This window comes from Triticum aestivum, chromosome 5B (assembly GCF_018294505.1).
Source record: "Triticum aestivum cultivar Chinese Spring chromosome 5B, IWGSC CS RefSeq v2.1, whole genome shotgun sequence".
Taxonomy (NCBI): domain Eukaryota; kingdom Viridiplantae; phylum Streptophyta; class Magnoliopsida; order Poales; family Poaceae; genus Triticum; species Triticum aestivum.
In genome coordinates this window covers 236,163,363-236,235,451 of record NC_057807.1, presented here as the reverse complement: position 1 = coordinate 236,235,451, position 72,089 = coordinate 236,163,363, and the positions used below count along the sequence as shown (strand labels likewise).

Here is a 72,089-nt window from a genome sequence, read left to right as displayed (position 1 = left end):
TATCTGTTGATCAACGAGCTAGTCAACTAGAGGCTCACTAGGGACATATTGTGGTCTATGTATTCACACGTGTATTATGATTTCCAGATAATACAATTATAGCATGAATAAAAGACAATTATCATGAACAAGGAAATATAATAATAATCCTTTTATTATTGCCTCTAGGGCATATTTCTCATATAACCATTGACCATCGGGGCATGACCATAAAACATATCTCTCATATAAATAGAACAACCATTATTCTTGGATTTAAATGAGTAGCCATCTCGTATTAAACGAGATCCAAATACAATGTTCATCCTCAAACTTGGCACTAAATAACAATTATTGAGGTTTAACTAATCCCGTGGGTAAATGTAGAGGCAGCGTGCCGACGGCGATCACATCGACCTGGGAACCATTCCGACGCGCATCGTCACCTTGTCCTTCGCTAGTCTCCGCTTATTCCGCAGCTCCTGCTGTGAGTTACAAATATGAGCAACGGCACCGGTATCAAATACCCAGGAGTTACTACGAGTACTAGTAAGGTACACATCAATTACATGTATATCACATATACCTTTAGTGTTGCCGGCCTTCTTGTCCGCTAAGTATTTGGGGCAGTTCCGCTTCCAGTGACCCTTCCCTTTGCAATAAAAGCACTCAGACTCAGGTTTGGGTCCATTCTTTGACTTCTTCCCGGCAACTGGCTTACCGGGTGCGGCAACATCCTTTCCGTCCTTCTTGAAGTTCTTCTTACCCTTGCCCTTCTTGAACTTGGTGGTTTTATTGACCATCAACACTTGATGTTCTTTCTTGATTTCTACCTCTGCCGACTTCAGCATTGAAAATACTTCAGGAATAGTTTTCACCATCCCCTGCATATTGTAGTTCATCACAAAGCTCTTGTAGCTCAGTGGGAGCGACTGAAGGATTCTGTCAATGACCGCCTCGTCCGGGAGGTTAATGTCCAGCTGGGACAGGCGGTTGTGCAACCCAGACATTTTGAGTATGTGCTCACTGACAGAACTATTTTCCTCCATCTTAAAACTATAGAACTTGTCGGAGACTTCATGTCTCTCGACCCGGGCGTGAGCTTGGAAAACCATTTTCAGCTCCTCGAACATCTCATATGCTCCATGTTGCTCAAAACGCTTTTGGAGCCCCGGTTCTAAGCTGTAAAGCATGCCGCACTGAACGAGGGAGTAATCATCAGCACGTGACTCCCAAGTGTTCATAACGTCTTGGTTTTCTGGGATGGGTGCTTCACCTAGCGGTCCTTCTAGGACATATGCTTTCTTGGCAGCTATGAGGATGATCCTCAGGTTCCGGACCCAGTCCGTATAGTTGCTGCCATCATCTTTCAGCTTGGTTTTCTCTAGGAACGCGTTGAAGTTCATGTTGACATGAGCGTTGGCCATTTGATCTACAAGACATTTTTGCAAAGATTTTAGACTAAGTTCATGATAATTAAGTTCATCTAATCAAATTATTTAATGAACTCCCACTCAGATTTGACATCCCTCTAGTCATCTAAGTGTTACATGATCCGAGTCGACTAGGCCGTGTCCGATCATCACGTGAGACGGACTAGTCATCATCGGTGAACATCTCCATGTTGATCGTATCTACCATACGACTCATGTTCGACCTTTCGGTCTCTGTGTTCCGAGGCCATGTCTGTACATGCTAGGCTCGTCAAGTTAACCTAAGTGTTTTTGCATGTGTAAAACTTTCTTACACCCGTTGTATGTGAACGTAGGAATCTAGCACACCCGATCATCACGTGGTGCTTCGAAACGACGAACTTTAGCAACGGCGCACAGTTAGGGGGGACACTTTCTTGAAATTATTATGAGGGATCATCTTATTTACTACCGTCATTCTAAGTAAACAAGATGCATAAACATAATAAACATCACATGCAATTAAATAGTAGTAACATGATATGGCCAATATCATATAGCTCCTTTGATCTCCATCTTCGGGGCTCCATGATCATCTTCGTCACCGAAATGACACCATGATCTCCATCATCATGATCTCCATCATCGTGTCTCCATGAAGTTTCTCGCCAACTATTACTTCTAATACTATGGCTAACGGTTTAGCAATAAAGTAAAGTAATTACATGGCGTTAAATCATTGACACGCAGGTCATACAAAAATTAAGACAACTCCTATGGCTCCTGCCGGTTGTCATACTCATCGACATGCAAGTCGTGATTCCTATTACAAGAACATTATCTTATACATCACAATATATCATTCATCATTCATCACAACTTTTGGCCATATCACATCACAAAGCAATTGCTGCAAAAACAAGTTAGACGTCCTCCAATTGTTGTTGCATCTTTTACGTGGCTGCAATAGGGTTCTAGCAAGAATGTTTTCTTACCTACGAATAACCACAACGTGATTTGTCAACTTCTATTTACCCTTCATAAGGACCCTTTTCATCGAATCCGCTCCAACTAAAGTGGGAGAGACAGACACCCGCTAGCCACCTTATGCAACTAGTGCATGTCAGTCGGTGGAACCTGTCTCACGTAAGCGTACGTGTAAGGTCGGTCCGGGCTGCTTCATCCCACAATACCGCTGAAGCAAAATAAGACTAGTAGTGGCAAGAAAGTTGACAACATGTACACCCACAACAGATTTGTGTTCTACTCGTGCAATAGAGAACTACGCATAGACATAGCTCATGATGCCACTGTTGGGGAACGTTGCATAAAATAAAAAAATTCCTACGTTCACCAAGATCAATCTATGAGTTCATCTAGCAACGAGAGAGAGGAGTGCATCTACATACCCTTGTAGATCGCGAGCGGAAGCGTTCAAGAGAACGGGGTTGAGGGAGTCGTACTCATCGTGATCCAAATCACCAGAAATCCTAGCGCCGAACGGACGGCACCTCCGCATTCAACACACGTACGGTTAGCGTGACGTCTCCTCCTTCTTGATCCAGCAAGGGGGGAGGAGAGGTTGATGAATATCCAGCAGCACGACGGCGTGGTGGTGGATGCAGCAGGATTTCGGCAGGGCTTCGCCAAGTGCTTGCGGGAGGGAGAGGTGTAGCAAGGGGGGAAGGGAGGCGCCAGGTGTCAGGGTGCGGCTGCCCTCCCACCCCCCCCCCCTCTTTATATAGGGACCCCAGGGGGGCGCCGGCCCTAGGAGATGGGATCACCTAGGGGGGGCGCCGGCCAAGGGGGGAAACTTGCCCACCAAGGCAAGTGGAGGTGCCCCCTCCCCTAGGGTTCCCAACCCTAGGCGCACCAGCCCACCAGGGGCTGGTTCCCCTCCCAATTCAGCCCATGGGGCCCTCCGGGATGGGTGGCCCCACCCGGTGGACCCCTGGGACCCTTCTGGTGGTCCCGGTACAATACCGGTGAACCCCGAAACTTTCCCGATGGCCGAAACTCGACTTCCCATATATAATTCTTTACCTCCGGAGCATTCCGGAACTCCTCGTGATGTCCGGGATCTCATCCAGGACTCCGAACGACTTTCGGTTTGCTGCATACTAATATCTTTACAACCCTAGCATCACCGAACCTTAAGTGTGTAGACCCTACGGGTTCGGGAGACAGGCAGACATGACCGAGACTGCTCTCCGATCAATAACCAACAGCGGGATCTGGATACCCATGTTGGCTCCCACATGCTCCTCGATGATCTCATCAGATGAACCACGATGTCGAGGATTCAAGCAACCCCGTATACAATTCCCTTCGTCAATCGATACGTTACTTGCCCGAGATTCGATCGTCGGTATCCCAATACCTCGTTCAATCTCATTACCGGCAAGTCACTTTACTCGTACTGTAATGCATGATCCCGTGACCAGACACTTGGTTACTTTGAGCTCATTATGATGATGCATTACCGAGTGGGCCCAGAGATACCTCTCCGTCATACGGAGTGACAAATCCCAGTCTCGATCCGTGTCAACCCAACAGACACTTTCGGAGATACCTGTAGTGCACCTTTATAGTCACCCAGTTACGTTGTGATGTTTGGTACACCCAAAGCACTCCTATGGTATCCGGGAGTTCCACGATCTCATGGTCTAAGGAAAGGATACTTGACATTGGAAAAGCTCTAGCAAAACGAACTACACGATCTTGTGCTATGCTTAGGATTGGGTCTTGTCCATCACATCATTCTCCTAATGATGTGATCCCGTTATCAATGACATCAAATGTCCATAGTCAGGAAACCATGACTATCTGTTGATCAACGAGCTAGTCAACTAGAGGCTCACTAGGGACATATTGTGGTCTATGTATTCACACGTGTATTACAATTTCCGGATAATAAAATTATAGCATGAATAAAGTACAATTATCATGAACAAGGAAATATAATAATAATCCTTTTATTATTGCCTCTAGGGCATATTTCCAACACCAACACCTCTTATCTATCACAAAACCTCCAGAACAGAACAAAGATTGGGAGTTCCGCCACCGCAAGCCTCTGTAGCCACAAAGAACCAATCGAGGCCCTGTTTTGGCACCCTGTCAGAGGGGGAAATCATCACCCGTGGCCATCTTCATCATCCTGGTGCTCTCCATGACGAGGAGGGAGTAGTTCACCCTCGGGGCTGAGGGTTCGTAACAGTAGCTATGTGTTTGATCTCTCTCTCTCTCTAGTGTTGTTGATTCGGCACGATCTTGATGTACCGCGAGCTTTGCAATTATAGTTGGATATTATGATATTTCTCCCCCTCCACCTTCTTGTAATGGATTGAGTTTTCCCTTTGAAGTTAACTTATCAGCTTAAGTCTTTAAGGATTTGAGAACACTTGATGTATGTCTTGCATGTGCTTATTAGTGGTGACAATGGGATATTCATGTGATCTACTTGATGTATGTTTTGGTTATCAACTTGCGGGTTCTGTGACCTTGCGAACTTATGCATAGGGGTTGGCACATTTTTTCGTCTTGACTCTCCGATAGAAACTTTGGGCACTCTTTGAAGTTCTTTGTGTTGGTTTGAATAGATGAATCTGAGATTGTGTGATGCATATCGTATAATCAAACCCGCGGATACTTGTGGTGACACTGGAGTATCTAGGTGACAATAGGGTTTCTGTTGATGTGTGTATTAAGGTGTTATTTTAGTACGAACTCTAGGGCTGTTTGTGACACTTATAGGAATAGCCCAATAGATCGATGAGAAAGAATAACTTTGAGGTGGTTGCATACCCTACAATAATCTCTTCATTTGTTCTCCGCTATTAGTAACTTTGGAGTGACTCTTTGCTGCACATTGAGGGATTGTTATATGATCTAATTATGTTATGATTGTTGAGACAACTTGCACTAGTGAAAGTATGAGCCCTAGGCCTTGTTTCGAAAAATTGCAATACCCTTTTTGCTTGTTTTTGTTACTAGTTACCTTGCTGTTTTTATATTTCAGATTACAAAACCTATATCTACTATCCATATTGCACTTGTATCACCATCTCGTCGCCGAACTAGTGCACCTATATAGTTTACCCTTGTATTTGGTGTGTCGGGGACACATGAGACTCTTTGTTATTTGGTTACAGGGTTGTTTGAGAGAGACCATCTTCATCCTACGCCTCCCACGGATTGATAAACCTTAGGTCATACACTTAAGGGAAATTTTCTACTGTCCTACAAAACTCTGCGCTTGGAGGCCCAACACGAGTCTACAAGAAGAAGGTTGCATAGTAGACATCAGTGTGCATCCAACTTGCTTGCTCATGAAGACCTAGGGCAATTTGAGGAAGCCCGTCATTGGAATATACAAGCCAAGTTCGATAATGAATAATTCCCACTAGTATATGAAAGCGACAACATAGGAGACTCTGTATCATGAAGATCATGGCGCTACTTTGAAGCACATGTGTGGAAAAAGGATAGTAACATTGCCCCTTCTCTCTTTTCTCTAATTTTTTGTTTGGCTTATTTGCCATGTTTTTTTGTTGGCTTCTTTGGCCTCTTTTATTGTTTTTCTCACATGGGACAATGCTCTAATAATGATGATCATCACACTTTTATTTACTTACAACTCAAGAATTACAACTCGATACTTAGAACAAAATATGACTCTATATGAATGCCTCCGGCGGTGTACCGGGATGTGCAACGACTCAAGAGTGGCATGTATAAAAAATTATGAATGGTGGATTCGCCAGAAATACTATGTCAATTACATGATCATGCAAAGCAATATGACAATGACGAATTGTCATAATAATGGAACGGTGGAAAGTTGCATGGTAATATATCTCGGAATGGCTATGGAAATGCCATAATAGTTAGGTATGGTGGCTGTTTTGAGGAAGGTATAAGGTGGGTGTATGGTACCGGTGAAAGTTGTGTGGCCCAAGAAAGGCTAGCAACGGTGGAAGGGTGAGAGTGTGTGTAATCCATGGACTCAAGATTAGTCATAAAGAACTCACATACTTATTGCAAAAATCTATTAGTCATCAAAACAAAGTACTACGCACATGCTCCTAGGGGGATAGATTGGTAGGAAAATACCATCGCTCATCCCCGGCCGCCACTCATAAGGAAGACAATTAATAAATAAATCATGCTCCAACTTCGTTACATAATAGTTCACCATACATGCATGCTACGGGAATCACAAACTTCAACACAAGTATTTCTACAATCCACAATAACTCACCAGCATGACTCTAATATCACCATCCTCCTATCTCAAAACAATCATAAGGAATCAAACATCTCATAGTATTCAATGCCTTTATATGGAAGTTTTTATTATATCCCTCTTGGATGTCTATCATATTAGGACTAAGTTCATAACCAAAGCAAATTACCATGCTGTTTAGAGACTCTCAAATAATATAAGTGAAGCATAAGAGTTCAACAATTTCTATAAAATAAAACCATGCCGTGCTCTAAAAAGATACAAGTGAAGCACTAGAGCAAAATTGCCTAGCTCAAAAGATATAAGTGAAGCACATAGAGTATTCTAATAAATCATGATTCATGCGTGTCCCAATCAAAAGGTGTGTATAGCAAGGATGATTGTGGCAAACTAAAAAGTAAAGACTCATATCATACAAGACACTCCAAGCAAAACACATATCATGTGGTGAATAAAAATATAGCCTTAAGTAAAGTTACCGATAGACGAAGACAAAAGAGGGGATGCCTTCCAGGGCATCCCCAAGCTTAGGCTCTTGGTTGTCCTTGAATATTACCTTGGGGTGCCTTGGGCATCCCCAAGCTTAGGCTCTTGCCACTCCTTATTCCATAGTCCATCAAATCCTTACCCAAAACTTGAAAACTTCACAACACAAAACTCAACAGAAAATCTCATGAGATCCGTTAGTATAAGAAAATAAAATCACCACTTATAGTACTGTTGTGAACTCATTCTTTATTTATATTGGTGTAATATCTACTATATTCACTACAAAAAAAATACACTTCCATGATGATACGTGTTTGTCACAGTAGGTCACGTTTTTTGTCATGCATGTACATCCATGACAATTTTATGACAAAATCAAGATAGTCATACATGTGCTGTTGTAGAAGTGTTCCATGACATTACCAAAATTATCATCATGGAAGTGTCCACTTCCGTGACGATAAATTGCGTGTCATAGAAGTGCTTTCGTCAAGGGTGACCGACATGTGGCATCCACCGTAACGGGACACCGTTAAGCTATTGGGTTCCGGTTTGGATCCGATAACCCGCTAATAGCCCGGACCAATGAGGATTTTCCAATTGTAAAATTATCATTGGTTGGAGGAAACACGTGTTGGCTCACCGTTGGGACAAATGTCATCCACTCATTGGATAGAATGCACGAGTGATACATCGACACGTGGCACGGCCCAACAGAGGCCTATTCCTGTGAAAATGCCGGCCTATTTGACTTGGTCAAAAGATAGCGGGCCAGCCCACGGAAAGCCTGTTAACGACCTATTTGCACATAGCCCATTTACAACCCGCTAACCCAGGGCCCGTTACGGCCTATCCAAATTAGGCCCAGTAGCATCATATGGGCCATCCAATATGATTCCAGCCCGTTGTAACTTCCAGCCCATGTCTGGCCCATGATGTCTTTCGGCCCATATGAGGCACTTTGTAACTCTTGGCCCATTAATGGCCCGTGGTGAAACTAGCCCGTAATGAACAATATATCGCTTTATACCCTCTAACAGCCCATTATTCCATTGGGTCGTTTCAAGCCCATGTTATCTTTCATCCTTCTCAGGGCCCATTTATTCTTGGGCTCATTTCCAGCATCCGGTTACTTATGGCATGTTACTGGCCTTTTCTGATTGTGGGCCGAATTCAGCCCGTGGTTACAGTCGGCCCATTTGTGGCCCGTTAATCCATTGGGCCATTTTCATAGCATCATCAAATACGGCTGATTAACGATGGCCCGTTATGGTCGGCCCATGAATGGACGGTTCCAACTCTAGCCTGTTTAAGGCCCATAATGTGGTCTGTTATTGGCCCATGTTTGGCCAATCGATTATACGACCCATAGAAGGCCCATTGATGCTACTCCTCGTAGAAGGCCCATTGTTTCTATGGTCCGTAGGAGGCCCAGGGTCACTACAGTAAATATGTGGCCCATGGTTATTATGGCCTAGTTTTAAAAATAGGTTATTGCGGCCACTAGCAAACCGCAAAAAAAGAACAGCACTGACTACAAGCAAACAAATAAACAAGACAACAAGGAAATAAATAAGCAAGCAACTTACGCTAGGCTATCGCGACTATTACACATATTACATCCAATGGGCATCAAAGTTCGCCACCAGTGCAAATATAGGGAACAAAGCAGCATATCACATACACTGGTTGTCAAAGTTGGCGACCAGTGCAAATAAACATCGCAGCAAAACAAGTCCAGAACTAAAACCACTTTAGAAGAACTCAAGAAACAATATCCTGGGTACCCATAATGCTGGCAAGATGCTTAGCAAGCTTATTAACTTTCTCTAGTTTGGCAGTTAAATCCTCCAGCGCTTGTTGTTGCACAAGAAAGTATGCATCTGAATTCTACAGGGACTTCCTTAGTCCTTCGGCTTCTTGCTGTAGCACAGCTGACTGATGCCTTTCAGCTTGTAGCTGAGACTGAAGAAGCCGAAGTGATTCAGGCAGCGAGTTTGAAGAGCTTGTGCCAGCGGTACTGGCCAGTGACCCGAACACTACATCAACGCAGGACTATGGGCTTTTCTCACTATCTACAAGATTGTTTTTATCACCTTTCTTGGAGACCAACAGGGTTGTCTCACTATCTTGGACCTTATCTACATTACTTTCTCTACCATTGCATAGTGGGGTGCTCTTCTCCAATATTCTATTCGCATACTACAAGAGAAACAAGCAGACACACCACAGGTTTAGCATGTAGTATGTGGTCCAGTAGTAAGGTGGACAGGATAATAGCATCAAACAAACATATATCTATGTACTATGATCACTATATTGTCCATATCATTCTAGTTTATGTTGTCAAATCAAGATAGAGACACAGTTCAACTCATATATTTTTAAGACACATCAGCATAGATAGAATATAAGTGTGAGAAACTACAAAGCATTGGCAACACTTGTAATGTGCATCACATGAGAACATAACTGTTTATACAATTGAAACTAAAATCAACATAGAGCAAGAAGTTAGAACAACAATCCAGCTAAAGAAATAGGTTTAAAACATACTTGTTGCGCCATTGGAGTTTCAGTTGGATCCTTCAAATTCGAAAGTAGTTCGTATGAGTAAATACAGTAATGCAACAGCAATGGAGTATGGACCATAGCTACGGAATCTGACCTGAGAACAGTTGCTCTTCTGCTTTAAACATGGAGTTTGGATTCGCTGTGGTGGTCTTCGTGCTTTGGGCACTGCAGTTGCTTTACAAACTGCTCGTGTGGGGGTACTCTGTGGTGGACATGGTGCTTTGTCAACTAGAAGTGGGTTACTATCCGCTGGGGTTGGGGTTAGATGGGATATAGCTGGTTCTCTGCCCAATGGTGTAAGTGTGCAATCTGGAAGAGTCTCGATTATGTGTGGTGGGGCTAGTTTGTGGGCCAGTACAACCATGGTTCTATCTGCATCGACGGGTAGCACTGTCTTTTGTGAAGAACGGGTTTTTGCTCCCTTAGATACTACCATCACCCCCTCCAATTCAAATGGCTGATAAACAAGAAACGAAATTGAATGTACAGACATTGTATGATAGACACATGTGGTAATTCACATATATGTTGTCTAACCAAACAGGACATCATGACACAATTTCACATATATGATGCCTAACTAAACATGATAGCATGACACAGTTTCAGATATATGATGGATAACTTAACAGGATATAATGGAATAATTCAACATATGATGAGTATCTAAACAGGATGACATGACAAAACTATATGATGTCTTTCTAAAATAGGTTGGGATGAAATAATTCACATACATGTTGTCTAAGTATACAGGATGGCATGATATAATTGACATAATTGATTCATATACTAAGTAGCTGGCACTCGCACGTATGATCTCTAAACTAAGCAGATGGAATTCAAAATTGTGCATATGATGTCTAAACTAAGAAATGCAAGACACCATATGCATGATATGAGAAATATAAACATTGCAACTTAGAGCATACACCTCAGGTGGGATATAGGACTGGTCATCTGTGTCTGAATCCTCCTCTGAGGAGCTCCCTGTAACCATCGAGATATATGCTTCAACAGGTACCATTGCCTGCTCCGAAGACCTTGTTTTCACTCCTGATTTTTCCATAACCGGCTCAAATGGCTGATACACATGAAGAGTAGTTCAATATACATAGATTGTCGACAAATGGAATATGTAATGAAAAAAATATGGCATGAGATAATTCACATATATGATGCCTGGCTACACGGCAGTGCATAATTCACATATGTGATAACTAGCTGAAAAACATGGCATTGCATAATTCACATATCTGATATAGAAAGCAAATAGGAGGCATTCACACAAAGCATGTCTAATCTAAGCAGATGGCACGGCAATGCAAGGCACGATATGCATGATATGAGCAATATAACCCCGCCAAGTTAGAGCATGCACACAGGTGGGAGTATGATATAGAAACCAAACAGGTGGCATTCACACAAAGCAAATCTAAACTAAGCGACATATAAGATGTGCGCCATATGCATGATATGACCAACATCAGCATGCCAGGTTAGAGCAAACACCTCAGGTGGTAAATAGGAGTGCTTGGCTCCCTCTGAATCCCCATCTGAACAGTTATCTTCCTCTAGAAAACAATCTGGAATGGCGGGAGGGGGGGCACTTTGCCCACCATGGAGCGGCGTCTGCATGACATTATATTCCCACGCAACGGTCCTCACTTTTTCTCTACATGTTCAGTACGATTGTGTACAATAACTGACATGCATAATAAAAAAACTAGTTAGATTTTGTAAGGCCTAAGGGGTGCATGCAGAAATCAAGACTGATGGTAGAAAACGAGTGGATAGATCCAAAACTAGTGATAGAAGGTAGATTATAGCTTCAGTTTAAAAAGATAGACAATGGATCATCTACTGTTTGTTGCCCACCCAACATGAACCACATAGAAGACCCCAGATGAACCAGATAGTAGACAGATACCATTCGTTGTTGCCTCGATATGAGACCCACGGGCATTTTAAAACTCAAGTTTGAATGATAAAGTAGCAGGTAATAATAACCGATGTATAACATAAGCAAACACGAAAGACTGCGACCTCTGTTTTGGAACTATGTAGTCCTCAGGTTCGTCTGCTCAGTCGATGATGGTAATGCAGTTGGTGTGGCTGCCGGCCATGGGGAAGATGATCTGAGGCGGCGAAACAAAGTCCGTAGGGGAAATCTGTGTTGCAGTGAACGCTTCTGTCGATGGTGCACCTCAGGTGGGGTAGATGACGGCAGGGCAGGAGTTGAACATACCACACAGAGTTTTCTTCGACGCCTATCTGAAAATGAAGTAAATCTGTAAGGGCTCCTTAGAATTGGAGGATTCTATAAACGCAGGGACAGGAAAAACACAGGAATACGATAGGAATGCACATGCAAAACAGAGCATTTGGAAACATGGGATATCTGTCAACCTGGGTGTTTGGTTCACATGAATTGGAAGAACACAAGAATGGAGAAACATGGTCAAATTAAAGTCAAACCACGTGAAAATGAAAAAAAATAAGAATCTTATTATGTCAGTAATGCAATTAGTCATGTTCTTCATGCATATTAATTTGAAAAGGACGTCCAAGTGGATATTAAAATTCCTACGGTTTTTCTTTGAAAGAGACACCAAAGGAAAAAATCCTCCAGTTTTGCTTTGCTACACTCCTTCTACCCAAATGCACGAATAGTAGTGCCATAGCAGTTCCATAGAAAAGGATCCCTGAGGGATCAACGTGAATGCAGAGTAACAAAGTGATGCAACGAGTGTATAACCTCTTTGGCATAGCCTTGTCAACCTAAGTATCATTGGGTTGGACGTGGAGGATGGTGATGCTGGTGTGACTGTCAGAGGCGGGGAATAAGATCTAAGGCCTCTAGAAATGGCACCGAGGGTACTGCTGCGTTGTGATGGACGGTTCCGTCATTGGAGCAGCTCTAGTGAGGTGTACGGCGGTGAGGCTGAAGCAGGACAAGAGAGACAATGTTAATCTGAAGTGGGACTCTAATGTCCTCTCCAATAGATGATGTAAAATACATCACCAAAAAGTGCTAGATGTAAAACGCATTAGCCGCGCCACGGCCGCTTCGACAGATGCTGTAAATATTGTTCACTCTGAAGAAACTGAACTTTACAGTCGAAACTGAATTTTACTGTCGAAACTGATTGAACTAGTAGCAGAGCATTGCAATAGATGTTTAGGGCGTTCTAACACTAGTAGCAGAGAAGCAATGATCTAAATCAGCAGACGCTCGAGCAGGGAACACACTAGCAGAGAGCAAGTCTTGCAGCAGCACCGCGAAGGAGTGCTAAAGTAGCAACTCCTATAGCTGGCAGAGATCATGCAGCAGCCGCAGCAGCACGAACGAGAGCAAGAGCGGAGCAGCAGCGCGACCGATAGCAATAGCAGAGCAGAGCAGTAGCACGAACAAAAGCAAGAGCAGTGCAGCAGTGCGACCGACAGAGAGAACAGAGCCGCAGCGCGAGCAAGAGCCGAAGCAGCTGCAGCTAGTGCCAGTGTGGAAGTCACCACCGAGGAAGCAACGACATGGGCGAGAGACATCGTGGATGAAGTGGCCAGCGATGGCGCCATCGATGGAGACCCGCCATGGCTGCTCGGTATCGAGCATCGGCAGCCCTGTGAGATCGAATAAAAGATAAAATGCAGCGGTGAGTGCAGAACCTCCTTGGTGGCGCCGAGTTGGCATCAGCTTCATCGGAGGAATTGGTGAGGGTGATGCGGTTCCGGTGGGGTAGGTCAAGATGGTGATGTGGGGATGGAGGTGGTGTGATAGACGAGGTGAACGTCGGGGCAGCTCCTTGGAGGTGGAGGACGGGACGGCTGATCCGGCGGGATGACGAGATCAACGACGGATCCTCATCCGATGCGGTGGATGAGGGACGGTGAGCTATTGCGGTGGACGACGTCATCGGGGAAGAGTCTCTGGCTGGGCGGCGGTCGGGAGGCCGACGGAGGAGCGTGGGGTTTCGCGGGTTCTGGCGGCCTCGATGCACGAATTGGGGGTATGAAGGGGAAGGTAGGGGGAGCCTGATGTCTACTACACAACCTTCTTCGTAGACGTTGTTGGGCCTCCAAGTGCAGAGGTTTGCAGGACAGTAGCAAATTTCCCTCAAGTGGATGACCTAAGGTTTATCAATCCGTGGGAGGCGTAGGATGAAGATGGTCTCTCTCAAACAACCCTGCAACCAAATAACAAAGAGTCTCTTGTGTCCCCAACACACCCAATACAATGGTAAATTGTATAGGTGCACTAGTTCGGCGAAGAGATGGTGATACAAGTGCAATATGGATGGTAGATATAGGTTTTCGTAATCTGAAAAATATAAAAACAGCAAGGTAACAAGTGGTAAAAGTGAGCACAAACGGTATTGCAATGCTAGGAACAAGGCCTAGGGTTCATACTTTCACTAGTGCAAGTTCTCTCTACAATAATAACATAATTGGATCATATAACTATCCCTCAACATGCAACAAAGAGTCACTCCAAAGTCACTAATAGCGGAGAACAAACGAAGAGATTATGGTAGGGTACGAAACCACCTCAAAGTTATCCTTTCTGCTCGATCTATTCAAGAGTCCGTAGTAAGATAACACGAAGCTATTCTTTCCGTTCAGTGTATCATAGAGTTCGTACTAGAATAACACCTTAAGACACAAATCAACAAAAACCCTAATGTCACCTAGATACTCCATTGTAACCTCAAGTATCCGTGGGCATGATTATATGATATGCATCACACAATCTTAGATTCATCTATTCAACCAACACAGAGAACTTCAAAGAGTGCCCCGAAGTTTCTACCGGAGAGTCAAGACGAAAATGTGTGCCAACCCCTATGCATAAGTTCATTGAACCCGCAAGTTGATCACCAAAACATACATCAAGTAGATCACGTGAATATCCCATTGTCACCATAGATAAGCACGACAAGATATACATCAAGTGTTCTCAAATCCTTAAAGACTCAATCTGATAAGATAACTTCAAAGGGAAAACTCAATCCATTACAAGAGAGTAGAGGGGGAGAAATATCATAAGATCCAACTATAATAGCAAAGCTCGCGATACATCAAGATCGTGCGAAGTCAAGAACACGAGAGATAGAGAGAGAGAGAGATATCAAACACATAGCTACTGGTACATACCCTCAGCCCCGAGGGTAAACTACTCCCTCCTCGTCATGGAGAGCGCCGAGATGATGAAGATGGCCACCGGCGAGGGATCTCCCCTCCAGCAGGGTGCCGGAATAGGGTCCCAATTGGTTTTTGGTGGCTACAGAGGCTTGCAGCGGTGGAACTCCTGATCTATTGTGTTCCTCGATGTTTTTAGGGTATATGGAGATATATAGGCGAAAGAAGTTGGTCAAGGGAGCCACGAGGGGCCCACGAGGGTGGGGGCGCGCCTAGGGGAGGTGGGCGCGCCTCCCTGCCTCGTGGCCACCTCGAAGCTTCCCTTACGTGCACTCCAAGTCCCCTGGATTGCTTCCGTTCCAAAAATAACTTTCCAGAAGGTTTCATTCCATTTGGACTCCGTTTGATATTCCTTTTCTTCGGAACACTGAAATAGGCAAGAAAACAACAATTTGGGCTGGGCCTTCGGTTAATAGGTTAGTCCCAAAAATAATATAAAAGTGCTTAGTAAAGCCCATAAACATCCAAAACAGATAATATTATAGCTGAATGCTTCATAAATTATAGATACGTTGGAGGCGTATCAGAGCCATGGCTTAGGGACGCGCTTGTCCAAAATGTAGGGTATTTTACAAGCGTACCTCCACCGGTTGTGTCACCGCGACATCGAGCCGACATTTCTGGCTGAGGGGTAGAAGGGGGATTTCGTGTGTCTGGGCTGCGGGACCGATTTTGGATGAGGAGGGAGTTTTCGCGTGTGTCGAAATTTCAGGATAACAAGGCGCGGCGTGGGTTGAACAGGCGGGAGTTTCAAAGCAGATGAGACAAAAGATACACGAGCTTGAAAATTTCGGGATAACAAGGCGTGGATTCCTTGTTCGGCAGAACAAACTTAACGTGTACAAAAAACAATTCATACAAGACACAAGAGAGTCACGTCCCCTTTTACTATATTGCTATAAATGTCACTGAAAAAACTATAAGAAAAATGTAAAAAAAATTGGGAGAACAAGATTACCCTGTACAGTACCAAATCTATTCGCACTTCCCTCAACAACAACAAAAAACGAATCAATTCCCACCAAAAGAAAGAGTCATGTCCCTTTTTTATGATTACAAATGCCAGGATCTCAAATTTCAAATTTTGAATCCACGTTATGTTGAGTCCGAATATATCGTTAGGTGACCTTGCGGTTTATAATGGATGTAGTCCTACATTTTGATCCTCCATCATATATGAACATTTTACTCCACCCTATGAACATATATATTGTCGTCTACCATATGGACTAAATTTGAATCAATTTTCCTTATTTGAATACGATTGTTGTCAAGTTATACAATCATTTAAATATTATCTTGATAACAAAAAACATGCATACAACAGTAATCATATTTCACTATGAACTACATGTACCATAAGATCTCCAATTCAAATATTTGTATCCATTTTATGTTGAATTCAAATCAAAGTACATTGGTCTAGGTAGCAAGATGTTCAGGATAATCTAAACCCTGTTTTCATATGTATAATTTTTGGCAGAATTGGGACAAGTTTTGGTATAAGCTTGCAAAACCGGAGATTCTCTCAACAAGCCCCGTGGTTCCGAGAGGGAACGTGTCACGTTTGTGTGCGAAACAATATATGCTGCCTCCCCCCTGATTTTATTTACAGAGGCAACATAGAACTATATGAGTGCCCTATTAAATTTTGGACTTATTCCGGGTTCGTTTGGCCTTTTTATACATTAATTGAGTTTATGGACATTTAATGTGCATAATCCAAATTTGAACTGCAAGCACATGCTCCAGTGCACGAAAATTGGTTGAAAAATCACATGTGTGTCCTTGGGTGAATTTCTAGGTCCCATGCAAGAAATGGGAATGAAATTCAAACATCTGGGCGTCGTGACTCGTCTGAGAACATCGAGAAACTTGGTTTTTAAATTCATGTAAATCCAAAACTCGCCTGGAAATCATGAAACTTGGCATGGTTTCATGTCATGGCACTAACATGCTGTGGTAAAAAATTGGGCCGATTTGGAACAAGTTTTGATATAAGCTTCTTGCAAACCGGAGCTTCTCTCAAGAAGGCTCATGGTTCTGAGAGGGAACGTGTCACCTTTGAGTGCAAAATGATATATGCTGCCCCCCTTGAGTTACTTTACAGAGGCAACATAGAACTACATGAGTGCCCTATTAAATTTTGGAATTATTCCGGGTTCGTTTGGCCTTTTTATACATTACTTAAGTTTCTGGTCATTTAATGTGCATAATTCATATTTGAACTACAAGCACATGCTCCCGTGCACCACAGTTGGTTGAAAATCACATGTGTGTCCTCGGGTGAATTTCTAGGTCCCATACAAGAAATGGAAATGAAATTCAAACATCTAGGCATCGTGGCTCGGCCAAGAACATTGAGAAACTTGGTTTTAAAATTCTTGTAACTCCAAAACACGCCTGAAAATCATGAAACTTGGCATGGTGTCATTTCATGGTACTACCATGTTGTGATAAAAAAATTAGCCGAATAGGAACAAGTTTTGGTATAAGCTTCTTGCAAACCGGAGGTTCTCTCAAGAAGGCATGTGGTTCTGAGAGGGAACGTGTCACCTTTGAGTGTGAAACGTTATACGCCCCCCCCCCCTTGAGTTTCTTTATAGAGGCAACATAGAACTACATGAGTGCCCTGTTAAATTTTGGAATTATTCATAGTTCATTTGGCCTTTTTATACATTAATTGAGTTTCTAGTCATTTAATGTTCATAATTCAAATTTGAACTACAAGCACATGCTCCCGTGCACCAAAGTTGGTTGAAAAATCACATGTGTGTCCTCGGGTGAATTTCTAGGCCCATGCAAGAAATGGGAATGAAATTCAAACATCCGGGCATCATGGCTGGCGAGAACATTGAGAAACTTGGTTTCAAAATTCTTGTAAATCCAAAACACGCGTGAAAATCATGAAACTTGGCATGGTCTCATGTCATGGTACTACCATGTTGTGGTAAAATAATTGGCCAAATAGCAACAAGTTTTAGTATAAGCTTCTTGCAAACCAGAGTTTCTCTCAAGAAGGCTCATGGTTCTGAGAGGGAACGTGTCACCTTTGAGTGCGAAACGATATACGCTGCCCCCCTTGAGTTTCTTTACAGAGGCAACATAGAACTACATGAGTGCCCTGTTAAATTTTGGAATTATTTCGGGTTCATTTGGCCTTTTTTATACATTAATTGAGTTTTTGCTCATTTAATGTGAATTATCCAAATTTGAACTACAAGCACATGCTCCCGTGCACCAAAGTTGGTTGAAAAATCACATGTGTGTCCTCGGGTGAATTTCTAGGTCCCATGCAAGAAATGGGAATGAAATTCAAACATCTGGGCATCGTGGCTCGGGTGAGAACATTGAGAAACTTGGTTTAAAAATCCTTGTAAATCCAAAACACGCCTGAAAATCATGAAACTTAGCATGGTGTCATGTCATGGTACTACCATGTTGTGGTAAAAAAATTGACCCGATAGGAACAAGTTTTGTTATAAGCTTCTTGCAAATCGGAGCTTATCTCAAGAAGGCTCGTGGTTCTGAGAGGGAACGTGTCACCTTTGTGTGCATAATTCAAATTTGAAATACAACCACATGCTCCAGTGCACCAAAGTTTCTAGGTCCTCGTGTAAATTTCTAGGTCCCATGCAAGAAATAGGAATTAAATTCAAACATCTGGGCGTCGTGGCTTAGCTGGAAACATTGAGAAACTTGGTTTTTTTAATTCCTGTAAATCCAAAACACGCATGAAAATCATGAAACTTGGTTTGGTGTCACGACATGGCACCAACATGTTGTGGTAATTTTGTTGTACGATTTGCGAAGGTGCACACATTAACAATCAACAAAGTCATTTTTGAACAAGTGTTGTCATGTTACAACTGGAAACACACGTATTATTGAAACCATGGGCGTCCTATTTACCATTTACGTGCCGCCACGCATCCCCTTTTTTTATTAGCTAGGAGGCGCCGGGCAGAGTAGCTATTTGAGTACGGGAGGCGTGCGATCAGACCCTTGCGCGTGCTTATCAGGAGGAGAGCCCTTTGACCTCCAACTACCGTCCACCTCTCTCCCAAGGTCTCCATTAATGGCGCCTGAGCCCCTGTTTAATAGCGTGGCTATGTCTCACTCGACTGAGATTTAAGAGAGAAAAAAGAAAATCTGAAAAGAAAATTTTGCACGGATCTTGATGTAAGATCCGACGGACCTATATAGCATCTACTGCGACTTATAGCAAGACTGATGAATATATAAGGACGACGATAGTGGATGATAATTATCTTACATAATTAGGAAGATAATTAAAAAAGCCACATGCGCCTACGCCCGAATACACAAGGGCAAAAGAAGAAAGAAGACAATGATCTGGGTCGTTGATCTCTACTTTCTTGATGCATTACTGTAGGCCGCGGGAACTAGTCTCCGCGGCCAGCAGCGATGAGCTCTGTCGTGTCCTCAAGACTCTACTTGAGAGCATCCATGGATTCCTCCACCAGTCTTTGGTGCTCGATGCGGAGCATGCCATTCTCGTCCATAAGTTTCTTGACGATGACGTCGGTCCTCTTCAACAAGGCACTGGTCTCCTCCTGTTGCTCTGCACTTCAGACGATCTTCACCCTCAGCAGGTCGCGCTCGGCCCGGAGCCTCTCATTGCCCTCCCTTAGTTGCCGGATGACGCTGGTAGCCTGTTCAAATGAGGCTTTCATGTCGTCCTGCAACCTCGCCTAGCCAGAGATCTGATCCATCTGGCTATGGACGATCGCATGCATGTGCCTGTAAGAGTCATCGCCTGCCCGCGAGACATTTTCCCAGGCCGCCATGGCGTGACGGGACATCTCTGCTACATTCACGGCGCGGCGGGACATCTCTTTTGCTTCTACGGCGTGGCCAAACCAGTATGTTGCATCAAAGGCGCGGCGGGACCTTCGTGCTGCTTCACCGACATGGCAGGACCTCTGTGTTGCTACTTCCGTGTCGCGGGACATGTCGTGTAACGCCCCGGATTTGATGCGCCAGGTGTCTCCCAGCTATTTGTCATTGTTGCCATGTCATTTGCTTGCGTGTTGCATTTTGCCATGTCATCATCTGCATTTCATCTTCATGGTCTTCAAAACTTGCATCCGGTCTTTTTCCCCGTTGTTCGTTTCACGATCCGGCACTCTCGCACCCTCGCCCGTCGCCCCTCTCAGACCTTGTTTTGTGAGCCACCAAAAAACGTTCTCAGAATGGACCGAGGTTTACCGAGTGGCCTTGGTATATCACCGGCAGACCGCCCATCAAATTTCGTTCCATTTGGAGGTCGTTTGATGCCCCAGCAGTTAACCGCATAGCCGGAAATCGCTCTCTCTTTGCAGCCCAGCCCCTCTTCACCACATCCTGTGAGCCCATCCAAACCCCCTCCATGCTCTCCGTCGTTTGATGGTGATTGTGTGGGCGAAAACGGCACCTCATTTGGACACTCCTAGCTCCCTCTACCTATAAATATGTGCCTCCCCTCCAAAATCTCGCAGTCCAAACCCTAGCTTCTTCCCCTCCATGCCCCCAGACGTGTCCACCCCACCGCCGGACGAGTACACCGCCGCCTCCACATCGCTCCAACCAGTGGCGCGCCGCCACCTCAGCTTCGCCGCCGCCGCCAGCCACTCCCACGCCACCATCTCACCCTCGCCCGCGCCCTCTCTCTCCTCTCCCCACCGTGCGGCCCGTGGGCCCCAGATCCGGCCCTCCGGGCCTGGATCCCTCGCCGCCGCCTGAGCGCCCGCGGCGCCCTTCGCCTTCTCCGCCGGCGCACCTCGCTGTCGTCGCCCTCCGTCGCCTCATCGTTGGTGCCTCCCCGCCACCCGCCTTCGCTGCCATGCCGCTGGAGCCGCCGCCTCCGAGCGCTGTCACCCGCCCCGACCCCGGTGGCCATGGATCCAGCCAGGATGGAGCCCGCACCCCGGATCCCGACACCCCTGGTCGTCCCCGTCGCCGGAGTCCCCTCGCCAGCGCCCCGTGACCTCGCCGGTCGCTGCTGCTGCCTCCTCGCCGGAGCCGGCCAGATCTGGACCGCCCTGTCCAGATCCACCCTGAGCCCGCCATCCAAACGCGCCGCCCCTGGACCGCTTCGTCCCACTGTACCACCCCGTCCTGTTTTCTGCGAGGTGAAAATTTGCCCAAGTCCCTAAGATTTTTGCATTATGTACCCATGTTCATCATGCTATAACTTCATGTGTGCTGCTCCGATTTGTGCATATAATATGCCAAAATGTTCACTGTGAGATGCTCCTCATTTCATTCCATTGTGCCATGCTTGTTTGAGTTAATATTGATGCCTAAATAATCATTGCAAAAGTGCTATATAATGTTAACTGCTGTCTGTTAACAGAACTTGTTGTTTTGTCTTTTTCATTGCATTTTGTGTGTGCATCCTATGAGCTTGATGTCTACATGATTTTGAGATACATCATGCCATATTTATAGTGGTGCAATCCATGTATTTTTGTGTGCCCTGTGGTGAGTGCATCAAGCTTGTGAAGTAGGGTACTTGTTGTTACTATTTTGCTAGGCTGAAACTGCTATATCATGATGCTATGTAAACCTGCTGCTACAAGTCATTCTATGCATAATCTGGAGATGTTCACTAAGGATGTTTTGTTATACATGTCATGCTCTATCCATCCATGCCCCTGGTTGTATTTATAGTCTGTTGTAGCATGCTGTTATCTTGCTCTGAACTTGCTAAAAAATGTTGCTCTCAGCCCGTTAACATGAAGTTCAGTTTTGCCATGTGTCTTGCTAGTGATCCATGCACCCTATGAACTTGCTCTTGCCATGTTTAGCTTCATAATTATGTCATCTTACTGTTGGTTGACTTCACATTCCATGAAATGATCTGTGGTGAGTTGTACATGCTCACCAACATGCCTACTTATCGTTGTTCTTGCCATGTCTGAATCAGTCATATCATTTGCCATGTTTGCATGGATGCTACCATCTTTTCTGTTGATCTTTGGAATTAGTTCAGTAAGGGAGTTTTGTTCATTGTCTTTAGTAATAGCATGACATGCCTTTGTTTGCCATGATAGCTTCCTGTAGCATGTTGTTTGATAGCTCTAAACATTGCAGCCTGATGTTATTTCTGCCATGTCCAGTGATTTCTGCAGTGTGTGAAACTATTATTATTTGCAATATTGTCATGTCCTTTTGAGCATGTTATAGTGTTTTCTGGACATAGCTCAGTGTTCATGTTTTGTCATGCTTCATCTGTACATCATGTCCATGTCTTTTTTTTCATGTTGAGGTGTTGTAGCATATTGTTTTGATGCTTGCTACATGCCTAGTTGCTGTTTTGGACAGATTGTTGTTATATCTTGTTTCATGTGTATGTGTTGAACCGTTGCTCCGTTTTGAGTGTGCTCTATATGAAACTTTCTTAGAATTGCATGTAGTTTCATCTTATCATGTTGCATCCATGTTTTGAGAGTGTTTGATTGATGTTTGGATGTGTTTTGCATTAATGCCATGTTTAACTTGTTTTGCTCATATCTTCTAGGTCGTAGCTCCGAACTAAATGAACTTTATATGGAACTTGACTAGAATTTCGTGTAGATCATCTTGGTGCATCTTAACTTGCTGTTTAACAACTCGAACATAAGGTTTATTCAGATCTGGACCAATTTCTAAATTTACATATAGGGTCTTTCCGGTTTTGTCATATGTTGTTTCCGGCCTCATTTAAACTTGCTTTGATGTGTTGCTCTTGTATGCATCATCTCTTGCCATGAGTAGCATCATATAGCCTTTGTCATGCATCATACTTGGTTGAGCATCATGTCTTGTCTATGTGTTGTGTGTTTACCGTGTTGTTTGCTTCTTTCCGGTCGTGCTCCTTCTCGTTAGTTCCTGTTTTGTTGCGATCGTGAGGATTCATTCGTCTACGCTTGGTTCATCTTCCTGGCTTCATCTTCTTCATGGACTCGTTCTTCAACCTAGCGGGATTTCAGGAAAGATGACTGTCACCTTGGATCTCACTACTATCATTGCTATGCTAGTTGCTTCGTTCTATCGCTTTGCCGTGCTACCTATCTCTTGTTGATCAAGCCTCCCAAACTGCCATGTTAGCCTCTAACCTTTTCACCTTCCTAGCAAACCGTTTCTTGGCTATGTTACCGCTTTTCCTCAGCCCCTCTTATAGCGTTGTTAGTTGCAGGTGAAGTTGAAGATTGCTCCATGATGGACAGGATTATGTTGGGATATCACAATATCTCTTATTTAATTAATGCATCTATATACTTGGTAAAGGGTGGAAGGCTCGACCTTATGCCTGGTATTTTGTTCCACTCTTGCCGGCCTAGTTTCCGTCATACCGGTGTTATGTTCCTTGATTTTGCGTTCCTTACGTGGTTGGGTGATTTATGGGACCCCCTTGACAGTTCGCTTTGAATAAAACTCTTCCAACAAGGCCCAACCTTGGTTTTACCATTTGCCTACCTAAGCCTTTTTCCCTTGGGTTTTCGGAGCCCGAGGGTCATCTTTATTTTAACCCCCTCGGGCCAGTGTTCCTCTGAGTGTTGGTCCGAACTAGAGCCACTTGCAGCGCCACCTCGGGGAAGCTTGAGGTCTGGTTTTAGTTGTACGTAGTGTTCATCCGGTGTGCCCTGAGAACGAGATATGTGCAGCTCCTATCGGGATTTGTCGGCACATCCGGGCGGTCTTGCTGGCCTTGTTTTACCATTGTCGAAATGTCTTGTAAACTGGGATCCCGAGACTGGTCGGGTCTTCCTGGGAGAAGGAATATCCTTTGTTGGCCGTGAGAGCTTGTGATGGGCTAAGTTGGGACACCCCTACAGGGTATAAACTTTCGAGAGCCGTGCCCGTGGTTATGTGGCAGATGGGAATTTGTTAATATCCGATTGTAGAGAACTTGACACTTGACTTAATTAAAACGCATCAACCGCGTGTGTAGCCGTGATGGTCTCTTTTCGGCGGAGTCCGGGAAGTGAACATGGTTTTGGGTTATGTTTGACGTAAGTAGGAGTTCAGGATCACTTCTTGATCATTGCTAGCTTCACGACCGTTCCGTTGCTTCTCTTCTCGCTCTTGTTTGCGTATGTTAGCCATCATATCATGCTTAGTCGCTACTGCAACCTCACCACTTACCCTTTCCATACCCATTAAGCTTTGCTAGTCTTGATACCCATGGTAATGGGATTGCTGAGTCCTCGTGGCTCACAGGTTACTACAACAACAGTTGCAGGTGCATGTTATGCGATGATCATGACGCGAGAGCGATGCTTGCTTGTCTTGGAGTTCTTCTTCTGCTTCTTCTTCGATCAGGAGATAGGTTCCAGGTCGGCAGCCTGGGCTAGCAGGGTGGATGTCATTTGAGTTTCTGTTTGTATTTCATCCGTAGTCGGATGTTGCTCTTATGTATGATGATGTTGTATTCGTGTGGCATTCTATGCCTCTTGTATGTATCCCCAACTATTATGTAATGGTTTGATATAATGATATCCACCTTGCAAAAGTGTCTTCAAGATGAGCTTCTATCCTTGGAGGGACCTTCGAGTTCCTTTAGGATACGGTCACATCTTGGGCGTGACATGTCGGCTGCTTTTGCGGCTAGGCGGGACATCTCTCATGCTTCCGCTTCCATGCTCGCCTCTCCCTGGTGGTAATCTCTCGACCTAGAACTCACACTGGCCATGGCAGACGCAAGGGAAGGATTTGAATGACTTGTTTGTTTTTGTGGATGAGGAGGTGAGGAGGAATGTGCAGTCATCTTGGCATAGTAGTATTTATAATCGAGTACTAATATGCTCCTAAGTGGGAAACCTTTTAGGTTGTGATCAGTGTGAACAGGTTTGCAATTAAATATAGCATGGTAGTAGTAATTTGGAATGTGACGAGACGCAAGCTCAAAATTTATTGACGGTTCTAGTTTCAAAGTGCGGCACTATTCCTGGATGGCGTAACGTGGACACGTGTTCTCGGCCGTGGTGTAGCATATGCCATGGTAGTTCTTTTTCTATTGTTGTGTACGTGCAATAACTAGCACCGTCGGATACATATCTTACGGTTATTGGGGCGTTCGACAGGAATAGCCTCGTGGCAAGCTATAGACTAGTCTTTTTTTCAGACGCATTACACCTATCTCTCGGGACTTCTCACACGCACCATCTCTAGCTCCCTAGGTCCATGTCACCCACATACACTTGTACTCTGAGTTTAGTATGTTATACAGGAAGAGAAGAGGTGCACGCATGCGCTCATCCTCTCTCACACACGCATCTGTAGCTACGAATTGTAGTGTTCTCAACCATCCGATTGGCTCTATCATAGGTTTCATGTTGCTCCTTGGACTTGAGATTGAGAAGTTTAAAACGCGGAGGCTAAGCTGGAGGGCGAGGTTTTGGTTAATGTGCGGGCCGCACACGGCACCAACACGACACGAGCTTCGTCTGCCTGGTGCGCAGTCGGGTGAGTTGTCCAAGTATAGACACAACAGGCCCTCCATGGTATCTGCGCCTCGACTTATGCGCTGAGAAATTAGGATCAGAGGGAGTACTACTAGTAGTAGTACTACTTTGATGTGTCGCGTCAACTCGCACAAGTATGCAACACTTCCTGAACAAACAAGCATATAAGCTGTTATACTTCTTATAAGCTGTTATACTTCTTACCCAAAGGATCTTTATATCCAACAGACACAAAATATCCGTTCGACTGTTGGAAATTACTTTAACTGCTGATCTGATGTCGAAGTAATTGCTGCATCGCCACCAAAACCCACCATCTCTTAAGCTAAAGTAGACCGAGCTAACCCCTATATTAGCATATTACTAAGATAAACAGAAGGCACTGTAGAATCATTTAGGACGTGAGCTTGTCAATCTGAATGTGGAGGGACACCAGCTTAGCCCCGGCCAGCAGCTTGGGCGGAACTGTGAAGAAGGTCAGCTCCTGCACGGCGACGTCGCCGGGATCCTTGCTGCTTGTCACCTCCATTTCCACCTTGACGGCGTCGGTCCTGCCTTTGGGCTCCCCCGGCGGGCCGTTCGCCCACAGCTTGGCCACGTAGTGCGGCAGTGGGGACGACCCCGCTCTGATGCAGACGACCGACACGGCGATAGGCGCGCCGATGTCGAGCACGCCGCCGACCAAGAAAAACGCGCGGCCGTCCTCCTCCGCGAACAGCAAGAGCCGTGGCTCCGACAGTGGCACTTGCAGCTGGAGCACCTTGCCGTACTGGATCCTGTGCACGGGCATGGGATGCACGGTGCTGATGTGGTGGGAGAGCGCCGGCGGCGGGCCTTCGTAGCCGCAGACGGGCACGGGGCATTTGTAGGGCGCGAGCGGACACACGCTCTGGTGATCGGCGAGCTTGTGGTAAGTGACGTAGAGCCCACAGCCTTCGTGCGGGCACTCCACCCTCACCGAGGAGAGGACGGAGTCCACCGCCGTGTTCCGCACGTCGAAGCCACCGCCGCGCTCGCACTTCTGGCACTGCCGCTGGTTCCTGGGCGCTCGACGCGGCAGTCCGCGCAGGCCAGGTGCCCTCCCTTGCACTGCACAAATCAATCGAACAACACATCAATCAAGAAACCTGCACCTTGCTCGATCAGCCGAACGGACGAGGTGTATTCGAACCTCATACACTGGAGGCTTCAAGGGGCGGAGGCACAAGGGGCAGTGGAGCAAGGTGAGGTCCATCGAGACCATAGAGAGCTCCATCGTCGGGTCCTGTTCCGTCTGCATGATCTCGCCCTCCTCGTGCACAACCATCTCTCACTTTAGGGCCGGGGCATTACAAAGCTTTACCGTCACATATTCATACTACTTCAAGGTGCATTAAATCAACACATGCAAGTATCAAAAGGAGAGTCACGACATGCATGCATGCGTTGTAATTAATGCATCGGTAAACGCAAATTATTGAAATATATCGAGTGCAGTGCTTTGATGTGTCGCGTCAACTCGTACAACAACGAGAAGTTTGATTACTACAACGCCCTCTCCCTCGCGGACTGAGCTCCGGTGCCTTAACTGCACCTGCCTTTGGCTGCATGACAGGTGGGCCACCCACCTGTTGGGCCCACCTGTCATACACGCAAAGGCAGGAGCAGTAAGTCAATGAAGCTGCGTCCCTCCCTCGCCCATGAGCGTGGTGGCTGGCAGGACTAGGAGAAGCTTTCGCTACACGCTCTCCCTCCCGCACGCGGTGGACATGCAGCAGTTCATTCGGTGTCAGATGGCCAGAAGCATACTGTAGTACTCCTCCACTGCAGTAGTACTCCATCATTGTTCGACTTCCCGAAGAGGCGAAGAGCCAAGCGCAGCCCGGACGCTCGTGTGGCAGTTTCATGTGTAGAGTAGTCTAGGATAGCGTGTACCGTGCCTGTAAGCTTAAAATCGTTGGGGTCGGCTCCATGCTATGGGCCGTCTCGAAGCTTTTTATTAAAATAATCTTCTGGCCCTACCTGTCATCCTGGTGATTGTAGTTTGCACGCTCATCTGGTCAAGACAGGAATATATATTTTAATTTGTGGTGGGGTAAATGTTAGAGGTTGCAGCAAATATATTGTACACTGCGGGTCTTTCAGCCAAGTTTAGAGGCAACCATGTGGGGCCAGTGCTATGATGTGTCGCGTCAACTCGTACAACGAGGAGAAGCTTGATTTTACTACTACACGCCTTCTCCCTCGCCCATGCGCGGTGGCTCGCAGACGAGGATAGGCTTTTGCTTATACTACAACAAGCTATCCCTCCCGCTCGCGGTGGACGGACATGCAGCAGTGGATTCGATACTGTAGAAGTAGTAGTAGTAACATCATTGTTCGTCTTCTCGAAGAGGCGAAGAGCCAAGCGCAACCCGAACGTGGCAGTTGCGAACCTTGGAACATGCATATAGCCAGGCTCTTGCATGAGACAAAATTGCTATGTGAGCCCACTATTGTAGTACTTCCTAGTATAGCCCTGTAAACCAGAAAGGAGTATTTGCCTTTCTAGAAATTTCAACAAGTGACTAGACTACACCGAGACGGAGTACATATGGAGCAAAATGACTGAATCTACACCGTAAATGAATACGTAGTTCTTTCGTTTTCCTCTCCGCCTTGGTCGCAGTGCACAATATTGACTATACTAGTACTGGCTAGTCTCTTTTTGACACACATTTACGTTTCTTTTTTGAACACAGTACAGACGCAAGCACTCATATACACACGCATATACTCACCCCTATGAACGCGCACACGCACACCCTACCCCTATGAGCACCTCTGAAAGACTGAGCCGGCATATCATCTTGAAATTTACGAAGTCACCATAGGCACCTCATCATCGACGGGAACGTCTCCTAACACGCGATAGACGCGAGCAGCAGTCGCCTCCATAGGTGCTTGAATTCCAAGGAGGGAGAGGGTAGCGGTTCCCGAGATGTTGAATGGTCAATGATGCATCCTCAATTAGCATGCAGAGGGAATTAATTGGAGAAGCAGAATAGAGCCAGCACGATGTGAATGCAACAGAGTATGGACTCTCATATAAAGGCGCCCCACCACTCCAATCCATCTAATCCTAGTCTCTATGCAACACTGCTCACTCCAATCCAAGACCAAGTGACCAGAAGCCACAAGCACCTATGGAGGCGATGGACGCGAATGGCAGTCGGTTGTGCCAATCATCCAAGACGCCGACCTGCAGCCTCGCAGCAGCGTTTCCAAACGGTGCTGGCGACCGTCGGCATCGTAGCCCTCGCCGACGCCGGCTTCGCCTCTCGCATGGATGACATGATGGTTCACTCCACCGCAAGTTCACCGCCGTCAAGAAGCACACGGACGACCTTGTCGTACTACTCCAGCCCGCGCGCCCAGGCTCTCCATTGCTGCCACCCTCATCGGCCTCCATGGTGACGAACTCTTTCAAGCCCTGGTGGCCCTGGAGGCGTCGGAGGTCGTGACGAAGAATGTGCGCCTCAAGGCCACGCTCACCGTGTAGCGCCTCGCCATGCAAGAAACCGTCGAACGTCTACGAGGAAATCGTCTACATAGGCCACTACAAGGCCAGCGAGGAAAAAAAGACGTTGGCCTTCTTCTAGCGACTGGAATCTTTGGACGCCATTGTTTAGAAGCACGTCGACCTGGCCATGAAAGCCGCTGCTACTTAGCCACCGTTCGGTGGGCCGGCGCCCTGAGTCGAGGAGGTGGACATCGTCGATGGATGCATCACTTCTTCTTGCCTCCTGTAACCAGCACTGCATCGCCTCGTGGGCTTAATGTTTTATTAGTATAGTGCTCCCTCCGTTCCCAAATATAAGTCTTTCTAGAGATTCCAGCAAGTGACTACATACGGAGCAAAATGAGTGAATCTACATTCTAAAATATGTCTATGTACATTTGTATGTTGTATTCCATTTGAAATATCTAAAAAGGCTTATATTCAGTAACGGAGGGAGTATATATCATTTTTATTCCAGTCGTAACGTTTTCACTGTGGTGGGGCCTCAGTTGAGCAAACTGACCATCGGCAAATCCCCACCCCGCCCACCGGGCGTTGGCTGAGTTCAGAATTAGAAGAGAGAAACGGGGGAGAAGAGCTAGCTGTAGCACGGACGCTGTTGTCAGATGGGACTCGTGTTGATAGAATAGGTGTACTGAGCACTCGTACCTCTTTTTTTTGAGGTACAAAGTAGTCATATGTCTAGTACCACTAGTTGGGTGCGTGCGACCTATACCTCTCATCACTTTAGGTCTCCTTTTCGAACCGCAACTACGCTTCACAGTACATATTTTTTTTCACGCATTTATCCTCCTATATGTACTCCTAGGCTATTTACATGTGCTCCCTTCCGCCGACATGTGGGACATAGAGCATCTGGTTCGTAGTGCATGCACGACTCGGGGCATATGCCGGGGTACTTTACATTTCAGACCTCATGAATTACATGCAAACTACCCGCAGAAGAATAAATAAATAAATGAATTACTACATGAAACCATATTATTTTCGTAGAAACCGGAGCACGTTCATTAAATTTTGGACATAACTCATTTATAAAAAATGACCGGGCCTAAACCAGTCTAAGGGCCTCTTTAATTCGCAGGATATTGAAAACACAGGAATGGAGAAAGTATGATGGCGATGAACCAAGACGAAGAGAACTCTAACTCAGATTGAGGTTAGAGTTAGATTCTAACCCTGAACTAACTCTAAACAAAAGAGGTGTATGGATGTCAGGGTTTGATTGACAATAAATGCTCTTTCTCAATCATTTGACTACTTTGGACCCTATTTCCTGCCGGATTTGGTGTGGCCGGCTCTTGGGTGGCCTCCTCCCTCTCACAATTGACATAAACAAACCATCTTTACAAATCAAGCATGCAAGACATGACAAATTTTACTTTGTCCATACAAATGAGGTATCCCACTTAAACATACAAGTCGCCAATCAAGCTTCACAAAAAAATACACTCCATGAAACAAAGCATGAGCTAACTCATCATGGAAGTCATTCACGATAGGGAGGGAGCCCGCAGCCCCTCACGCACCCAGGGAGGAGCTCGTCATCATCGCTCAGGAGGAAGGCTCTGTAGAGCCCAAGCCCCAGGAACCCCTCCGACGCCGGCGCTTGCGAGTTGAGGTCAACACTGGCATGCGTAGCAGGGCCGCTTGCCGACGACTGCGAACCGAATCTTTGGGCCTCTAGAAATGATGCAAGCCTCAAACTGAAATACCTAGAAAGGTGAACTGAATCTTTGGGCCTCTAGAAATAATGCAAGCCTGAAACTGAAATACCTAGAAAGGTGAACTGAATCTTTGGGCCTCTAGAAAGATTTATTACCTCCTCAAGCAGCATCAAAAATTCCATGCATGCACCACAAATCTATACCAAGTTTAATCAGGATCTACTTTTCCAAATCAGAATTAGCGCTAGAGCGAGCAAGATCAATGATATGGCTGTGAGACAAAGAATCAATGAACAAACTCACCCCTCTCGCGACCTCCCTGGTAGATGCTCCGCCACCACGCACGACAGAGGGAGAAAAATGACCGATGAAGGGGGAGTGGGGCGAGCTTCAAAGGTCGGAGGGAGAGGCGGCCGGAGGAGGGTGGCGGAGGCTGGAGGGAGAGGGCGGTCGGAGGAGAGAGAGGGCGAGTGACGGAGCGGCGCTTGGGCGGGTGGCCCGATGGGGAACAGAGAGGAGTCGTGTGACGGGGGGAGGAGGGAGCGATCTGGTGTGGGCAGGGGAGATTTTTTTAGTTCTCTTTTAGTGGGCCCGAGGAGAACTAACCCAATTAGAACCTCTCCACCGGGCTAGTTTTTTTAGCTGGGTTAGAGCAAACTAGCTCAAACTAACCCCTCCTGTTTGAGTAATTTGAGGCTATTTCAACCCAAACTAGCTCTAACTCAGGGATCCAAACAAAGAGGAATAGTACTGTACATGCTATAGTCTGGACCATAGCACATTGTTTTTTATGGCCATATCACCACATTGTTTTCTACTGCTGGTTCACTGGGCTACCGTGGTTCGCACTGCTGGTTCACTGGGTTGTCGTGGTTCGCACTCCTCTAACGTGAGTAGTAGTACTAGTATATACTACATGATTCTTTGCTCCTTCTTACTACGTACTTCACCGACATGTGGGAGAGCCAGCATCCGGGTAGATGTGTCATGCACCAGATTAGAGTGCGGAACAAAAGGGGGGCATCACCCCGGTCGTAGCGCCAGTAATTCATGACTATAGTGAGTAGTCATATCACAAGTATTTCCGGTAGTAACGCACTGTCAAATCGCACAACCCGACCTTTTCAGCAGTAAGTAAGTTAAATCCGCTACTTCCTCACCCTTCTCACCTCTCTGTAAAACCGCCTACGCAAAAACTGTCGCGCGTACTGCCCGGAAAAGCCGCGCCCTCAACTTTTAACTACGCGAAAATAGTTTGAGCTTGTTCGTTCTATATAAATACTAGTACCGTATGTTTATTCACCCGTGGGGTTGTTCAATGAATGGAGGGTCGCGGAGCACAAGTGAACAATACTACTACTAGTAGTAAGTAGGAGTCATACAGTTAGTCACCATAAATAGAGAGTTTATTTTCTTTAATGCCACGTACACAAGAGAAAGAAAGATAATCACTCCAGTACTCCCTCCGTCCGATGAAAAGTGTACATCTAGAAATTTTAGGACAAATTATGGAGTGGAGTAAGAAATGCATTGGGAAGATAAAAGCCACCGTCTCTCTTCTCTTTAATTACCCAACCTCTAATGAGCTAAGTGCATGTAGAAATTAAGAAGACTATGTATAGAATGCTATTGATCGTGATTACCGTGTGATGAGAGAAAATACTTTAAAGTGCATTGGGAACATATATGTATGCAGGGGCCTGAGCACTTGCTTTACTAGGGTTGCTCTCTTCATTCTATCATCCTCTCCAAATCTAAACAAGATAGCGGTAGAGACATTTTCTCTCTGCTCACCGCTGGTCACAGATCCGGCCGGATCCCTTCGACCGGTGTGTGTAGAGGACTAAAAGGTGCATCGTTCACGCGATCATCACCGACGAGGGAGGAAACCCATAGCTGTCGGCAGGGCCTGATCCTCTGCCCGTGCCATTCTCTCCGACACAACGCCGGCTCGGGAGGTCCTCCGACCCTTCTTCCTCCCTGCCGTATTATGCGCAGATCGGACATGCCATCGTCGACATCACGATGACCCTCAGGTACAAGTTCTTTGAAAGCGGCCTTGGTCTACTGCCCCAGCTCCCCACGTGTCTGCATGTGCATCTTTTTCTACTTCCATCAGCTCTTCCAAATCCACCTAAATTTTTAGTATTATTAGAGGTAAAGCTACTTCATGCACTCGAACCTAGGACTTGGTTCAAACAATGAAGAAGGGGGGGGAAGTCGTAGCATGAATCTAGGACTTGATTCAAAGAGGAAATAACAGGGGGAAAGTAGTAGAGACCGGATACCCAACCGGTCTCTTGGTTGAAAAGGGAAATAATGGGAAAACTTAGTACAAACTGGATAAGGAACAGATCTATTATTGGTTGAAAAAAGGATAGAAAGTGGCGGCTGGTGGGCAAGTCAACATATTATGTCTAGGATTAGATTTGTTTCCCTCACATAGTAAAAGGTCTCCAGGATTTTGCTGCCCTCACATAGTAAAAGGTCTCCAGGATTAGATTTGCTGCCCTCACAAAGTAAAAGGTCTCCAGGATTAGATTTGCTGCCCTCACGTAGTGAAAGGTCTCCCGGATTAGATTTGCTGCCCTCACAGAGGACGAACAAACTCGGCATCCCCACTTTATGCCTCCTTGTAGGTACATTGTACTGATGTGTCCACTGTCGCATGTCCTTATACCAACCTTTTGTTGTTGTTAATGTAAGGGCACATGTAAAATGAAGCGATCACACTGTTACCTTAAGGACATGTCTAACCAGTGTTATTGTTAATCTAATGCCTCCAGTGAAATGATGCAATTAAACTATGTTACAAATGGTACTCCTGCTGTTTTCCCCAGTATGATAAGTAAGTTGCTTCTTTACGCTGCTGAGTGACCTGGTGTCCCCACGGTCCCATGCCCTTAAACCAACTCTTTGTATAGTTGTTGTTGATTTACTATATCTCGTAAACAAGCAATGCCACCATTAAAGTAATCCCATAGTTGACGAGTGTCATGGTTGATCGTAATGCTTCTAGTAACATGAAGCATTGCTGATGTTTTAAAATTTCTACTGTCCTTGCGTGATTGCCATGAACATAATTAAGATGCTTCTTTTCATTTCGTGTATGTTTCGTATATTCTTATTGACCAGCAATTGTTTACTTTCTATCTTTTTGTGCAGATAGGGATATCCATTTCACCTTGTTGCTATTGTGACCTTTTGGTGAACTGCACAAAACACTTTTTTTGGAATGAGTGTCTTGTGCAGTTCAACTAAAATGTCACGTGGGCAACATCTCTCAATTTTGGTGGAACTGCACAAAATGGTGATTGGAGTTTCCAAAATCTCCATCAAATTCTGCTGGTAATCTCGTGCAACATTTTATTAGCTTTTGCAAGATGAGCCTTCACTGTCACCACAATGGCACTTTATTTTAGTGGAACTGCACAAAAGGATAAGCAAATTATAGTTGCACCTTACATGAGCAGGACAACCAACCTTAATGTTGCTGAATTTTAGTGCAACTACTAAAGAAGAACCTGCCAGCTCACGAGAGCAAGTACTTCTTGCTAGCTGAATGATGCAATCTTTGCTTCATTTCAGGTGAACTGCAGAAAAAGGCGCATGAATTGAATCATGGAACTCCAGGCTGGCCTCATCCGAGTGGATTTGCAGGTTCACCACATCGAGTCGTGGCGGCATAGGGCCCCTCACACCGGTCAGTACTGTCCTTTATCAACATGATTGTGCTTTGTCATACTGTGCTAATGTTCTATTTTTTAAATAAAGCTATTCTATCGCAATCTTTTCTCGTTTTGGAAATAAAGTTTGCTTCAACTAGTGCCACTATTATAGTAATCATGCTCTTTCTTATCTGTGCAAACAGGAATACTCAATTACAGATGTTGTGATGGTCAAGAGCATTCGCCAAGTTCTTGGGTTGTATGACACGGCTAGACAAGATGGATTTAATCCTGATATTCAGTTTATCAAAAGGCTCTAATGGGTTGGTTCTGAATCTTGCAAGCTGGGAATCAATGAGATGTGTAGGCATCTTTGTTATACTTATTGTTTGAATCTATTTGTTGGTCCTGAATCTTGCAAGCTGGGAATCAATGAGATGTGTAGGCATCTTTGATGTACTTATTATTTGAATCTTATTTGTTGGTTCTGAATCTTGCAAGCTGGGAAACACGGCATGATGATGCAGAGGACAGCAACCATAATAAACAGTTCAAACTTGGTAGTATTATCTGTGTGAAAGTGCGACAAATGTGCTGATCGTGTGCGTCCTGAGAATAATTATTCTAATCATTGTGCATGTTGATCTCGTGGCACTGATAGAACGAGCCAATGCATTGCTTGTTTTAAGAATAAATTTCTATTAAAGCTAATTAAATTTAAGTAAAGTGACCACTAACACTTGTTATTACAGTACCAATACAGACCCTCTCGTGAACTGACGTGCGGCCAGAATAGGTTTCTTAATGGAGGCGTTTGAATGCGCCGAGGGTGCATGTTCTGTCGCGCATGCAGCGGGCGAGGGAGGGGTAGTAACTGTTGTCGCCTATACACACTCAGTTTACTGTTGAATCCAGTTCCCCAAGAGCTAAAAAACGAACTGCTATCGCCGCCTATTCACTCGTTCACTTGAAGAGACTCCAATGGCGATCCGAGGGGTGTGCCTGCTGGATATGGACTTCAGCAAGGAGTTCACCTTTGAGTTTGCCGTTAAGTCCCATGGCTGCACCAACTTGAATGTGATGTACACCAATGATCCGGACTCGGTGAAGCTCTGCCTTGCAGAGTTCAAGCAGTACCTACAGGATGAGAAAGCACAAGGTCACAGGGCTTGACCTTGTGCCCATCCATTCATCTCCTGACAAGGACCAGCGGATTGCGGTCGCCCAGGTATGCGTGCGGGACGAGGTTCTCGTGTACCACTACTGCAGGGCCATCAGAGGTTCTGGAGCATTTGCCCGTTTCATCGGCAGCGCCGACTGCACTTTCACTAAGGTGGAGAGAAGGAATATCGTGATGATTCGTCCATCGGATGCAACAAGCTTGTCGACATCTAGAACGAATACAAGATCATCGGCAACGGGCAGGAGAAGGACTCCATGGTTGACCTCGCCGAGACCATCATTGACCCCTGCTACGCCAACATGAAAGAAGACAACAATACCAAGGACCTGAACACGTGGGAGGTGCCTTTGAATCTAGCCTACATAACCTACACGGCCAAGGACGCATGCGCATGCTACGACATGTACAGGCGGATCTTGGACATGAGGGTGTGTCTGCTTCCCGTAACCGATGAGTACACGGACAACTGCAGCGTCATGATCAAGTGTGCCATGAAGGTCTAGATGTTTTACTTTATCTGTTTATAAGCACCTTTATCATCTGAGCATTTCATGCATTAGCCTATGTGTCACAATTATCTGTTTTATCCGAAATATTTCTTCTAAGAACCCATTAACCTGTTTGCTTTTTTAGTGGCTATTTGCTTATGTATGTAACTAGTTCACTCGTCTATTTAAAAAAAACTAGTTCACTCAGCTGCCGTGCTTTGAATCTCCTTCCTCCCAACATATTCCCCTCCTCAGGTGGACCCAGCAGGTCTTGTACACAGATATATGGGACCAACCACCTATCCATTTGTATTTCTTTGTTTTGATCAATCTTTCGTCCTCTTCCTATACAGCGGATGGCCATCATAGCCTATGGCATTCGCCGGGCCATCCCTCTACTCCCACACATTGTCCGGAGGCGACAACTCCACCGGCCCACCCTGCACCCGAACAAGTCAACCCTCGTACTCCCCTCTGCTTGTGTATTCCCCCGCTCTGGTTTGTTCAGTCCGAGGTCTTGACGTTGCTCTCCGCCTTGGTGCCCTTGCCGCGGCGCCGCCGTCTGTCATTCCAAACATGGTCAGCAAAACACGAGGAATCGGGAGACAACTGTTCGTCGAGAGGCTGACAGTCCCAGGCCTACGAGGTCCATCGCTGAGGTTTTGTTGTTTAACATGGGTAGCCCATGACATGTTTCAATGTTTTTTGGATCCAGCAGGTATCAAGCGGCCTCTGGGACTCCCAACCCTAGCTTGTCTATAACATCAGCGGCCCAAGTTATGTTTGTTTTTTCAAGACGACGCATAGCTCAGTTCTATTTTCTATAAGAATGCAAAATTGAACCTATGTTTTCCATTCTATAATAGTATATATATATATATACATATATACATATTTATATCTTATTTTATATATAATAGAAACAACATAAGGTTCCGTTAAACTTGTCATTCGTCCAACCATTTTATAGACCTTCCCACTTTCTTTATTTTTCGTTTTCACTAATCCTATATCTGAATTTTCTCCCACTTTCTTTTCTGATGTAAACTGAGTTTTCTCCTAGTACGTTTCCTGGAACCAACTCAACTGTCCCACGTCTAGCCTAAAAAATAATAATACCCCAGGTCTTATTAACTCATCAAATTAAAATGATATTTTATTCCATAAATTGAAAGTTCTTACAAAATAATAATAATAATTGTTTATATATAACTTGGCAAGTTAACTCCTAGTGATTGCGTACATAAGCTTGCAAAGATTTTACTGACCAATGCAGTAATAGACGTGCAATCATGTGTTTATGTTTTATGACATTTCTTCGTCCAGCCCAACATGATATTTTCACCCAGCCCAACAAGTCTATGGATTTCGAGAAAAATGCAAATGGGCTTTAAATTCTACCATATATATAAACGGACTGCATAGATGCTACATCATTATTTCACCCAGCCCACTAAATGGACTAAAAAACAAATGGATTGGCTGACATGTGGGACAGTAGGTCGAAGCCTAAGCAAGGCGTTGGATTTACATCCAACGACCGGCATTCTTGTTCAATCAATTGTTTTCTTCCCCCGACGCTGCCGGGGCCGCCTGCTCCAGCCTCTGGCGTCCAGCAGCGTTGTTTTGTGTGCCTCGCAGCGAAACGCTACCCCGTCGATGGCCAGTCCATCCCTCCACTCCGCACCCCCTGTTATTCTCTGCCGAGTGTAGGCCCACCCCGCACCCGAACCAGTCAAGTTTCCCACTCCTCTCCGTCTGTGACTCCACTGCCGCGTCTTCCCCATCTCTAGGTCGTTCTAGTCTGGGGCCTCGCTGTCGTCCACCGCCTCGCTGCACTCGGCGCGGTATGGTCAACAAATGAGAGTCATCAGAAGAGGACTCTACATGGAGAGCCTGACGGCTGGGACCCACGAGGACATGGTCGCACGCAAGGAAAGTTCCTCCTTATTAAGTCGTTTCCTCCCCCTAACAGTTGGGACCCACCGGCTTTATCTTTGCATGGAAGGAAGTGCCTCCTTGTTATGCGAAAAAATCTCTTCCTCCCGATGACAGCTGGGACCTAGAAGATTTGGTGGCTAACTTGTGGGCCTACTAACCAGACGTGTACGCAGGGCTTTGTCAACTTAATCAACAAATGATTCTAGCATCTGGACCGTTGGATGTTAATCAAACAACCGTGCTCCTTCTTCAACCTTTATTCTTGCTCCTATCTCCCGTGGGCGGCAGTGCTGCCGTGCACCCGAGCCAGTCAAGTTTCCCACTCCTCTCCATCTGCGACTCCAGTACCGCGTCTTCCCCATCTCCGGGTCATTCCAGTCTGGGGTCTCGCCATCATCCATCGGCCTTGGTGCGCTCGGCACGGTGTGGTCAACATGGTCAACAAATGAGAGTCATCGAAAGATGACTGTACGTGAGAGGCTGACAGTGGGGACGCACACGCCCATGGACGCATGCATGCAACTACATCCTTTTTACCCTGAAAAATAATGTTTTCTCCCCCTGACTACTAGGACCCTCTAGCTACATCTTTGCACACAAGGAAGTGCCTGACAGTCGGGACCCACCTGGTCGAAGCGTTCGTAGCATTGTCATTCTGGTCGCGAACGTGTACGTACATACGATCGGTCTGTCTGCAGGCTGCAGCGATGAACCATGGTCGTGTAAGGAAGGGCAGTAGAGGCGCGTACGTAGCATGTCACGCAGTACCGTTAATATCGTGTACACATACGTACAGCGGCCAGGGTGCAAGAAAGTAAATACAGCCACGTACGTACATACAGGCGAGGTCTCGAACACCTACTGGCGCATACGTACGGCCAGGGGTCGTGTACATGGCTGGGTCGAAATGGAGAAATTGCGTCGTCGTGTTCATGTGGAGGCAACGCAATGCGTCGTGTTCATCGGGAGGCAACGGAATGTGTCGTGTTCATCGCGAGGAAACGGAATACGTCGTGTTCATCGGGAGCCAACCGGCTTGGACGGAACAGCCGATCAAAACAAGGCATGGCGTACCGCACAACAGAGGAAACAACCTTGTGTTCGACCGGCTACGGTCGAAACTGTAATCTGTTCATCTGGAGGGGTCTGGCGGACTGCAAAATGGAGAAAATGGACTTCTCTTAGACCTTCTACGGTCGAAATGGGGTCCTGTTGATCGGGAGGGGTGTGGCGTACCGCAAAATGGAGGAAACAGACTTCTGTTGGAGCGCTACGATCGAAACGGGGTCCTGTTCATTGGGAGGGGTGTGGCGTACTGCAAAACGGGACTCCACGGGATACTGTTCATCTCCACCGTCGACCTCCTCCAGCCTCCACGGCCTACTGTTCATCCAGCGTCGACCTCCTCCAGCCTCCACTTGCGACTGTTCATCCACGAGCTCCTGTTCATCCAGCCTCCACCGCTCCTCCACCGGCTACTGTTCAACCAGCCCTTTCCACGGGGTCCTGTTCAACCACCCCTCCATGGGCTATTGTTCATCTAGACCTCCACCGGCTACTGTTCAACCAGCCCTCCACGGGGTCCTGTTCATCCAGCCCTCCACGGGGTCCTGTTCATCCACCCCCAACCGGCTCGATCGGGGTCCTGTTCATCCAGCGGCAACAACCTCTACTACCACGGGGTCCTGTTCATCCATCCCCCCCCACCAGGAACTATTCATCCACCCCCCCCCCCCCCGACATCTCTCACGGTTCATCAAGAGGCAGCAGGTTCGATCGACTTCAGTTAGCAGCAGTAGCGAAGGAATCGCTCAATCGGGTTCAGTTAACAACCATCGATCGATCGCTCGGATTCAGTAATGCGTAGCAGCAGTGCAATCGCTCGGGTTCAGTAGGCGAACGCCTCGCACGGGTTTAGTTAGAGCCCAACGCCTCGCACCCACGCGCGTACGTGTATGAGAGAAATGCGCATCGCTCGGCCCCCGACCACCCACCGTAACCGGGAACTCCTCGATATTTTCCTCGCCCTCGCTTCTACCACGGTTTTTTACTTCATGGACGGCCCAAAGAATGTCATGCAGCTGCGTCTCCAGCCCGCCCAGGATGAAAAGCCCATTTTCTTTCATGATTTTTTGTCATAGAAGTAGGAGCCCACCACATCTATGATGATACCGGGTTTTGTCACAATTATCGTCATAGAAGTGTCATAAGCATGACAGAAAAAGTTTTGTTCGGCCCAAAATGTCATGGTTGTGTCTTTTTTGTAGTGATTCCAACTTATCCATGGTTCATACTTCGAATACTTCCGTAACTCCAAAAATTCCGAAAAATTAGGACAACCTGGGCAGTTTGCATATCAATCTTATGTAAAAAAATAGATCAAAATCATGTTCCTGTGATGTTTAAAAATTATTTTATTGGGCGCAAAAGTTTCTATTTTTCGGCAAGATCAAATCAACTATCACCGTAAGCTATCCCAAAGGTCTTACTTGACACAAACACTAATTAAAACACCAAAACACAATTACTAAAGAGGTACTAATGTGTATTTTATTAAAGAACAGTAGCAAAACAAAAAACACAAAAATAAAATTGGGTTGCCTCCCAACAAGCGCTATTGTTTAACGCCCCCTAGCTAGGCATAAAACATAGATCTAGGTATTGTAATATTTGGTATGCAATCCATAAGTAGCTCTCAAAATAGATTCATATGGCAACTTAATTTTATTTCTAGGAAAGTGTTCCATGTCCTTCCTTAACGGAAATTGAAATCTAATGTTTCCTTTTTTCATATAAAAAATTGCACCAATCGTTCTAAGGAAGGGTCTACCAAGAATAATAGGACATGTAGGATTGCAATCTATATCAAGAACAATGAAATCTACGTGCACATAATTCCTATTTGCGACAATGAGAACATCATTAATCCTACCATAGGTTTCTAAATAGTGGAATCGGCACGATGCAAATTTAAAGAGCAACCATCAAATTCACGGAAACCTAACACATCACATAAAGTTTTTGGAATCGTGGAAATGCTAGCACCCAAATCACACAAAACATAGCACTCATAATCTTTCATCTTAATCTTAATAGTAGGTTCCCACTCATCATAAAGTTTTCTAGGGATAGAAACTTCCAATTCAAGCTTTTCTTCAAAAGATCTCATCATAGCATCAATAATATGTTTAGTAAAAACTTTATTTTGATTATAAGCATGAGGAGAATTCAACATGGATTGCAACAAGGAAATACGATCTATCAAAGAACAATTATCATAAATAAATTACTTGAAATCCAAAAGAGTGGGTTCATTGCTACCTAAAGTTTTGACCTCTCCAATCCCAGTTTTATCAATTTTTGCATCAAGATCTATAAACTCTGAATCATTGGGACGCCTTCTAACTAAAATTGACTCATCTCCAGTCCCATATATCAAGATTTATTTTAGAAAACAAAGATTCAATAGGAGTCACATCAATCACTTTAAGATCTTCATCATTGTTTTCACGAAACTCCGGCTTAGCGGCCATCTTATTGACCAAAGTAGTTTGTTTATCAGAAATTTGGCCAACTAAATTTTCAAGATGTGAAAATTAAGATTTAATACCATAAAATTCTTTAGACATATCATCGAGCTCTTTATTCATATACTCCATAAAAGTTTTCTGCTCCTTGAGCTCGTTCCTAAAGAAACTATTGTCCTTAAATTGTAGAGTCACGAAACTCCTAGTATTATTTTCAATTTCTTCCAGCCTTTTAAAGTAAGGGTCAAAGCTCTTTGGTTGATCCATCAAGGCAATCGAACGCATGAGCGCACAAAAGCAAACGAAAAGATGAACGAAAGAAGGCCGAAGAAAATGGCAAATATTTTCAAAAATCGTTTTAGAAGTGAGGAAGAGGAAAACGTGAGGCAAATGGAGAATAATGTAATGCAAGAGATGAGAGTTTTAAGATGGGTTCTTGGTATGTCTTGACTTGGCGTAGATCTCCCTAGCAACGGCGCCAGAAATTCTTCCTGCTACTTCTTGAGCTTGTGTTGGTTTTTCCCTTAAAGAGGAAAGGGTGATAAAGCAAAGTAGAGATAAGTATTTCCCTCAGTTGATTATCAAGGTATCAATCTAGTAGGAGAAGAACACGCAAATCACCAATACTTGCACAAACAATCAAACACTTGCACCCAACGCGATAAAGGGTTTGTCAATCCCTTCACGGTCACTTGCAAAGGTGAGATCTGATAGAGATAGATAAACAAAAGATAAAATATTTTTGGATTTTTTGGTGTATAGATTTGAAAGTAAAGACTGCAAAAAAGTAAATCGGAAACTAATATGATGGAAAATAGACCCGGGGGCCATAGGTTTCACTAGAGGCTTCTCTCTTGAAGGCAAATAATACGTTTGGTGAACAAATTAGTGTCGAGAAATTGATAAAAAAAGCGCAAAGTTATGACGATATCCAAGGCAATGATTATGAAATATAGGCATCACGTCTGTGTCAAGTAGATCGACTCCTTCCTGCATCTACTACTATTACTCCACACATCGACGACTATCCATCATGCATCTAGAGTATTAAGTTCATAAAGAACGGAGTAACACCTTAAGTAAGATGACATGATGTAGAGGAATAAACTCAAGCAATATGATGTAAATCCCATCTTTTTATCCTCGATCGCAACAATTCAATACGTTTCTCGCTACCCCTACTTTGGCACGGGGTGAAATCATGCAAGATTGAACCCAAAGCTAAGCACCTCTCCCATTGCAAGAAAAATCAATCTAGTTGGCCAAACAAAACCGATGATTCAAAGAGAAATACAAAGATATCAAATCATGCATATAAGAATTCAGGGAAGATTCAAATAATATTCATAGATAAGCTGATCATAAATCCACAATTCATCGGATCTCGACAAACACACCGCAAAAGAAGATTACATCGGATGGATCTCCAAGAACATCGAGGAGAATATGGTATTGAGAATCAAAGAGAGAGAAGAAGACATCTAGCTACTAGCTATTGACCCGTAGATCTGAGGTAAACTAATCACACTTCATTGGAAGGGCAATAGAGTTGATGTAGATGCCCTCCGTGTTTGAATCCCCCTCCGGCAGGATGCCGGAAAAAGCCCCAAGATGGGATCTCACGGGAACAGAAGGTTGCGGCGGTGGAAAAGTGTTTTCGTGGATGCTTCTGGTGGTTTGGGAATATATGTGAATATATAGGAGGGAGATCTAGGTCAGGGGGTTACCGAGGGGCCCACAAGGTAGGGGCGCACACCATACCCCCCCTGGGCGTGCCCTCCACCCTTGTCGCTGCCTCTTGGCTCTTCTGACTTGCACTCCAAGTCTTTTGGGTGTCTTCTGGTCCAAGAAAAATCATCGTGAAGTTTTATTCCGTTTGGACTCCGTTTGGTATTTTACTTTTCTGCGAAGCTCAAAAACAAGGAAAAAACAGAAACTGGCACTGGGCTCTAGGTTAATAGGTTAGTACCAAAAATAATATAAAATATCATATTAATGCATATAAAACATCCAAAACAGATAATATAATAGCATGGAACAATCATAAATTATAGATATGTTGGACACGTATCAGACCGCAAGGCGTTCGACGGATTGCTCGAAGGTACAATGGATAGTGGTGATGAATTTTTCTTTCACGATTTCATTTGCTCATCGGATGATTCATCCTCGGATGATGAAGAGCTGGCGGATGTGTTGGTTGTACATGAACACATCACTAGGAAGCGGCCTCGTGAAGAAAATATGCCCTAGAGGCAATAATAAAGTTATTATTTATTTCCTTATTTCATAATAAATGTTTATTATTCATGCTAGAATTGTATTAACCGGAAACATAATACATGTGTGAATACATAGACAAACATAGTGTCACTAGTATGCCTCTACTTGGCTAGCTCATTGATCAAAGATGGTTGTGTTTCCCAGCCATAGACATGAGTTGTCATTTGATTAACGGGATCACATCATTAGAAGAATGACGTGATTGACTTGACCCATTCCGTTAGCTTAGCACTTGATCGTTTAGTATGTTGCTATTGCTTTCTTCATGACTTATACATGTTCCTATGACTATGAGATTATGCAACTCCTGTTTACTGGAGGAACACTTTGTGTGCTACCAAACATCACAACGTAACTGGGTGATTATAAAGGAGCTCTACAAGTGTCTCCGAAGGTACATGTTGAGTTGGCATATTTCGAGATTAGGATTTGTCACTCCGATTGTCGGAGAGGTATCTCTGGGCCCTCTCGGTAATGCACATCACTATAAGCCTTGCAAGCAATGTGGCAAACGAGTTAGTTGCGGGATGATGCATTACGTAATGAGTAAAGAGACTTGCTAGTAACGAGATTGAACTAGGTATTGAGATACCGACGATCGAATCTCGGGCAAGTAACATACCGATGACAAAGGGAACAACGTATGTTGTTATGTGGTTTGACTGATAAAGATCTTCGTAGAATATGTAGGAGCCAATATGAGCATCCAGGTTCTGCTATTGGTTATTGACCGGAAACGTGTCTCGATCATGTCTACATAGTTCTCGAACCCGTAGGGTCCGCGCGCTTAAGGTTTCGATGACAGTTATATTATGAGTTTTTGTGTTTTGATGTACCGAAGGAGTTCGGAGTCCCGGATGAGATCGGGGACATGACGAGGAGTCTCGAAATGATCGAGACGTAAAGATCGATATATTGGACGACTATATTCGGACATCGGAAAGGTTCCGAGTGATTCGGGTATTTTTCGGAGTACCGGAGAGTTACGGGATTTCGTATTGGGCCTTAATGGGCCATACTGGAAAGGAGAGAAAGGCCCCAAAGGGTGGCTGCACCCCTCCCCATGGAGTAGTCTGAATTGGACTACGGAGGGGGCGCCCCCTTCTTTCCTTCTCCTTCTCCCTTTCCTTTCCTTCTCTCCTACTCCTTCTACTTGGAAGGGCTCCTAGTTCTACTAGGAAAGGGGGAATCCTACTCCCGGTGGAAGTAGGACTCCCCTAGGGTGCGCCATAGAGAGAGGGTCGGCCCTCCCCCTCCTCCACTCCTTTATATACGAGGAGGGGGCACCCCTTGGAGACACAACAATTGATCTCTTGATCTCTTAGCCGTGTGCAGTGCTCCCCTCGACCATAGTCCTCCTCGATAATATTGCAGCGGTGCTTAGGCGAAGCCCTGCGACAGTAGAACATCAATATCGTCACCACGCTGTCGTGCTGACGAAACTCTCCCTCGACACTCGGCTGGATCGGAGTTCGAGGGACGTCATCGAGATGAACGTGTGCTAGAACTCGGAGGTGTCATAGATTGGGTGCTTGATCGGTCGGGCCGTGAAGACGTACGACTACATCAACCGCGTTGTTCTAACGCTTCCGCTTTCGGTCTACGAGGGTACGTGGACAACACTCTCCCCTCTCGTTGCTATGCATCACCATCATCTTGCGTGTGCGTAGGAAATTTTGAAATTACTACGTTCCCCAATAGTGGTATTAGAGCCTGGTTTTATGCGTAGATGTTATATGCACGAGTAGAACACAAGTGAGTTGTGGGCGATACAAGTCATACTGCTTACCAGCATATCATACTTTGGTTCGGCGGTATTGTTGGATGAAGCGGCCCGGACCGACATTACACGTACGCTTACGCGAGACTGGTTCTACCGACGTGCTTTGCACACAGGTGGCTGGCGGGTGTCTGTTTCTCCAACTTTAGTTGAACCGAGTGTGGCTACGCCCAGTCCTTGCGAAGGTTAAAACATCACTAACTTGACGAACTATCGTTGTTGTTTTGATGCGTAGGTAAGAACGGTTCTTGCTCAGCCCGTAGCAACCACGTAAAATTTGCAACAACAAAGTAGAGGACGTCTAACTTGTTTTTGCAGGGCATGTTGTGATGTGATATGGTCAAGACGTGATGCTATATTTTATTGTATGAGATGATCATGTTTTGTAACCGAGTTGTCGGCAACTGGCAGGAGCCATATGGTTGTCGCTTTATTGTATGAAATGCAAGTGCCCTGTAATTTCTTTACTTTATCACTAAGCGGTAGCGATAGTCGTAGAAGCAATAGATGGCGAAACAACAACGATGCTATGATGGAGATCAAGGTGTCACGCTGGTGACGATGGTGATCACGACGGTGCTTCGGAGATGAAGATCACAAGCACAAGATGTTGATGGCCATATCATATCACTTATATTGGTTGCATGTGATGTTTATCCTTTATGCATCTTATCTTGCTTTGATTGACGGTAGCATTTTAAGATGATCTCTCACTAATTATCAAGAAGTGTTCTCCCTGAGTATGCACCGTTGCGAAAGTTCTTCGTGATGAGACACCACGTGATGTTCGGGTGTGATAGGCTCTACGTTCAAATACAACGGGTGCAAAATAGTTGCACACGCGGAATACTCAGGTTAAACTTGACGAGCCTAGCATATACAGATATGGCCTCGGAACACGGAGACCGAAAGGTCGAGCGTGAATCATATAGTAGATATGATCAACATAGTGATGTTCACCATTGAAAACTACTCCATCTCACGTGATGATCGGACATGGTTTAGTTGATTTGGATCACATGATCACTTAGATGACTAGAGAGATGTCTGTCTAAGTGGGAGTTCTTAAGTAATATGATTAATTAAACTTAAATTTATCATGAACTTAGTCCTGGTAGTATTTTGCAAATTATGTTGTAGATCAATAGCTCGCGTTGTTGCTTTCATATGTTTATTTTGATATGTTCCTAGAAAAAAATTGTGTTGAAAGATATTAGTAGCAATGATGCGGATTGGATCCGTGATTTGAGGTTTATCCTCATTGCTGCACAGATGAATTATGTCCTTAATGCACCGCTAGGTGACAGACCTATTGCAGGAGCAGATGCAGACGTTATGAACGTTTGGCTAACTCAATATGATGACTACTTGATAGTTTATTGCACCATGCTTGACAGCTTAGAATCGGGACTTCAAAGACGTTTTGAACGTCATGGACCATATGAGATATTCCAGGAGTTGAAGTTAATATTTCAAGAAAATACCCGAGTTGAGAGATATGAAGTCTCCAACAAGTTCTATAGCTAAAAGGTGGAGGAGAATCGCTCAACTAGTGAGCATGTGCTTAGATTGTCTGGGTACTACAATCACTTGAATCAAGTGGGAGGTAATCTTCCAGATAAGATAGTGATTGACAAAGTTCTCTGGTCACCATCACCAAGTTACTAGAACTTCGTGATGAACTATAGTATGCAAGGGATGACGAAAACGATTCCCGAGCTCTTTGTCATGTTGAAATCAACGAAGGTAGATCAAGAAAGAGCATCAGGTGTTGATGATTGACAAGACCACTAGTTTCAAGAAAAACGCAAAGGGAAAGAAAGGGAACTTCAAGTAGAATGGTAAGCAAGTTGTCACTCCTGTGAAGAAGCTCAAAGCTAGATCAAAGCCTGAAACTGAGTGCTTACACTGCAAAGAAAGTGGTCACTGGAAGCGGAAATGCCCTGAATATTTGGTGGATAAGAAGGATGGCAAAGTGAACAAGGGTATATTTGATATACAGGTTATTGATGTGTGCCTTACTAGTGTTTATAGTAGCCACCGGGTATTTGATACTTGTTCGGTTGCTAAAATTAGTAACTTGAAATAGGAGTTACAGAATAAACAGAGACTAGTTGAGGGTGAAGTGACGATGTGTGTTGGAACTGGTTCCAAGATTGATATGATCATCATCGCACACTCCCTATACTTTCGGGATTAGTGTTAAACCTAAATAAATGTTATTTGGCGTTTGCGTTGAGCATGAATATGATTTGATAATGTTTATTGCAATACGGTTATTCATTTAAAGTCAGAGAATAATTGTTGTTCTGTTTACATGAATAAAACCTTCAACGGTCATACACCCAATGAAAATAGTTTGTTGGATCTCGATCGTAGTGATACACATATTCATAATATTGATGCCAAAAGATGCAAAGTTAATAATGATAGTGCAACTTATTTGTGGCACTACCGTTTGGGTCATATCGGTGTAAAGCGCATGAAGAAACTCCATAAAGATGGATTTTTGGAATCACTTGGTTATGAATCATTTGATGCTTGCGAACCATGCCTTTTGGGCAAGATGACTAAAACTCCGTTCTCCGGAACAATGGAGCGAGCAACTGACTTATTGGAAATAATACATATTGATGTATGCGAACCAATGAGTATTAAGGCTCGTGGCGGGTATCGTTATTTTCTGACCTTCACAGATGATTTGAGCAGATATAGGTATATCTACTTGATGAAACATAAGTCTGAAATAGTTGAAAGGTTCAAAGAATTTCAGACTGAAGTGTAAAATCATCATAACAAGAAAATAAAGTTTCTGCGATTTGATCGTGGAGATGAATATTTGAGTTACGAGTTTGGTCTTCATTTCAAACAATGTGGAATAGTTTCATAGCTCACGCCACATGGAACACCACAGCATAATGGTGTGTCCGAACGTCATAACCGCACTTTATTGGATATGGTGCGATCTATGATGTATCTTACCGATTTACCACTATCATTTTGGGGTTATGCATTAGAGATAGTTGCATTCACGTTAAAATAGGGCACCATCTAAATCCGTTGAGACGACACCGTATGAACTATGGTTTAGCAATAAACCTAAGCTGTCATTTCTTAAAGTTTGGAGTTTTGATGCTTATGTGAAAAAGTTTCAACCTGATAAGATCGAACCCAAATCGGAGAAATGCATCTTCATAGGATACCCAAAGGAGACTGTTGGGTACACCTTCTAATCACAGATCTGAAGGCAAAATATTCGTTGCTAAGAATGGATCCTTTCTAGAGAAGGAGTTTCTCTCGAAAGAAGTGAGTGGGAGAAAAGTAGAAACTTGATGAGGTAATAGTACCTTCTCCCGAATTGGAAACTAGTTCATCACTGAAATCAGTTCCAGTGATGCCTACACCAATTAGTGAGGAAGCTAATGATGATGATCATGAAACTTCAAATCAAGTTACTATAGAACCTCGTAGGTCTTTTAGAGTACGGTCCGCACCAGAGTGGTACGGTAATCCTATTCTGGAAGTCATGTTACTAGACCATGATAAACCTACGAACTATGAGGAAGCGATGATGAGCCCAGATTCCGCGAAATGGCTTGAGGCCATGAAATCTGAGACGGGATCCATGTATGAGAACAAAGTGTGGACTTTGGTGGAGTTGCCCAATGATCGGCAAGCCATATTGTATAAATGGATCTTCAAGAGGAAGACAGACGCTGATAAGTAGTGTTACTATCTACAAAGGTAGACTTGTCAAAAAAGGTTTTTGACAAAGTTCAAGGTGTTAACTACGATGAGATTTTCTCATTTGTAGCGATGCTTAAGTCTGTCCGAATCATGTTAGCAATTGCCACATTTTATGAAATCTGGCAAATGGATGTCAAAACTGCATTCCTTAATGGATTTATTAAAGAAGAGTTGTATATGATGCAACAGAAGGTTTTGTCAATCCTAAAGGTGCTAACAAAGTGTGCAAGCTCCAGCGATCCATTTATGGACTGGTGCAAGCATCTCGAAGTTGGAATATACACTTTGATGAGTTGATCAAAGCATATGGTTTTATACAGACTTTTGGAGAAGCATGTATTTAAAAGAAAGTGAGTGGGAGCACTACAACATTTCTGATAAGTATATGTGAATAACATATTGTTGATCAGAAATAATGTAGAATTTTTCTGGAAAGCATAAAAGGATACTTGAATAAGAGTTTTTCAAAGAAAGACCTCGGTGAAGCTGCTTACACATTGAGCATCAAAAATCTATAGAGATAGATCAAGATGCTTGATTAGATTTTTCAATAAGTACATACCTTAATAAGATTTTGAAGTAGTTCAAAATGGAAAAGTCAAAGAAGGAGTTCTTGCCTGTGTTCCAAGGTGTGAAGCTGAGTGAGACTCAAAACCCGACCATGGCAGAAAATAGAAAGAGAATGAAAAGTCATTCCCTACGCCTCAGTCATAGGTTCTATAAAGTATGTTATGATGTATACCAGACCTATTGTATACCTTGCTCCGAGTTTGGCAAGGGAGTACAATTTTGATCTAAGAGTAGATCACTGGACAGCAGTCAAGAATATCCTTAGTGAGGACTAAGGAAATATTTCTCAATAATGGAAGTGATAAAAGGGCTCATCGTAAAAGTTACAACGATGCAAGCTTGTACATTAAACCAGATGATTCTAAGTCTCAATCTGGATACATATTAAAAGTGGGAGCAATTAGCTAGAGTAGCTCCATGCAGAGCATTGTAGACATATAATATTTGCAAAATACATGCGGCTTTGAATGTGACAGACCCGTTGACTAAACTTCTCTCACGAGCAAAACATGATCATACCTTAGTACTCTTTGGTTGTTAATCACATAACGATGTGAACTAGATTATTGACTCTAGTAACCCTTTGGGTGTTGATCAGATAACGATGTGAACTATGGGTATTAATCACATACAGATGTGAATATTGGTGTTAAATCACATGGCGATATGAACTAGATTATTGACTCTAGTGCAAGTGGGAGACTGAAGGAAATATGCCCTAGAGGCAAAAATAAAGTTATTATTTATTTCCTTATTTCATGATAAATGTTTATTATTCATGCTAGAATTGTATTAACCGAAAACATAATACATGTGTGAATACATAGACAAACATAGTGTCACTAGTATGCCTCTACTTGACTAGCTCGTTGATCAAAGATGGTTGTGTTTCCTAGCCATAGACATGAGTTGTCATTTGATTAACGGGATCACATCATTAGAAGAATGATGTGATTGACTTGACCCATTCCGTTAGCTTAGCACTTGATCATTTAGTATGTTGCTATTGCTTTCTTCATGACTTATACATGTTCCTATGACTATGAGATTCTGCAACTCCCGTTTACCGGAGGAATACTTTGTGTGCTACAAAATGTCACAACGTAGCTGGGTGATTATAAAGGAGCTCTACAGGTGTCTCCGAAGGTACATGTTGAGTTGGTATATTTTGAGATTAGGATTTGTCACTCTGATTGTCGGAGAGGTATCTCTGGGCCCTCTCGGTAATGCACATCACTATAAGCCTCGCAAGCAATGTGGCTAATGAGTTAGTTGCGGGATGATGCATTACGTAACGAGTAAAGAGACTTGCCGGTAACGAGATTGAACTAGGTATTGAGATACCGACGATCGAATCTCGGACAAGTAACATACCGATGACAAAGGGAACAACGTATGTTGTTATGCGGTTTGGCTGATAAAGATCTTCGTAGAATATGTAGGAGCCAATATGAGCATCCAGGTTCCTCTATTGGTTATTTACCGGAAACGTGTCTCGATCATGTCTACATAGTTCTCGAACCCGTAGGGTCCGCACGCTTAAGGTTTCGATGACAGTTATATTATGAGTTTATATGTTTTGATGTACCGAAGGAGTTAGGAGTCCCGGATGAGAACGTGGACATGACGAGGAGTCTCGAAATGGTCGAGACGTAAAGATCGATATATTGGACGACTATATTCGGACATCGGAAAGGTTCCGAGTGATTCGGGTATTTTTCGGAGTACCAGAGAGTTACGGGATTTCGTATTGGGCCTTAATGGGCCATACGGGAAAGAAGAGAAAGGCCCCAAAGGGTGGCCGCATCCCTCCCCATGGACTAGTCCGAATTGGACTAGGGAGGGGGGGCGCGCCCTTCCTTCTCCTTCTCCCTTTCCTTTCCTTCTCTCCTACTCCTTCTACTTGGAAGGGCTCCTAGTTCTACTAGGAAAGGGGGAATCCTACTCCCGATGGAAGTAGGACTCCCCTAGGGCGCGCCATAGAGAGAGGGCCGGCCCTCCCCTTCTCCACTCCTTTATATACGAGGAGGGGGCACCCCTTGGAGACACAACAATTGATCTCTTGATCTCTTAGCCATGTGCGGTGCCCCCTTCCACGATAGTCCTCCTCGATAATATTGCAGCGATGCTTAGGTGAAGCCCTGCGACAGTAGAACATCAAGATCGTCACCACGCCGTCATGCTGACGGAACTCTCCCTCGACACTCGGCTGGATCGGAGTTCGAGGGACGTCATCGAGCTGAACGTGCGCTAGAACTCAGAGGTGACGTAGTTTGGGTGCTTGATCGGTCGGGCCGTGAAGACGTACGACTACATCAACCGCGTTGTTCTAACGCTTCCGCTTTCGGTCTACGAGGGTACATGGCAACACTCTCCCCTCTCGTTGCTATGCATCACCATGATCTTGCGTGTGCGTAGGAAATTTTTGAAATTACTACGTTCCCCAACACCTCGGTACAGGGGATCAATCCCTGACCCTGCTCCGGCCTTGGACCGCAATAGGGAGAAAGGCCACACCCTTCTCTATGTCGATTACTTTAAGGATGGTGCACTCTTTAGGCCACATCAATTTCATCGCCGATTCCGAGTGAGAAGGCATGTGTTCAATCGTATTCGCGAGGGAGTGGTCGCGCATGACCCATACTTTGACTGCAAAGAGGGTGCCCTAGGCAAGCTTGGTTTCTCTTCATACCTGAAATGCACTGCGGCTATCCGCATGCTTGCATATGGAATTCCTGGTGATATTGTGGATGAGTGTGTTCGTATGAGTGAGTCCACATGTCTCCTCTCATTGTATAGTTTTTGCACGGCCGTGGTGGAAGTGTTCAGCCCGGAGTACCTCAAAGAGCCAAATGCCGCCGATACAGAGAGGTTGTTGGTGATCAATGCCGAGAGGGGCTTTCCGGGCATGCTTGGTAGTATAGATTGTATGCACTGGAAGTGGAAAAACTATCCATTTGCTTGGCAGGGGAGGTACAAGGGGCATGTGAAAGGTGCCACTGTTATACTAGAAGTTGTGGCTTCACAAGATCTATGGATATGGCATTCTTTCTTTGGCATGGCTGGTTCTCAGAATGATATTAGTGTTCTTCAGCGGTCTCCGGTGTTTGCAAGGCTTGCAGAAGGGCACTCCCCGGAGCTCAACTTTGAGCTCAATGGCCACCATTACAACAACGGATATTATCTAGCTGATGAAATCTATCCTCAGTGGTCCACTCTTGTGAAGACAATACCCAATCCGCAAGGAGAAGAGACAAAGGTTTGCCCAAATGCAAGAGAGTGCTAGGAAGGATGTGGAGCATGCTTTCGGTGTGCTTCAGTCTCGGTGAGGTACCGTTCGTAACCCAGCACTGACATGGAGTACGAAGAATCTTTGGAAGGTGATGACTGCTTGTGTGATCATGCACAACATGATCGTGGAGGATGAGCGCGATGGTAGCATCTACGATCAAGGGTTTGCTTTCCAGGGTGAAAATGTTGAGTCTGAGCATCCACCTCCCGCAACCTTTGAACAGTTTGTCGAGTTTCATCGGGAGTTGCGTAATTGGCATACTCATGTCCAGCTCCAGGATGACTTGGTTGAGCACGTGTGGACTCACATTAGCAATGAGTATATTTATGAGTTTAATTTCTTGTCATGCAAACAAATTTCGATGGGTTTTAAGACTATTTGATATTGTTTTCTTGTCATGCAAACAAATTTCAATTAGATTATAAAGACTATTTGGGAGCTATGTTTGATTTGAACCATTTCATATGCATCATTTTATTTTATCTACCGTGTTGGTGAATGAACGAGATGCGGTTGAAATGCGGCTGTGCGTTGGGCGTTCGTCAGCCGCATCCACGAATCCGGTCGGACACGGCCCCACTGCCACCTCCAAACGGACGAAATCCAGACAAAACGGACGTCCATTTGTGGTCGCGTGTTGGAGTTGGCCTCACACGCAAAAATGTTCAGCATGGCGGTTGGGCCTGTGCGCACTGCGGTTTTTCGTCAACCCCTACCTTAAATTGGGACCACAGAATATAAAGACAGGGCAGATTTTACATAACCTGTTGATGGAGGGCGGTAGCACCGTGCTAGGGTAAACATCACCTCGCTGACCATCTTCCGGACCGCCGAGGCCAAATTGCAAACTTGAGCGAACGCGCAAACCGCCCCTGGACCTGCGGAGCATGGCTCTCACACGTCGGCTTGCTTCCCATCGCTCAACCATAGCCGCGGTCGATGACGTCCCTCGTCTACGTGTGCAGGAAATGAAAACAAGTCGCCCAAGTCACCGCCGAAGCTGACAGACGCCAACGTCCAAAAGTCAGATTTCAGACCCGAAACGCATCCAATTTAAACTGACTTCCTTCGTGGTTGCCCACTAAATCATGCGATTCAGCGGCGTGTCCTGGGTCTACTATGCCTGGTTATTCTCTACTACACTATATACTTATATTAACCCTCGGACCCTCGTGTTCCTCTCTCCAGTTTGCTTCCGTTCTCTCGACCACGGCAACGGGGAGCACAGCGTTGGCTCTCATCGTCCTCGCCGCCTTCGTCTTGTCCATGCTGTCTACCTCGCTCGCCGTCACCTCGTCCTACGTCCGGCCCAGGCCGAGGGCGACGCTCTCCTTGCCCAAGGACGCCGGCGGTCAGACGCCGACGCAGGTATATGCTTTCCCGGTTGTCGTTCTTGTATGGAAGTTGTTTCGAGCTTCCGGTTCCTGGAAAATGAAATCCAGTATGCATTGGTGCATTTCCCTTTCATTTTCCACACCGTGAATATATGTTTTGGGTGGTTTGCCCTTCGCTTCTTTTGGCGAACTCAAATCAGTACATGGGGTGAAAGAAAAGGTGATTTGGTGCAACGGTATGATTATACCAGAATCACTTCATGCTTCATTTTTTTTCTGCCCGGTTTCCGTAAATTAACCACGCAACTCTCTTCTTCTTAATTAGTCGATAAGGCAAAACTTTTTCCTTTGTTTCAAAAAGAAAATACTTCTTGCTTTATGTGCTAGAGCGTGGTATTCGTTGTGATCATGGTGTCCATCGTCCATCGGTCCATGGATAACAATAGTAGGCAATTTCTCTAAAATAGAACACTAGGAAGTTAAGTTATTTTTTGAACCATACTAGGAAGTTCAGTGAAAGGTGGCAATGGATTATGCTTCTTGGATACCGGTATCTTGGACCAACAGCATGACTGGAATCACACGAGGAGGCCAGCAAGGATCGCTTAGAGCATTTGCTTACTGTCAATCGCTCAAGAAAGCGAACGGAACAAACTGCTCGGCTTCTTATTTTGCACTAGAAGCAAGCATATCAAACTTGCCTAATTTGGTCATTGTCACCTTGACGTGGCTACTGCTTCTTCACGTACACTACTCGTAGTCATTATAATTGCTCATTGTCCGTTTCGAATAGAAAGACAAATGGTTCATCGCGGACTGGGATCAGGTGACATGCCTACAGCATGTCACGCTGCAACATGCAGCCTCCAATCCGCCCTCCAATCTCCATCCAACGTTTTCCAGCGATCCAAGGCAAAAAAAAAAACCCTGGCGATCAGACTTGGACCAAGTCGTGGTGGTCTGCCCGCTCAGAACTAGATGTGGCGGGGAAAAGGAAAGATTGGCGCCGAGAGTTGCCGTCGCAGAGGACAGGCAGGGCCGCGCCGCCGCCGAGGAGGACCCGCAGGGTCGCGCCGCCGCCGCCCAAGTGAAGCGCTCCGCCTCGCCGCGGCGGTAATTAGCGCCGCCGAGCCCCGCGGGAACCAGCTCCGCCGAGTCGCCGGGGAACTAGAAGAGCGCTGTCGTGCGCCGGGTAGCAGTGACTTGCCGCCGCGGTCCACGGAGGAGCGCCACCCTGACCACCACGTTCGGTTTCCCAGGTCGCCTCTCCTTTTACTTCACACCAGTTTGATGCTTGTGCAGTTTGGGTTCAGAGTTAGCACGGTTTGGATTAGTTTCGTTTCAGAATTAACTTATAATATGTGTAGTTCTATGACTTTGCATCAATATCATCACTGCACCAAAACAAGTTAAATTACGTGTAGTTCTATGAGTTTGCAACAATGGCGAAAATTGAGTCCACTAATTTATCATAGTATACTACAGATTACTCCGTAGATTGGAAATACTACACCTTTTTGTGCCCTCTCTTGGACATAATTGACTGAAGCCTTGGTGTAGCGTCCACTGTAATTAAATCTATCCCTCGGTCTCTTTATTTGTCAAGGAAAAAAAAATGTGATATCTGTTTAGCAACGCCCCAACAAAAGTTTAAGGATGGATAAACTCTGGATCCATCATTTTTCCTATGTAAACTAGATGGCATACTGAATCATCATATTCAGTGTGAGTGTATGAGTTGTTGTACCATCCTGACATGTATATACAGATATGTCTTGACATGTTGTACCATCCTTGCTACCGGAACCGATAAGATTGCAGTCCACTAATTTATATACTTTGTTTTCGTTTGGCAGAATTGAATGTTGTGCAATGGCAGAAATTGGAAAGAGGACACCCAAAGTTGGTATGAGGTTCAGAGATTCGGAAGAGGCTTGGGAGTTTTGGGTAGATTATGGGGGTCACATCGGCTTTGATGTGAGGAAAAGATCCACAATCAAAAGCAGATGTGATGGTGTGATTACTTCACGCTAGTTTGTTTGTTCCAATGAAGGCCATCGAAGGAAAAACCAAACAGATCATGAACCAAAACGTATTAGAGCAGAAACAAGAACCAATTGTAAGGCTCATGTGATTGTTACATATGATCGAGTTGCCAACAATTTTGAAGTCACCGAAGTTGATTTGGAGCACAATCACCACCTTCAATTGCCACAAACCTGCCACTTGTTAGCATCACAAAGGAAGATTTCAGAAGTGCAAGCTTTCGAGATAGAAATAGCCGATGATTCTGGAATTATGCCAAAAGCTTCACATGAGTATGCTTGTCGTCTAGTTGGTGGCCCTAACAACCTTGGTTACACTTGCCGTGACCGAAAGAACCATTTGCGAAGCAAGCGGCAGCGGGAGTTGGCTTATGGACAGGCTGGAAGTATGTTGAATTATTTTCGTGACAAGCAGGCTGAGAATGCAGCATTCCAATACCATTTGCAGTTGGATAGTGAGGAGCATATAGCCAACATATTCTGGGTTGATGCTAAAATGCTACTTGACTATGCACACTTTGGCGATGTTGTCACATTTGACACTACATTTGGCACAAACAAAGAGTATAGGCCATTTGGTATTTTTCTTGGGCTAAACTATTTCAGAAAAACAATCATTTTTGGTGCTGCATTGATGTTCGATGAAACACGTGACTCCTTTATATGGCTCTTTGAGACTTTTCTAGCCGCACATAATGGAAGGCAACCTAGAACTATCTATACAGATCAAGATGTTGCAATGGGAAAATCCATAGAAAAGGTCTTCACAGAATCATATCATGGATTGTGCACCTTCCATATAATGCAAAATGCTGTCAAACACTTAACTTCTGTGAAGGGCGAAGAAAAAGATGGAAGTGGAAGAGAGAGATGAAGTGGAGGATGAAGAAAAAGAGCCTCATATTCTCACAGATTTTGGTGCTTGTATGTATGGCTATGAAGACAAGGTAGCATTTGAAGAAGCGTTGCCAATATGAGGCTCAAAGTGCATAAGCAAACTTGGTTAGATAGTATCTACAAGGTGAAAGAAAAATGGGCCGAATGTTATATGAGAGATGTCTTTAGCTTGGGAGTGAGAAGTACACAATTAAGTGAGAGCTTCAACAATGCATTGAAAAATCATTTGAAATCAGATTTTCATATTCTTCGATTCTTGATGCATTTTGAGAGGACAATGGCGGTAAAAAGAAGAGCTGAATTAGAATCTGAATTCGATGCAATAAAGAATATACCAATAATTAAGATGAAGACTCCTATGTTGGTAGAAGCAAGCGAAGTATACACTCCGATTATTTTTGAGGCTTTCCAAGGTGAGTATGAAAGATCAACGGCTGCATGTTGTAGAGCATTGGATGGAAATAACAGATTTGTTGTTGCTATTGCGAGGTTGCATGGAGATTTACAGTTTGAGGAGGAGCGCATAGTGGTAGGTGATCCTTTGACCAAAACGGTCTCATGTAGTTGTGGGATGTTCAATAGGACAGGAATCTTGTGTGCACATGGTCTAAAAGTGCTTGATTTGATGAACATAAAGACATTGCCGGCACATTATGTCTTGAAGAGGTGGACTAGAGAAGCTCGCAGTGGAAGTATTCAAGATAGACAAGGAAGGAATGTGGTAGAAAATCCAAAAATGGAAGCTGAACTTCGATACAAGGATTTGTCTCATAAATTTCACAAAATGGCACAAAAAGCAGCCAACTCTCCACAATGTTGTATTCTATTGGATAATGCACTTGATTCCGTCGCTCCGCATATACATGATTTACCCAATGCATCCACTAGTGCCATGAATGAACTATGTAAAGACAAAGAGAATGTTTGACCCAAATGTGCAGCAAGTAGATGAGTTGCTTAGATCTGCACGGCTGAAGAAAAAAGAGGTTCAGTCAAAGAACTTAAGGAGAAAGAAAAATTGGCTTGATAAGTTACTCAAGGGGAAGCACAGAGTAACTAAAGGACCAACAAAACAGGGAGAAAAGGTAAGTTGCAATTGGTACATGATATGTTGTTGTTGCTCATTTGTTAACTAATTACAGTGATTTTTGTTCTCAGCCACAAAGGAAGAAGAATGGTGTGCAACAAAAGAAAAAAGATGGTGTGCAGCCTCAAGTAGAAGTGGAGAAGTATGACAACAACAAAGAAGTAAATTTGGTGCTTCAAGAGTGCAATAATATTATGAGTTTCACCCAACTCTTGACGGCTGACCATGGAAGCTCCTTAGATAATATTTTGTACATGGTGGTGATGATGATGATTATCTGTTCTAGCATGGAACTTGTTAGATACAGTAGTATTTTGGACATGGTTAACTATAGTAGTATGGGGTTAACTATATTATTTTGTAGCCTAAGTGTACAAGCAAGTGGTACTGAATTTGGATGTATTGACCTTTTGAATTACAAGCAAGTGGTACTGAATTTCAATCAAGTGGCACTTAGTTTGTATTGTTAAATTACTGCTTTTTTTGTTGCTATATGACCGTTGTTTGCATACACTTTCTTTTTGTTTTTTTATATAGCTAAGTTTGAAATTAATACTGAATTTCAATCAAGTGGTACTGAATTTGTGTTGTTAAATTACTGTTGTTTTTGTTGTTATATGACTGCTGCTTGCATACAATTTTTTTGTTTTTTTGTATAGCTAAGTTTGAAATTTAATACTGAATTTCAATCAAGTGATACTGAATTTGTATTGTTAAATTACTGCTGTTTTTGTTGCTATATGACTGCTGTTTGCATACAATTTTTTTTGTATAGCTAAGTTTGAAATTTAATTTATGCAAATTCGGTAAAAAAATATAGCTGCTGTTTTGTACTGTATAATGACTGAAAAGTTGGTGATTCTATTGAACAAACTCTGAAAACAGTAGTATGATGCATTTCTCCTGTGTAGTCTGATCGTCAGGTATTTTTTTTTTTTTGCCTTGGATCGCTGTGGAACGTTGGATGGAGATTGAAGGGCGGATGGCAGGCCGCAGGTTGCAGCGTAACATGCTGTAGGCATGTCACCTGATCCCAGTCCGTTCATCGCTATAGTACTCCTGAATTCCTGATGTGCACATGTAAATTGAATATGCCAAGCATAAACCAGGGCCCTGCATTCCACATAAGTTGCTGCCATGTAGTCTTAAGGAATAGTTTAGTTCGTCATCAAAGAACAAACCGGTGCATAATGTGTGCTCAGTAAGGAGGATTTTCTATTTATAGTCAACTATTCCCTCCGTTCCTAAATATTTGTCTTTCTAGAGATTTCAACAAATAACTACATACGAAGTAAAATGAGTGAAACTACATTCTAAAATATGTCTACATACATCCGTATATTGTAGTCCATTTGAATGTCTAAAGAGACAAATATTTAGAAACGAAGGGAGTAGAAAATTGCTATTATAAGTCGACTCAGTTGCATATTACTCAAAGTTGCAACAAAAGTTTGTATATGCACATAATCTCTACAGTTGCACATTTCTAAGCAAAGCTTGTTTTACTCCCTCTATAAGCTAATATAAAAGCGTTTAGATCATTATTTTAGTAATCTAAACGCTCTTATTATTAATTTACAGAGGGATTACCTAACTTCTATATAGAGAATCAGCATACAGGATCGTGGACTTAAAGATTTTCCTTTCGGATGACTAGCAAATTGATTGCCCAGGTTTTTGTATTGTTTTTGAAGACCCCTTTAGAAGGAGGTGGATTAGCCATTTCTACTATTTACGTTCATTCTAGAACTGAGTGAGATCGTATTAGTGCATGGAGTAAAAAGAAAAGAAGTCAATTTCCGTCCATTCCTTTAGGAACGGAGGGAGTGTTTTTTAGAATTGGTGATCGCATAGAAACTACTTAGATTATTTTTTCTGCAACAATAGCAAATCAACATGAGAAAAAGATCAACAAAACTTAGGTGGCTGTAGAGCCGATCTGAAGACTAAACCGGCATCTATGCAAGACGTGTTGGGTTGTGTGCATCTAGATCTAGCTATGATGATGCCTGATTTTTCAAGGTGTGCAAAACTCAACAGAAAACCAAAACCAGACAAAAAATCAAACTGAACCAACAGTTTCTGTTTTTTAGGTTTCAGTTTCAATTTTGAAATCTGAAAACCATCATTTCGGTTTTGTCGGTTAGAAACCAAAAACCATTTGGTTAAACCAAATTAATCAAAATTGAGATTTTTTGGGTTCAAAAGCGTAATGAGCTGCTATAGTACAGTACTTTCTACCCCATTTAGTGCTTCAGTTTATATGATTATTAGTCTGACGGCTTATCCAACGCCCCTTCTATATTTCTTTCTAATTGTTTTTTATCATTATGATATATATCATGTATTTACACGTGGAGTGATGTGTTTGCTCAAAATTCGCATCAACTTTGGTTAGTTTTGTCATTACCGAAACCAAACCGAAAGTAAATGGTTATTACCAAAATCGAACTGTATCTATGTATAAAACCGTATAGACCGAAGTATAAAAACCATATAAATTGAACCGAAAAAACTGAAGGCAGACCCTGACTGATTTTGCATGTATTGACTGTACCGACCGGTTGCGATGTTTGAGCAAACAAGAATTCCATTTTTGAAATGCCTAGCTTGCCAATACTTTTTGTTTACTACTTTCAGGTCCATATATCGACTGTTGGCCATGACGAGATGAGGGTGACATGGATCACTGAAGACGATGCACCGGCAGTCGTGGAGTACGGCACGACCTCAGGCCAGTACCCATTCTCAGCGACAGGAACCACCACGAGCTACTCGTACCTAGCCCTCTACCACTCGGGGAACATCCACGACGCCGTCGTCGGCCCACTGAAACCCAGCACCACGTACTACTACCGGTGCAGCTCCGACCCGTCGCGCGAGTTCTCCTTCCGGACGCCGCCGGCCAGCCTCCCCTTCACCTTCGTCATCGTCGGTACTGCATCGCATCACATCACATCAAATGCTCTTCAGTTTCGCCTTATTTATTTCGGTCTCTGGTAGTTTCATGCTTCGGTGGGCGTCCTGCAGGTGACCTCGGACAGACCGGCTGGACCAAGAGCACGCTGCAGCACATCGCGGCCACCGACTACGACATGCTCCTCCTCCCCGGCGACCTGTCGTACGCCGATTTCCTCCAGCCGCGCTGGGACTCGTACGGCCGGCTCGTCGAGCCGCTGGCTAGCGCGCGGCCGTGGATGGTGACCGAGGGCAACCACGAGATCGAGAGGATCCCGCTCCTCGAGCCGCGTGCCTTCAAGGCCTACAACGCGCGGTGGCGCATGCCGTACGACGCCGGCGACTCCCCGTCGGGGTCGAACCTCTACTACTCCTTTGACGTCGCGGGCGGCATGGTGCATGTCATCATGCTAGGCTCGTACACGGGCTTCGAGGCCGGCACGGCGCAGCACGAGTGGCTGCGGGGCGACCTCGCCAGGATCGACCGCGGCAAGACGCCGTTCGTGGTGGCGCTGGTGCACGCGCCGTGGTACAACAGCAACGAGGCGCACCAGGGGGAAGGCGACGACATGCGGGACGCCATGGAGGCGCTGCTCCGCGCGGCGCGCGTGGACGCGGTGTTCGCGGGCCACGTGCACGCGTACGAGAGGTTCACGCGCGTCTACGGCGGCATGGAGGACCAGTGCGGGCCGGTGTACGTGACCATCGGAGACGGCGGGAACCGGGAAGGGTTGGCAGACGAGTATATCGACCCACAGCCCAAGACGTCGGTGTTCCGGGAAGCGAGCTTCGGCCACGGCAGGCTGCAGGTGGTGAATGCGACACACGACGACGACCAGCCGGTGGTGGCCGACCAGGTGTGGATCGCCAGTCTCGCTTCTAACCCGGATTGTAACAATCCAGCGGGAACGGGGGCTCAGGCCTGAAGCATTTAACTCGATGTTGAATGGTATTGGATCGGTATCGAATACTCTCAACTCTTGTACTCGTTCGTGGTTAAATAGTAATCTCACACGTGTAAATACAAATCTTTCTTCGGACTCGTAGAACATCTTTTTTTTTGAAGGCGGACTCGTAGAACATCTAGCGATGACTACAAGTATTGAAACGAGCCGAAGGCACGCCGTCGTCATCGGCTCATCGCCCCTTCCTTTGCCGGTGCCAGACAAAACTTGTTGTAATAGATAGTTAAGAAGTGGTCGTGCTAAGGGCTCATAAAACCAGCGCACTAGAACAGCAATCGCCGCCGACGAAGAGTCGCGTAAATCAGAAGGATCCAACGTGAAGACACGTGAACGTATACTCGATCCGAATTCCGAATAGATCCACCAAAGACAACCACCGACCGAATCCTGCGAGATCCGCCGGAGACACGCCTGCAGACGGCCTCCGAAGATACTAGACGCATCACCAGGATAGGGCTAGGCCGGGAGAACCTGATTCCATCTTCAGAGAGCCGCCGCCGCCTCGCCTTGCTGATCAAAACGCAAACCCTATAACATAACTCAAAGTAATATCTAAAAAGAAAGCCCTCCGCTGGCAAAAGCCGAGATCCATCGCGCAACCATGACCCTATAACCACCGAAGACGAGGTGAACCAGCGACAACGCTGGTAGGAGGCAGAGGAACCCTAAGCTTTTTTCGAGAGAAGGCGGCGGCTGCATATGAAGGAGGCCGATTTTTTTTTTTTTGCAATCTAATATCTAAAATGTTCAAGTGGTAAGAATCTTTTTACATCAATATGATAATACCTTATATAAAGGACAAAAATGAAAAATATTTAATTCATAATAATGATATAAAATAAGTCATGGCCAAAAGAAGTCATGGCTTTGTTATCCTTTATTTGCAGAATATGTAACAAACCTTGTATTTCAAGTAGTGATTCAAGTTGAAGATTCATGTTACCTATAATATCTAAATAATTCATGTCTACTATGTTATTTCGTTTGACATTATGTTACCGCTTGACCCGCGAACAGAACTCTCTCTCTCTCTCTCTCTCTCTCTCTCTCTCTCTCTCTCTCTCTCTCTCTCTCTCTCTCTCTCTCTCTCTCTCTCTCTCTCTCTCTCGCGCGCGCGCGCGCGGGGTCGAGCCATCTTCCCATCTTTAACACTGTTATTTCCTCTCTCCACTAGATTATGATAGCTCTTCCTTCTCCGGTTTGTCCATCACCACTAGGGAAAATCTTATAGGTGGAGGCTTAACAGTATCGCGGGTCTGACGCCCGCGCTACTACTACTTTACAGTAGCGCGGGCCTTTGGAACGCGCTACTGCTATCCGTTTAGCAGTAGCGCGGGTGTGCCAAACCGCATTACTGCTATGTGGTGGCCATCATACCCAGCAGGCTACGTATAGTAGTAGCGCGCTTTACAGGACACGCGCTGCTGCTACTGGTAGGTTATCCTCTTCCTCGGCTCCCTAACTCTTCCTCTCCTCACTCACTCACTCTCCCTCTCTCACTGTCACCGCATTTTTGGTGTGCTCCTCCCGCCATCGCCGCATTGTCGCCGTACTCCGAGCCCCGGAGGCCTCCGCGAGTTCCTCCCCTGCCTCGTCGTCCCCCAAGGCCTAGGTGAGCACGCCCAACCGCAGCCGCCATCGCCTTCTTCTCCCTCCTCCTCCTCCAGCCGCTGCCGACCCTCCTCCTCCTCTAGCTGTCGTCGACCCTCCTCCCTCCTCATCCTCTCTCCTTCCTCCCGGCGTCGCCGACCCTTCTCCCTCCTCCTCCAGCCGCCACCGTCCCTCCTCCCTCCTCCCTCCTAGCTCCCTCATTTAACTAAATTAATCTCTAGTTTGTAGTTTACTGAAGTAGTTTATAGTTTCTATATTATAGTTGTAGTTTACTATATTTAGTTGGTAGAATTTTTAAAAATGTCATGTACTTGTTATATTCTGAAATTAGGGCATTTTTCTAGGGTTCATAGTATATTTTCAAATATATTTCAGCAATCAAACTCTAAGTTATATTGTGGAACTATAAACTTATTGCAGAAAGTAGGTAAAAAATCAGGGCATTTTTCTAGGGTATAAAGTAGAAATTTTATTTGAATCAAATTGGATATTCTCATAGGTTGCTATTTGGAATCAAGCACAACTCACATACTTATTTTATTTATGTGCAGGGAAGATCATCGACGTGCCGCTTGACGACACCTAGAAGATCACCGGCATCCTCGATAGTCGTCCAGTGAGTAAAGTAAATTAAGATGGTCTTTTTGTTACTTTGATATGTGGAGTAGTACTATGTAGTAGTAGCATGTGTATGTGCTTACCCAAGTGATATCTTGGCTTTTATTGTTTGCGGCGAAACTCCGAGTGGCCTATGTTTTGTCAGAATGTTGATTAATTTTCGTTCTGGCAAATTTCAGGCGCTCGATATGTCCTATTTTAGCAAAGGTCATGCTGGAATTTTTCGTGGATTTCAGCATGACTTGTTGAAAGAACATGCGGTGCCCCCATGTTTGGTTTTGGCAATTGATGACAATCTCTATGGACTAATGGTTGTGTTGAGTTATATTTGAAGGATTTGTCCATAGGTTTTTCTTGAAGTCCATGTGTTGGTTTCAAGGAGTTTATGAGTTGACCAAGGTGCTATTAAGGAATTATCCAAAGATTGGTCATGTGAGTGTTGAGCTTATTGCAAGAATGTCTTGAAGAAGGAGGTTGTGTGATCATTCATGTTTACATTCAAGACATCATCCAAATGAAGAGAGTTGCAAAGATTCAAGGTTTATCAAGACTAAGTCAAGAGTGAATCAAGTTGATCAACTCACAAAGCGTAGAAGATGTACCGAGAGGGATCAAGTGATCCTATGGTATGGTAAGCATTGTCCATTACGCTTTGTGTGCTAACCCATGGTCTTCGTGAGAGTTCTTTGTGGGGTTAGGTTGCGGTGTGCAAGTTCAAGTGATGCATCATGAAGAGATCAAGTGCTTGAAGCTTGCCGTCCATTGTGGTGACAATGGACTTGTGAAGATGAGCGGAAAAGTGGCTCACCCATAGTGGAGTATGGGGGAGCAATATACTAGTCTTCATTGAGCCAACGCAATCAAGAAAGGTGGTCCATCTTGAGGAGGAGTAGATCGTCATCATCTAGCTCAAATGGACTTTGTGCAAGGCAGAGGTTTGCCCTTGATAGGTTTTCTATTTTACCGGTCTCATGGTGGTAGTTGGGAGACCGGGTTTTAGGATCGATTGCCGTACTATCAAGGGGGGCTCTCGATGAGTTGCTTGATCATATCGTTCGTAGAGAGCTCAAACCATTGCATCATTGCATCATCTTTATTGGTTCTTGTTTGGTTCTTCTCCTTGTGAGATTTGGAGCTTTTGGTCATTTTCATGACAAGCTCGAGTTCATCGAAAACGGAGTTCACATGCATCTTCTATGATGTTTTCGATGTTGGAGGTTCTGCCGGTTCTTCTCTGTTGGAGGTTTCTCTCCTCTCTTGTTAGGCATACCTCCCCTGTTTTGATGCTACTCGTTGTCTTGTATCCAACAAGCTTGAGTTTGCTCAATTTGGAGCTCATTTGCAGAAGTTATGGCAGATCTGGTTTTATTGTTTCCCTCTGTTGTCTTCTCTGCAAAATGAAGGACTCCTAGTGTTGCTGATCTGGGGCATGCGGTAGTACTGCTCTCTAGAGCGGTAGTACCGCAGGCCCTTGCGGTAGTACTGCAGGTGCTCATGGTAGTACCGCTCTGTGGGAGTGGTAGTACCGTGGCCTTTGGCCAGGCGCAGCTGCTCGAGCGGTAGTAGGGGCGGATGTAATTTTTTACATCCGCTCCCTACGCGGTAGTATCGCGCCGCGGACGCGGTAGTATCGTGGGCTTTGGCCAGGCTTAGCAGCATGAGCGGAAGTAGGGGTGGATGTAATTTTTTACATCCGCGCCCTATGCGGTAGTACCGCTCTTCGTGTGCGGTAGTACCGTGCCGGAGTTTTGCGCAGGTCCTCCCTCAGCGGAAGTAGGTACAGAAGTAATTTTTTACTTCCGTGCTTTCTCTGCGCCTAGTGTTGCCTGCCTTACAGTAGTACCGTAGGGGCGCGAGGTAGTACCGCTCCGGCGGTTCTACCGCTCGTTGCCTTGTGCAACAGGCCTTCATCTGTCCAGTGTTGCACATGCGGTAGTACCGCAACCTGCAGCGGTAGTACTGCAGCTCCGTGCAGTAGTACCGCATCGTGCGGGCTGAGCGAGGGGATAACGGTTGGATTTTCTCCCCACCTATAAAAGAGGGTCTTCTTCCCCATTGAGATCTAATCCTTTGAGCTCGTGTTCTTCCCCATTGTTGACCTTCTTCGAGCTTGCTAACTCTCAAGCCCTCCTATGATTCTTGCTAGTTCTTGAGGGAAAAGAGAGAGGAGATCTAGATCCACGTTTCCACCAATCACTTTCTCCTCTAAGTGAGGGGAACCCCTTGGATCTAGATCTTGGAGTTCTTCGTGTTCTTCTTTCGTTCTTCCTCTTATTTTCCTCCCTAGCATTAGTTGCTTTGGTGGGATTTGGGAGAGAAGGACTTGGGCACTCCGTGTGCCCTTGCCATTGCATTTGGTGCATCGGTTTGAGTTCTCCACGTGATACGTGGAAGTTACAAGTTGAGAAGCTTATTACTCTTGGGTGCTTGGTGCCCTTGAGCTTGTTCCTCTTGGGTGCTTGGGCGCCCTAGACGGTTGGTGGTGTTCGGAGCTCAATCATTGTGGTGTAAAGCTTCGGACAAGCGTTGGGGTCTCCAATTAGGTTGTGGAGATCGCCCCAAGCAATTTGACGGGTACCGGTGACCGCCCCCAAGGGTTGCCAAAGTGTACGGGTTCGGTGACCGCCCCCAAGGGTTGCCATTTGTACCGGTTCGGTGACCGCCCTCAAGGGTTCCTTAGTGGAATCACGGCATCTTGCATTGTGCGAGGGCGTGAGGAGATTACGGTGGCCCTAGTGGCTTCTTGGGGAGTATTGTCCCTTCACACCGCTCCAAACGGAGATTAGCATCCGCAAGGGTGTGAACTTGGGGATACATCATCGTCTCCGCGTGCCTCGGTTATCTCTTACCCGAGCCCTTTACTTATGCACTTTACTTTGTGATAGCCATATTGTTATTTGTCATATATCTTGCTATCACATAGTTGCTTATCTTGCTTAGCATAAGTTGTTGGTGCACATAGGTGAGCCTAGTTGTTGTAGGTTTTGTGCTTGACAAATTAACCGCTAGGTTTATTTTGCATTTGTTCAAGCCTCTACCATATTTTTTTAAAAGCGCCTATTCACCCCCCGCTCTAGGCGACATCCACGATCTTTCACTTGTGTTATAAAGTAGGAAATGTCGAATGCCTGTGATTTGCTGGAACAGGAATTAAATAACACTCTGGCAAACCATAGGTCATTTTTATGTAATTACTTGATATATGTAACGGGTTGACTGTCATTCTGTCGGGGCTCCTTATGTGACTTTCAGTCTACTCTGGAAGGAAGGATGCCAACTGTTGTCATAGGGGCCGCTTCCTTTCCTTCTTCTAGTGATATACCTTGGTAATGCATGAGAGGAGGAGGGGAAGCGATTATCACCAACGGTCAAAATATCTATGAGGGAGAGTCCACCATATACTATCGAAATATGAGAGAGTAAGAATCTCGACTGTTGTCGTGGGGGTCGCTTCTTGTTCATTCGAAGGTGCTAGACATTTTGGTGTAATGCACTTCGAATGAATGGAGGAGCGATCATCACTGACTATCACAAATGTCAGAGAGGAAGAATCTCGATTTTTCTCGTGGGGGCCGCTTCTCCTTTGTTCTTGTGTGCTAGACATTTTGATGTAATGCACTCGGGAACGAAGGGAGTAGCGACCATCACCGACGGTCGAATATGTCAGAGAGGGAGTGCCCACCATATACACCACGTGAGATGAGAGTTTTCAAGGAAAGACTCGATAGACCGATAGTCAACCCGTGATGAATAATAATGATATGTGTGTTGAGTTCCTGTTGTTTGCCATCAATTTTTAATCTTTGCCTTATGAACACAGGAAATGTCTGACGACGATAGGATCCCTGAGTGTGACTATTGCGGAGACCAGGGTTTGTGCGATGGGATGCCTCATCTGCAAAACGGTAGGTGCTTCACCATCGTGCTGAAGGAGACTTTTGATGTTTTTACGGTACGTAACAACGACAAGCATTTTTCCGTAATTAAGCACGACTTGTGATTTTTGGCTTCAACGTCTAATTTCCATTTTTTACAATTCGAATAGTTCATCCCCTATTGATGGTGTCCTGGACTAGGGGGTACTAACCTAGCCGGTCCATGCTCCTCGGATTGGGCTGGTGGGCCCTTATTCTTATCAAGATGGACTTCGGAAGCTGCACGGCATGATCAAGACTGCGCCTGTCAATGACTTGTCCTATACTCTAAGACTTCTCCTACCACCTCATCGCCTAGATACCGACCTTGTAATCCTAGATGCCCTACCTGGCGTGTATATAAGCCAAAGGTTTTAGCCCGTAGAGGGGACATCAACGCAATCTCATTCACTTAGCCCTAGAGTTAGACCACATCTTACGATCTCGAGGTAGATCAACTATGTACTTGATACATCTATATCAATATAAACAAGAGCAGGACTTAGGTTTTTACCTCCATCAAGAGGATCGAACCTGGGTAAAACACCGTCTCCTGTTCATGTTACCATCTGTCTAAGATCTGCAGCTCGGGACCCCCTACCCTGAGGTCTGCTAGTTTTCACACCAATATTGCTGCTTTCATTAAGAGTTCCGCTATGAGATCAACAAAAGGATTAATGGATCATCTGTAGATCAAATGCGTTAATGGCTCCGAGAGCGTTTATGCCCCTGGCCAACCTTTTGTGTTCAGCAGCATGATCTTCTATGTTGACTCGACTGGCCATCTGGCCTCCATCGAAAGCTACACCCCAGGTCAGATCGTGACCTTTGGCAGCCTAGAGTATACCGCAGATTCCCGCGGCGAACTCGTCCTGTCAGGATAGACGCTCGGCCGGATTGAGGACATGTTCGACTCCGGAGGCTCGACTCTGGAACCGACCTCCTTCGAGGATGTCGGGCCAGGACGTAGATCTGACCCTCTCTCGCCGAAGAAGCGACTCCTCCTCCACGACGATGCCGGCGCGGGGCGAGAGGTGGCCAGGCTTTGGCAATCGAGGCCTCCGTCTGGCTTCCCCCTCCCCCTATACGCCCGTGATCAGGGTGAAGGAGCGTGCCGCCGAGTGGCGCCTTGCGAAGACGGCAGGGCCTCCATTGCCCTACCGGCTGCGCCACGGGCCCATGCTGAGGATAGCTCACGCGAGTTCGTGGTGTGCACGGTGATGCCTCCTGACTCCTGGATCCGACTCCCTCGGTTCTTCGCCAGCGAGCTGCTTCCGAGGGGACCGGTGGAGCTATGGCTGCAACACGTAGGGTGTAGCAGCCTAGCCACTGGAGCTGAGGTCGAGGTGGTGCCGTCTGGAGACGTCTTCATGACGCGAGGATCGGGCGAGGTCGCCCCGGCTTGCTGAGCGGAGGGGCCCCTGGCGATCCTCTTCGAGTACGACGTCGCAACCACCTTGTTCTTCAAGGTCTTCAACGAGCGGGGCGAGCGGCTAGAGTGCTGCCCCGGAGGTGACAGCTCGAAGGATGCCGTCATGGGCGCTGGACATGCTGCCGCCCCCTTCAGCGCTTCGTCCAGCAGCAGCGATGACTCCTGGGAATCCAGCGACTCTCCTGAGCCCAGTGATTCTCCGGAGTCGAGCGACGACAACTACATGCCACCGAGCTCCCGCCGAGGCCGGAGTGCTGCTGTAGCTGCCGCCTGGCGTCGTCGGTGACACCGTAGGGCCCTGTAGTCGTTCCTCCTACGCGAAATGGAGTTCAGCCCCTGTGGGGCTTGTAAGGACCGAAATATATTCAATAGTATCACTGTTCCTTTTGACTTTGTAATGGGTGCGCGTATTCTAGTTCGGCTGAGTCCCTCCCTTTTCTCTTCCCTAGACAGCATGGCGCTCTACGCCGACAGGACCCAGCCCCCAGGCAGGCTTCAGCCATTGCTAGTATGCCAGGTCGCGATGCCGTGGTCAAGGCTAGGAGGTGAGCGGCCCAAGATCCAGTAAGAGCTCATGAGACGCGATGCTCATGAGGCCCCCCTGGCGTGCAAGCAGCTGTGCAGAAAATTGAAAAGGGGAGTTGAACTTCCCAAGTGGAACTGCGGGGTGAGGTGTGTGGAGCGAAACCGGTGCCGTAGAGAGCTGAGACTTATCTTTTGCGGTCTGAGTCCATCGGAGAGGTAATGCTTGCCGCCGCGCCTGTGGTGCCATCAGGCGCATCCCGTCTTGGACACCCTCCGGCCTCACTTGCCAAGGTGCTATACGTCCTCGGGACCCAGCCCTCGAGCAAGCTCAGCCACCACTAGTATGCCAGGCCGCGATGCCGTGGTCAAGGCCACGGGGTGAGGGCTGGAGAGCCAGTAGGAGCTCCCGAGACGCTATGCTCGGGAGGCCCTCCCTTTAACGTGCAAGTGACTCGCGAGGCCAGACGACTGCTGTCCGGGCCAACCCTTGGCCCTCGCTGGGTGAATCTGCAGGCTGGATGACAAAGGAGGCCGAGAGCCCCAGGCGTGAGACGAAGGCACCGAGGACCCTGCGAGGTGGTGTATACGAAGTGGGCCGCGAATCAGAGCTCGATCCCCGGGTTTATCAGTGTTGCAGGGACGGAATCGAGCACAAGCGTCGTGCCGATGTGTGTGTCATGCAGAAATGGTGTTAGTCAGACGCATCAGGGTCATGAGGTGGAGGTCACGAGGTGACAATCATAGACAAATTCAAGGAAACGATTAGATAGTCCTGGTGAATGCAAAACGATATATGCTGTAGGGATGAACCCACATGGCCTGGGGATGATGCAGCCTGAGGGGCGCCCCCAAACTGAAGAACTAGGAGATGTCACCTGGCACCGTTGCTGAAGACTTGTAGAAGTAGCCAAAAGGCGCGTGCTGCTGAAGCCGTTCCTGATGAGCCGCTCCGGTGCAGAGCCTCGGGAGGGTGGACCGACCAGAAGGCTCCTGAGGGTGCTCCTCCATCTCCACCAAGATCACCTGGTGCCTGGCCTCGCAGGCCACCTGAGCGTCCCTCATGCAATGCTAGAACGCCTCAGCCGCGCCCGCCAGGCCGAAAGGCATGCAGACGTAGCTGTGAGGCGGCCCCTCGCATCGACCGACACGAGACGGCCACATGAGCTGCCGAGACGTGGCCCTATTGAGCCCAGGGATGTCGATGCAGACGCGGAACTCTTTACCCTCGCTAGGGCATCGAGCTCCGCCTCGTGGTAGGCGACGATCGCCTTGCAGAATCCTTCCTTCCTGAATCTCCTTGCTCGCCTCGCCGATGAACTCCTGAACGCCTGCTGCCTTCTCCCGAGAAGCGTGCTCTGAAGAGCGCCTCCACATGGTACCGGAGCGCCACTCTCACGACATTGGCTAGGTCTGAGGCCCTCCAAAGGAGAGCCCCCGAGCCCAGCCTGAGAGGGGCGTCGGGCGCGCCTCCCTATGCGATGGGAGAAGGTGTTGCATCCGGAGACGCGAGACTCAGCGCTGCATCCTCGAGTGATGCTCCCCCATGAGATCCCTGGCCCAGCTGCAGCTTCTTCGTCTTGGGGGCGACCTCAGGGAGGAGGGCGCCGTCTTCGTCTTCTGGGTTTTCAACTGCTGCAGCTTGGAAAGCGCGCTCAAGGGAGCACATC

The 72,089-nt window shown here is 45.5% G+C and overlaps 1 protein-coding gene and 1 long non-coding RNA gene across 2 annotated transcripts; both read left to right on the top strand.

Moving 5' to 3' along the window:
- The first annotated feature begins 52,460 nt into the window (after window positions 1-52,460).
- LOC123114727 (probable purple acid phosphatase 20) lies at window positions 52,461-62,491 on the top strand. Its single transcript, XM_044536155.1, has 5 exons — window positions 52,461-52,622; window positions 52,713-53,003; window positions 54,225-54,404; window positions 61,040-61,334; window positions 61,430-62,491. Exons 1-5 carry the CDS (start codon window positions 52,461-52,463, stop codon window positions 62,281-62,283), a joined length of 1,782 nt encoding a protein of 593 aa, XP_044392090.1. The 3' UTR covers window positions 62,284-62,491.
- On the top strand, window positions 55,340-58,845 carry LOC123111154 (uncharacterized). Its single transcript, XR_006454173.1, has 3 exons — window positions 55,340-55,629; window positions 56,227-58,397; window positions 58,471-58,845. It is a non-coding gene; the product is annotated as an uncharacterized lncRNA (long non-coding RNA).
- Window positions 62,492-72,089: the final 9,598 nt, after the last annotated feature.

Excerpts from the sequence above, each read along its gene's own strand:
- LOC123114727 (XM_044536155.1), top strand. The coding sequence starts at position 52,461 with ATGCTTGCATATGGAATTCCTGGTGATATTGTGGATGAGTGTGTTCGT. Across the intron at positions 52,623-52,712 it reads CCGATACAGAGAGGTTGTTG|GGGAGGTACAAGGGGCATGT; the intron begins GTGATCAATGCC and ends TTTGCTTGGCAG. Across the intron at positions 53,004-54,224 it reads CGCAAGGAGAAGAGACAAAG|TTTGCTTCCGTTCTCTCGAC; the intron begins GTTTGCCCAAAT and ends TCCTCTCTCCAG.